The sequence below is a fragment of the Camellia sinensis genome, chromosome 6 (assembly GCF_055761805.1).
Source record: "Camellia sinensis isolate YWXY chromosome 6, ASM5576180v1, whole genome shotgun sequence".
NCBI classification, from domain to species: Eukaryota; Viridiplantae; Streptophyta; class Magnoliopsida; order Ericales; family Theaceae; genus Camellia; species Camellia sinensis.
The window spans coordinates 99768199-99840287 of NC_138966.1; the positions used below are offsets into that span (position 1 = coordinate 99768199).

The window sequence follows — 72089 nt, forward strand, 5'->3', positions numbered from 1 at the left end:
AAACCAAAAAAAGTGACTTTTAGCCAACTTCCCAAAATAGCCCTAAATATAAGTGGCCACGGTTCTAGCAAAAGCACTGAAAATTCCCTTTGTACACATCAATCTATGTGCAACAGTAACAAAATTATTTCTTCGGCAAAAAACAAAAGTTTAGTGGCAAAAAAAATAAAATAAAAAGTAAAATCAAATTAACATGACAGAGGACATAATTAAAAAAAAAAAAAAAAAACTAGAGAATAAAGACGTGAATCTTTTTTCTGCGGATTAATAGTATTAGCTAAAAAAAACTAATTTATTGATTAAAAAAATTATCAAATTCTAATGATAAAAATAGTCATATTGTTTGGCACATTCTTTAATTTTACTTTTTTGATGACTTTTTAAAATAATTAAAATCAAATTTTTGGAAGAAAAAATAATTTACCAAATCAGTAAGATTTTTTTAATAAAGTGAATTTTTCTTTTTTTAAAGGATAGTTTGAGATATTCTAAATAAGTGTACTTTTTGACTTTTTATTAAAAAAAATGTATAGAAAAGTAGAGAGAGTGGGTGGAAAAATAAAAAAGGAATGTTAATTGATGTGACCCAAATAAGTGTATGTATATAAAAAAATATATTTTTTAGTGCATGCCAAACACCTATTAAGTCATATCAAACGAAACCTAGAAAGAGAAAATATAACTTTGCCCCCCTAAATTATTACTCAAAAGTCACTTTAGCCTCTAATTTTTTAATAGTATAAATTTTACATTTAAATATTTGATTTTGAATCAATTTTACTCCACCATAGTTGTCATTTATAATCAAACAAAAGTTACTAAGATGATATTGAAATTTCATTTGAAATTTTATTTTACCTCCCAAATTATCTTTAAAATATTAATTAGACCCCCAAATTTCATTTAATTTAGAGGTCTAATTGATATTTTAGAAATAATTTGGAGGTAAAATAAATTTTCAAATGAAGTTTGAATGCTACTAATAACTTTTGTTTTGATTATAGACGGCAATTGACGGTTGGCGTAAAATTGATGTAAAATTCAATAATTTAAATACAAAGTTGATATTAAAAACAGAGGTTGAATTGATTTTTAAGTATTAGTTTGGAAGGTAAAATAACATTTTCTTTTCTCCTAAAAAATGAGAAGTTTAAATTATTTTTAAAAACTACCACATGGTTTTTTTAATAATTACCACATGGTTGTGTACCTATCTTATAGCAAAGAGATACATGATTGTTTTATCTAAAACATAAAACAAAAAATATAGGAAAAATTACCATTCCATGGTAATGTTTAAAAATTATTACACATTAATGATAAAGTTTATAATTTTAATTATTAATATTTACAATCATTACTTTTTTGTAATTTTTTTTTTCTAATATCGCTATCAAGCTATTTTTTAAAAATATTTGAGTAATGATTCATAACTCTAAATTTGACACTCTAACAATGGCTCTAAACATACATCAAATTATTCATAAGTGGAGCTCACTACCATACAAGTAGATCTCTCATTAAAGCTCTACTTTTAGTATTCTTAAATATTTTAAAAAATATATATACTAGACTTGCTAAATAATTTTTATAAATCAAAAAAATTAAAAAAAAAAAACAAAAAAGAAAGAAAACAATAGACACGGCGATGGCAAATGGCAAATGGCAAATGCATGTTCCTGCCTGCAAAAAAGCACTTGAATTTGATGCTGTTGTTTTTATGCGAAGGTTGGGGTGGTTGAGGAGTTGTTAGACACAAAACTTTTGAGGGCCCCATTTCATCATTTCTTGATCTTGTACGAGCAGCTGCCACCTGTGCAAATATCGGCTAATCATTGAAGGGTTGTGGGGCCTCATGTACTGCTGCTACACCTGATTTTTACCCAACCATTCTCTGATCGGGTACCCACAAAATTCTTTCCCCCCGTGATCCTCTTCAATTCCAGTTGTCTCAAAAAAAAAACAAAAAAAACAAAAAAACAAAAAAACAAAAAATAATAATAATAATAAACTAATAAAGATAATGGATAGACATTAAAATAAATAGCATATATTTTGGTAGAAAAAATATGATAGCATTTTTTTTATTGATAGAACTAACAAATTACTTATAAAAAAAGACATAATTATTATATGAATTAAAATTTCAAGAGAGACTAATGTAATTTATTCAAAATTGTGAGATTAATTATATTTTTTAAAATCTTAAGGGAGTTGAGTGTAATATACCTACAATTATATCATATTTATGACTAAATGTGAATCTTTTAATTTAAAACAAATAATAAGATTACCGACACATTCTTTTTTACATCTTGTTATCCTATTTACTCACAACGGGAGTGTTGTAAATAGTCAATGTAAAATAATTTTTAAAAAGAACTCTTAGAAATAATTTTTATTTATAAAAGTAAGATTTTCACACTATGCTTGAGGATCTTTGCATAATTATTTTGTATAAAAAAAGAAACAAAACACTAATGAGAAATTATTTGATGGACTTTAAACAATGCTCTACCTCATTTAATGTGAGATTCTCTATTAAATCAGGTTTGTTTTACTCTATAGTCTATGTGATTGAATTTTTAGTTTTGTATAAGTCTCATAAGAAATTATATCTTGTTGACCAGTAGGAGTTGGTTCAGTGAATAAGATTTTCGAATTTCTTACTCAAAACTTGGGTTTGAGTCTCCATAGTCTTTTGTTAGGGTTAAACATATTTTTTAATGCCTGGAGTATGATAGGGCCTAAGCTTCGACCCTGACGTAGCTGTGGTGGGATTCCCTACAGATATGTTGTAGGTGCTAAGGGGTAATACTCTCTGGCGAATATGTTGGAATAGCCTATCTGCATATCTATTTTGATAATCAAAAAGAAAATATTTGGTTGGAAAATGAATACCCTGTAATGAAAGGATTAACAATATATGGAAGAGATGATATTACTAATCTAATTCCATAGGATTGAAAGTGAAAAGACTATTTTGCCCTTCATTTTATAAAAATAATAAAATCACCTTTATATAATAAGAGTTTTTACATAATTTCATAAATTTAATCCAATCAACTAATATCACTATATTATTACACAAACAAACACAATGTGTATGTCCTACATCTTCAATATCTTCACACTAGTAATCTCATGAGACCTTATTTGGGAAAAGATTTTTTTAGTAATTTTTTGACTTTTTAACTAATATATGATGTAAAAAAAGTAGTATGTTTAAGATGATTTTTTAGTTTTTTACGAAAAAATGTGCAAAAAATAGAGAGAAAATAAAATCTTTGACTTTTCAGTATAGGTTGTTGACTTTTTAATTTTTTTAGTGACTTTTTGACTTTTAAACTAAAAAGTGAGGTAACCAAATGAGATCTCAATCTCACCAAACTTAATCCGACCAACAAGCATTACCTTAAAAAGCAACATGAAAGTGATAAATGCCACTATTTTTTTTTTTTAAATTGAAAATTGAGTATGGTAACCAAATGAAAAACTAAAAAACACAAACTATTTTATATGAATTATTTTGGGGAGAAATAAATTTTAAAATATGACATGTTTTTTATCAAAATAATTTTTAATTTTTTGATTTTTTTCCCTAGAAACTCAATCAAATAAAATTATTGACTTTGTTTGTTTTGATTTTTTAAAAATTATTTTTAGACAAATTTTCTTGTCTGTAGTGATTTTTTTTATATTTTAGTAAAAGTTCTCAAAAAATAATACAAACTCGAACAAAAATACACACAGAGTTTTATTCAAATTTTTGTTTGTAATGGCAAATATTTTTTAATATTTTAATAAATTTTGAACAATTTTAAAAATTAATGAAAATATAAAAAAGTACTAAAATTAAAATTAAAAAAAAAACACGTTTAGAAATATTTTTTTTAAAAAAAAAAAAAATCGAACTAAAGCCAATACTGATAAGTCTGTCACGCACCACACCTCGTCCCACTCCACTAAGAGTCGCCACGTCACCCGAAGGCATTCACCGACGACATGGGAACGCGGCTAAAGTGGAACCCACAGCGTCCGCTGATTAGGAAAACATTTCTTTTTTTTTGTTGAACCAGATTAGGAAAACATTTCGATGCTCCAAATTGACTGAGTGCCATTTTGAGAACTTTCATAAAAAGTCATGTTTTTGATCATTTTTTGAAAACGTAAGTGGCTAAAAAGTAATAAAATTAGTTTGGAAAGGACTAAAAACACAAGTGTGAAATTACAAATTAGGACTTATGACAAAAAAATAAAAAAATAAATAAATAAATTTCTTATGTTAGGTAAGGATATTTTGGTCATTTTAATTTGATTTAACACCATAAATAAATATTAAACTAAAAAACAAAAAGTTAACTTTTTACCAACTTTTCAAATCACTTTTCAAAAAGCTAAAAAGCTTAGTAAAAAGTCAAAAGTCAACTTTTTACTAACTTTCAAAACACCTGTGAGTGTCTTTCACATTAAAAATTTATAATTAATTAATAATCTCGTATCATTTTATATTGTCCTAAAACATTTTGATTTATTTAATAAAAAAATGTGATTATTTTATGTTCTCTTCAATAGTATTCGTTTGATTATATAATATGTAGTACGACTATTCCCTAAGGTTAAAATTGATATTATTTTTAGGTTACATCACCAAATAATCCTCAAAAGTAGCTCAATAAAGTCTTATGCATCATCATCAAATGTGAAGTCTCTAATTGAAGTAGTTGAAAATTCAGAATGACAGCTTATACATGTAATTTATATTTGTGCAATGGAGTTGTCCCAATAATTGGGGAGGGTGTTGTGAATCGATTTTTTTTTTTTAATTTAATAAAAAACTAATAAAATTGAAAATTTGTTACATTTTTTTTTATTTTTTTGAATAAAAAAATTAATGTAACATTGGACTTTTTTAACAGTGACAAACAATTTTTTATTTTTTGACTTTTTAAATAAAAAATCTACCTTTTAAGTACAATTCAAACACCCCTTTTAGATATCCTGATATCTCTCACCCTTTCCCTTAACATGGGATTCTTTTCTAAGTAAATATATATATATATATATATATTTACTTATTGACGAAAATCAATTGTTATTTGTTAAATTAATACCGAGTTAGTCTCCACACCTTTTTCCCTAGCATAGGATTCTTTTTTTATGTTTGTATCCATGTGATAATGTCCATAAATCTCATAATAATAAAAATAAATTTTCAAAAATTAAAATAAATCTCAAAGGGAGCTCTGCTTGAATTTATAATTTTGGGAATGGGTTGACTTTTATAAAGTCTTTGTGGGAGGCTATATGTGAGTTTAAGCCCCTTTCATTCTATTATCACCATAAGCTGCTTTTTTCTGTTTTTTTTACTATATCAAAATTAGTCAACATAGTGGGTGTGGAATCCGATTCAGCTATACAAGTACGGATTAGGTAGGCGGTTTTTTGTGGTTCAAGCAACACAAGTGCAATCTATAAACTGAATTAAGATATTTGTTGAAGTATTTAATATTAATAAATCAGTGAAGCTCTCAAAATAAAAATAGGTGTCATTGAGTTAGTATTGATAATGTGAGTTTTATGGACGTCAATTGCAAATCATCGTAGAATGATATGATCCCACATTTAAACAAAAGATGATTGTTTTCGGATAAAGAGTTCGAAAATAAATTGTGAAACAAAAAATAAAAGAAAAAAAATGAACAAAATTAAGTTGTATTTTGTTCATTTTTCTTTTTCTTTTTTTCTTTTCCTCTATAATTTCCTCTTCAAATCTTTAATTCAAAAACCCTAAATTGATTAGAAAGAGGCATGGATAAGGAGTCCAATGCCACTTCTAAAAAGAGCCTAGTTCTTAAAGGGTGGTCACACTTTATACATTTGACATTCATAATTCACTGCTGACATATACATGAGAAAAGCCTCTTCAAAGCTAGAGCCTCTTAAAAAGTGGAGTTGAATTAAGCATCATATTGGACCTGACTTTTTCTTTTCGACTTTTTTTCCGTCCCTTTTAAATGTTATTTGTTTTAATATAGAAGAAAAACATTTGCTAGCTTGTTTGATTTTACTATGCTTTTGCCTTAATATAGGAGAAAAACTTTTTCCAACTTGTTTGATTTTACGTTGTATTTATTGAGGGAACCGAGAGAAAGGAAAAAGACAAATAATATGACAAGAAAAATGAAGTGAAAGAGGTAATTTTTTTTAAGGGATTTGGTAATAGACCCCTCACTATTTAATTTATCTTTTAAAATGAAAAGAATTATATAAATCCTTTCAAAATCTCTTAATATTTTAAAACTTGTTTCTTTTATTATACTACCCTTATATATATATATATATATATATGTATATATCAGCTCTCCCGTAAAGCCATCCTCATATTGTATTTCAGAGTAAAATTTTACTTTATTATGATTCAAAGTAAAATTTTATATCGGTAAGCAAATCAACATGTTTTTAATCAGAGTAAAATTTTACTGTTACAAAAAATTTAATGCATACTAAATGAACGAACCAAAGTCAAATTTTACTTTTAAATTTATGAACAAATAAACAAAAAGAAAAAAAGAAAAAAAATGAGAAGCCAATTGATATTCATTTTTGTTCACTCTCTGTGCGTTCCAACCCCAATCACACCAATGTTCTCCCGCTCAAACAGATTAGAGCTCGCACAACTCATATAATCATTCATTATCATCAATATCATCCTGAAATTCTCTTAATTGATATGCATTTTTGTTCTTCATCGTTGTAGTCTCGAAGATTTTTCGAAGAATAGGTGTCGGCTTAAGACTTGGATTGTCTCCGTAGATGCATTTGTGTCCTCAGGGCGGAGAATCTTTGTTGAGTGATGACAGTAACAAGGTAAAATCTCACAAACCCCTTCGATTTGGCTCTCGAAGAAGGAGTTTTTCTCAAGCAAGATGATCTTGAAAACAAAGAAGACAACGAACACGTCATCATATCCTTCACCGACCTTGATCTCTGCATCAAACTTGAATCCTTCGCCATCATCGTTGCATCACGCTTCGCAACATTCTTTACATTTCTCAAATTGAAGATCTAGTTGAGAGTATAATAGTCAGATACAATATTTAAATAATAAATTTTGTCCTTTATACAAGACTTTATAATTATGAGGGGTTTTGAAAGTATAAATTTTTTTTTTTGGGGGTCATTTTAACAAGAAAAGAAAAGTAAGAGGGGTTTATGGCCAGATTTCTCTTTTTTCTTTTTTTGGGTTGATTGGTTAGGAAACATGACAATAAGCATATTCATTTTTTGCTTGTATACATATAAATATAATATGCATATGTAATTATTATTTCTTCTTTCTTCTTTTTTATCTTTTTATTACTACTAAAATTTCAGTTTTTTGCGACGGTAAAATGCCGATGCTAATACTCCTAATGCTGTCGCAAAAAACGTTTTGCAACGGCAAATGACTTTTTGCGACGGGAAGAGGGGGGTCGCAACTGGGGACGTTGCAAAAGAGTTTTTGCGACGGCAAACGGCATTTTTGCCTTTTGCGACGGCACTTTGCAGTCGCTAATAATGTTTGAAATTTCTTGACTTTTTGCGACGACATTATTTTGTCGTCGCTAAAAATGTTATTTGAGACAGCAAAAAAAGCCGTCGCTAATAGTCTCTTTTTTTTTTTTTGGCAACGGCAAGAACACTTTTTTTTGCGACAATATGGTGCCGTCGCAAAAAGTATTAAAAATATGAAAATTTCTATTTTTGCAACAGTGTACTACCGTCACAAAAAGTATTAAAAAAATGATAAAATTTCTATTTTTTGCGACAGTTTAGTGCCGTCGCAAAAAGTAAAACCGTAACAAAATCAATAAAAATATTAAAATTTTCTGTTTTTTGTGACGGTGTATTGTCGTCACAAAAAAGAAAAAAACACCATACGATAAAATTATTAAAAATATTAAAATTTCTCCATAATAATTGCGTAATAATATAAAACTTCCTGTATAAAAATAACAATTTTTCCATAATAAAATATTCTTCCATTCATAATTACACATCAACAAAATTATCCCACTACATAATATTCCATAATACATGTATAATGTTTAAATACATGATTTTGTTCATAATTCAAAATAACATAAACCAAAATTAAATGTTTTTCTCATCATTCTTCGTAGATAACAAAAAACAAAAGTTAGCCACATTCTCCACAGGCATGCATTCCACAAGAAGCACACTCCTATATGGGAAATATCTGAAAAATAAAAATAAAAATAAAAATAATTAATGACAATATAATTATGTGTTAATGTTAATTACAAAAAAACATAAAAATTTAACTACTATAGCATCAAATACAAAAAAAAATTTGTTAGTCATCAAATCACACATGGATAATTAAACATCTCAATCAAATACAAAAATAAAAAGTTAACTACTATAGCATCAAATACAAAAAAACATAAAAATTATATATGAAATCTAGCTCTAACTCCCAACAATATCTGAAGGAAGCTAGTAAAGGCATCCAACACAAATAAGACCCATCAAAACTTCAAAAAATACCCAAAAGATTCATAAATAAATAAAAATTTTAAAAATTATAAATACAACCCAATGCATATCTTCTGGAAAACAACAGCAAAAGGATACTCCCAGCATTTTCTTGGAAAAACAGAATGGTTGGGCCTGCAAAACCAGCATCACTACTTTCTAAGCCTTGAAAAGTATTACTACTTGTAGTTACAAGCCCACAATATTTGCATAAAATACAAATAAGAAAGATATGGACATAATATAATGGGAAATAACTAGCACACGGTTATTAACGCCATGATACAGTGATAACAGAGGTGATGACACAATATCTGCGGCCTTCATTCATGCTTTCACTAGGCCACACACACATATTTGCACTCATATAAATGATTTTCTAGGCTTGTCAGGTCATATGCGATGACATTCTAGAGGGTTGGGCAAAATGATAATGTTAAACTAGTGTTATCTTCCCCCGTTGAAGTTTCAATGGTACCTCCTTATATCAAACTCAATTCGTCATTGAATAATAAAACAATTCTAATAAGTAATCGACATGTCTGCATATCACAGTAATTGTAATAAGCATCAATCTAGTCAGTCCGTCCAACAAGCCGAATTGAACAAGGTGATTTAGATAGAGCAAAACTTCAAATCTTCCTAGAATCAAAATTTGAAAGCAAACAAGTAAGGGAGCTGTTACTACATGCACCTATGAAGCATGGATACGAATACAGGATGCCGATACAATACGATACAGATATGGTGATACAACAAAAACTAAAAAAAATAGGATACAAGTACGCCTAAGATACGTTCATGAAAAAGAAGTTGTAGTTTCTAACATTGTATTAAACATACGCTCAACTTTAGGAACTAGGTATTGGTTTGAGAGTCGGTAGTCAATTTACATTTTTTTTTAGTAGGTCTTATAAAAATTTCATTTCATTATCATGTCTAAATTGTTTATATTGCCCTTGTTCTTTTCCTTTTCACACCTAAAAGTGTTATATGCTAATGTGTTGTAGACAAGTTTACGTGCTCTTTCAATTGTTAAAATCTGATTTTAGTATCATATTATTTTCTTATTTTCTGCGAGATAGACTGAGTATTTAAAACTATCCTTGTTTTTATTTTAACAATTATACTCTATAGCTATGCAAGAAATATTACAATCTCAATTTCATAATATATGGTTTCCAAATGAAGCCTAATTATAGCTCTTCCCTCTCCTAATTCTCTATGATATCATGAACATATATGTATGTATGTATGTATTTATTTATATATTGACTAGTATTATTAAAGAGAAAATTTTGCTTATAGATCTCAAAGCCTTGTGAATCACTCAACATATGAAGCCTAATTATAGCTCTTCCCTATCTATTCTTTATGATATATAATGTACATATATGTATGTATGTTTGTATATATATATTGACTAGTATTATTAAAGAGAAAATTTTGTTTATAGATCTCAAAGCCGTGTGAATCACTCAACATAATTGTCAACAAAATACAGAGCAACCATCTTAACCAACTCAAAAAATAATAATAATAAATTATTCTAAATTCTAAAATAATATTAAACTTCATAAATTTGATATAATTATATATATATTTTTATTAAAATTAAAATCACATGAATTAAAAACTTATAGGAGCATCTTATAATTAGACCAAATTTATAAAAGTTAATTGTATTTTTTTTTAAATATCAGAGTGTCAATATAATTTAGAAAAAATTAGTGAAAAAAAAATTTAAATTGTAGGAGAGGTCCAATATATATATATATATATATATTATTTTATTAGTTAAGGTCCTCAATAATATTATTAGAGAATTTTTTTTTGTAAAGAGTTAATTTCTCTAAGAAAAACTAAAAATTTATCTATAAAAATACTGAGAAATCCCAATTACTATGAAAATGTTGTAGGTGCTTTATTTTATAAAATCCTAATGTGAGGAAATTTAAATTAAAAACTTCTATAATTTTTTATTTTTTATTTTATTTTTTATTTTTATAGAAAATGAAATCATCACAGCACAAGGCTCATAGCCTAGTTCAGACAAAAGCGCTAACCAATCACCTCTCTCCACTTTTCAAAACCATATCAAGAAAATGAGAAAAAAATTACAAGCAAAATTGAAATTAAATTCGAAAACAATTCATAATGACTTTAATTAAATAGAATATGGACAACAAATTCATGGTGATAAACTATATTTTAGATCCAAATTACGTGAATTTTCCAGACTGACTAATATTAACAAGACTATTTAAAGAACAAATAATCAAAGTGGCATATATGTTGCTGATCATATATATATAGAGAGAGAGAGAGAGAGAGAGAGAGAGAGACCTCGGCAGTCAGGGAAGAGCTTGATGAACCAGGCGTGAAGGCGAACTCCATCGGAAGATCTGAGCCATACATCTTCGTAGGTGAGGCGGAGACAAGAAGGACTGACAGGGTAGGACTTGGTAAGGCCAGGAAACATCGGAATATCTGCTGTTGCTCCAACGCTGCTGCTGCTCCTCCTCTTCTGACGCTGCTCCAACGCTGCTCCTCCGCCGCTCACCGTCGATCGAGAGAGAGAGAGGGCGTAAGAAGAGATTAGGGATTTTTGGGTTTGAGATTGCGGATTTTTTGTTTTGTGGGTTGATGGGGAGCGGGAATGGAAAAATAAAGGGGCGGGAATGGAAAAGTAAAGAGGTGGGAATAAAAAAATAAAAAATAAATAATAATTTTTTTTTTAATTTTTGGGTCAGAAATGAAATTTAAACAACAAAATAACGCCGTTTAACCTTTTCTTTTTTTTTTGCGACAAGGGTTCCCGTCGTCAAAAAATTTTATTTTTTGTTAAAATATATATTTTTTTGTAGTTAATGAATTTTTTTTAAAAAAATTCTTTTTTTTTTTTAGTTACTAAGATTGAAAATTTATTTGTTTCATTTTTATTTTAATAAAAAAAATATTATTATTTTTTATTTGGTAGAAGTAGTGGTAATATTTTAATGAAAAATATTTTCCACTAAAATAAAAGTTAATTTTCTGTGGTCAATGAAAAATATTTTTCTACGGCCCATTTTTTTTTTTTGTTATTAAAAATCATGAACTAATTTTTTGTGGTAGAGGAGAGGGAGCGACAGTAGTGGTGAAGGTGGTGGATAAGAGATGATGGTGGTGGTGGTGGTGGTGGTGGTGGTGGTGATGGCGAAGGAGATTAGTGGTGAAGTTGTGGTAGTGGCAGAGTAGATGGAATGGTAGGGGTGAAGGAGAGGTAATGGTAGTAGTAGTGGCAATAGTGGTAGTGGTGGTAGTGGAGTGGTAGCAATGGCAGTAGTAATGGTAGTCGTGGAGGTGAAGTGGTGACAGTGGTAGTAATGGTGGTAGTGGAATGGCGTTTGCAGTAGTGGTGAAGGTGGTAAAGGAGATGGGTGGTGAGAGAGAGAGAGATGAATGAGAGACAGATAGAGGAGACAGACAGACAGACAGACAGACAGACAGAGACAGAGACAGAGATAGAGTGATGAGCGAGAGAGAGACAAAGTGGTCGCTAAAAGTGCATTTTCTCGTAGTGGATAGATAAATCGAGAGGGAGCTCGGTAAATAGAGAAGACGGAAATGAGAGAGTGAGCAACGTGAACACAGTGGGGGAGAGAGAGAGAGAAAGAGAAGAGAGAGAATGAGAGAAAGACAAAAAGATAAAGAGATAGAAAGTGAGACAGAAAAAGAGACAGAGAGAGACGAGAGATGAACGAGAGAGATAGAGAGAGAGAGAGATAGAGAGAAGAGAGATGAGCGAGAGAGATATATAGAGAAGAGAGATGAACGAGAGAGACAGATAAAGAGATAGAGAGAAGAGAGATGAGCGAGAGAGACAGAGAGAGGTGAGAGATGAGAAAGATCGAAAGAAGAGAAATGAACGAAAGAGACATGGAGAGAAAAGAGATGAGAGAAGAGATAGATGAGTAAGAGACACAAAGAGAGAGAGAGAGACAGATAGACAGAGAAAGAAGAGTGATGAGTGAGAGACAGAAATAGAAGAGAGAGAGGAAGATGAAAAAATGAGTGAAAAGATATAGACAGAGAGAGATAGACAGAAGAGAGATGGACGAGAGACACAAAGAGAAAAATAGAGAGACAGACAGACAGAGAAGAGTGATGAGTGAGAGAGAGAAAAAGAAGAGAGACAGAGACATAGAGAGAAAGAGAGAGACAGACAGACAGAGAAAAGTGATGAGTGAGAGAGAGAAAGAGAGAGAGAGGAAAGACAAAGATAGAGACAGAGACAGAGACAGAGAGATAGGAAGATAAAAAAATGGGTGAAAAGAGAAATGTTCAAAAGAGTAAGACGACGTCGTTTTTTTTTTTTTTTTGTGACAGAAAAATACTGTTGCATTTATTTAAACCATTTTGTGACTATATATATATGAAGCCGTCTCAAAGCCACAATATATATATATATATATTACTATTTTTTTTTGTGCAACGGTACCTATTACGGTTGCAAAAAACTCTTCTTTTTTTTTTTTGCAACTGCAGCTGGTACTGTCGCAAAAACTCTATTTTTTGCGACGGCAAGTTGTGCCGTCTTAAAAAGTCACATTTTTTTTGCGACGGCAAGTTGTGCCGGCTCAAAAGGTCACATTTTTTGCGATGGCAAGCTGTGTCGTCTCAAAAGGTCACATTTTTTGGCGACGACAAGTTGTGCTGTCTCAACAACTCACATTTTTTGCGACGGCAAGTTCCGCTGTCTCAGAAGGTCACATTTTTTGCGACGGCAAGCTGTGCCGTCTCAAAAAGTCACATTTTTTGCAATGACAAGTTGTGCCGTCGCAAAAAGTTCCGTCTTTTAAGCCCACTTTTCTTGTAGTGTTGAGTTAACAAAATAAATATAAATATATGATATATATGTGTCACGACCCAAACCCGGCCCTATGGGTTTAGTACCGTAACCGGCCAGTAATCCGAGATTACCGAAGGCCTGCAGAACAGTAATACAATAAAACAGAGTACAGGGCCTGGCGGAAGCCAATACAGTAATTAAACAATGTCCAATGAGCTGTGACAGTCTGTATGCCAAAAAGATTTTTTTCATGCATTCATACATACACAAACAGTACAGTCTATACAGAATTTACAATCACACAGTACAGGGACCTAATCCCTTGATAACAGTACGGTAAACATTCAGTCTATACAGAACAGTTAGACAGTATGAAGACAGGCGGGGGAAAACAAACAAAACACCCCCAAGCCATAGCACGGCAACTCGGAACCTCGCAGTGAGGCACAAAGGCTGGCTTGACAAAACTGGAGTTACCCTGACGCTCCTAGCTCCGATCTGGTGCCTGTACACCTACATATATATATGAGCAGTGAGCTAAAGCCCAGTGAATAACATAAAGCGTAAAGGGGTTTAGAATGAATGTCCTTACAGTAATGAAAACAGTTCAATTCAATCAGTATTTCAGTTGTTCAGTACAGTAAATAGTCATATGTGGTACATCCATTAGCATAACAGTAACAGTAGGTCTTAAAAGACCGAACAGTAATGATGGCCATCAGTCAGTAAACAGTAGGGGTTCCACGAGGGAACCGACAGAGATCTCTGTAACAGTAACAGTAACAGTAAACAGTAGGTACTAAGGATGCCACAGTACAGTTCAGAAATAAAGGACATACATTCATTCAGTAATACCAGTTCAGTAAACAGTTCAGTTCAGTATTCAAAAGATATCAGTTGAACATATCTTTACACGATTGTTACTCACAGAGTTCTGAGCTACAGTATGCTAGAGCGTGTCTCCCCAGTCGCCAACCCTACACAGTTAACAGATTGAACACACACTAAGCTACCCAATTGGGAACGGTAATAACTTAATTCCTAATGCCTCGGTGTGTTCTACATCTATATCCTCAACAAGATGCCTTAAACTAGGCCTAAGAATGCCTAGAATGGAATGAGGATGCAAAGATGTACATTTAAAAGCATTTTCAGAAAAAATAGGGTCCCGCTCGAGCGCATGTTTCCCCGCTCGAGCGGTCACGCAACAAAGGTACACGCTCGAGCGTAAACTTACCCGCTCGAGCGTACTGTAAAAGTACTGGATGGGTGAAATCTCCGCTCGACGCCCGCTCGAGCTTGAGACAAGACTCCGCTCGAGCGCCCAATCATCCGCTCGAGCGGACTGTAAAACAGTGCAGAAATACTGGATGCTCGAATTCTACGCTCGAGCGGCACCTCCCCCCGCTCGAGCGGACGACTGAAATCTAGAAATCCCAGATTCGAGCTCCAGGTTCAAAACCAAGCTCAAAAGCCTCAAAACTCGACCTCTTGGGCTAAATTTCCAGAAAACACATGTAAACTCATAGTTAAACATGGTTCAAAACTCAATTTGAAAAATCAAAGCCCAAGGGTGTTTTATTCAAACCCAATTTCAAACCAATTTCAAACCAATTTCAGGAACAACATTCAAACATGTCATGCATGAGTTTTAAACCAAATTAAAGCTCCAAAACTGGTTCAAATGAGCTCATTTCTTTTCAAAACCAGATGAAAACATGGTCTATAACAACAATATGAGCATGCATGTACTAATGTCCATGTAATCAACCTCAAAATGCAACAATACTAACATGCATGCAAGAAATGAGCTTCAATCCACCATTAATGAACCAAATCATGACTTAGCTCTACAAATTAACATGAACCATGCATGAATCAACTTAAAGACAAAATCAAAAGATGAAATTCATACCTAGGTTCCTCGAATGCAAGTCTAGAGGTTCAATACAGCAATCTACACTTCAATTCCAAGCAATTCAAGCCAAATCAACAAGAACAATTCTCTCTCTCTCTAACTCTCCTCTCATGGTCGGCTAAGCTCAGGAGAAATGGCTGATGGAAATGTTTTGAGTCAAGGATGCAAGGCTCTAGCATCACTAGGTAGTGTGCCACTAAGGGTGGCAATATGGTAAATAAACCAAACTCTTTAATTAGCTTGTTTTAATCTAATTTAATCATACCTAATCAGTTTTCAGATAATTATATCATAAAATCACATTAATTATGATGATCATTAAACATCAATCAGTTTCTAATTCGGCCGCCGATAAGGCCTTCAATTAGCAGTTTAAACATATAAGCATGAACAGATAATCATACAGTCAAACAGATAGAATGCAATTCAAACAGATGTATTCATTTAATTCAGTTTAAAGTTCGGTCAGTCAGTTCAGTACTTTAATCAGTTCAATTATCAGTCAGTTATCAGTCATTATCAGTTCCATTTAGCAGTAATCGGTAATCAATCAGTCATTGATCAGTAATCAGTATGAGGGTTGTTACAATATGGATAGTAGCGTTTGAAATTTCAAATTTTTGGATAATTGTCTCAAACTCTAGTGTTTTTTATTAATAAAGATGGTAACAATTTAAAAAGAATATATTACCGTACCTATTTATCTATTTGTTCACTTTCTATTTATTCATACGTCAACTATTTGTCCACTACAATAGTTGGTCACAGGCAACTTTTTTGGTGACAATGATTTTCAAGAAAATTTCCTAGCAACTTTCAGGTGAGCTATTGCCGATGGGCCGCAATTGATAGTAATGTGTGAGAATAAAGAGAGAAAATAGAGATAGAAAAAAGTATAAGGACAAAAATAAAAAATATATACTCTATATTACTTTTTAAAACAATGATTGTACTTCTCACCAATATATTTCATTAACCATATCTTGAAAATCAAAACGAATCAATCACTAGACTTAATGCTATATGCCCCCATAAAAATAGACTTATCACCAAAGTAGAAAAAAAGTAAAGGAAAATTGATAAATATTTGTTCTTTAGGAAAATAAATAATTTATTAAAAATAGTTTTTATTACTCAAAAAATAAGGATTTACTAGTAGTTTGCCTGTGCGATACATGGTTTATTTTTTTTTATAAATAATATTTTATGTTACGGTATATGTGTTATAAAAGAATAATATTATTTTAAATTTAAAGTTAAAGTATTATTTTAATTATTGATTGTGATATTTTAGTTCTATTGTGCTATAAAGGTATAATCATCATATAATAATTTTACATAATGTATATTAAATTATAAAATAATAAAATAAATACTTATTTTGATATTAAAAATAATAATTAAATTGAAAGGAGAATTAGTAACGTAAAATTATAGTGATTCTAATTATTTAATTATTTAAAAAATTAAATATAAATTTGTTGTAGTTAGATTAAGAAGAAAATACATTCTTTTTGAATTATTCATACATATTGTATATAGGTATATAAAATTTGGGAGAGACTCCTATCCATGGAGAGTCAACTAGAGAGTGTTGTTGGGCCTCTGTGGGCCCACTATGGAGCCCGCATCGATAATGTAAGAGTCGTCAAGTATTTCATCCTGGTAAAAAATCACGTTGATCAGATATCAATAGTCAATTGATCAGATCACATTTGTATAAATAGTTTATTTTAAAAATCATACTTACCATTGACACAAATATGATCTGATCAAGTGACTATCGATATTCGATCAATGTGATTTTTTATAGAGATGAAGTACTCAACGAACCTTACACATTAAACGATTTAGATTATCGATGTTAGCTCTATAGTGGGCCCACAGAAGCCCAACAGTACTCTCCAATTCGATTTGAACTAGAGCGAAGCTGTGTTCATAAATTTAAATAAGTATAAATGTTTCGTAATAAAGAATTTCATATTAAATATATAAATTAATCATAAGATATTAATAATGTAAATGAAAAAATAAAAGAATGTTTAATATTTAGAAGAAAATTAATTTGTAAAATATTATATAGAGGTAGTTCAGATTAAATAGAAATCTTTTACATAATTAGGTATAAAGGTATAGCATTTTTAAAAAGTAGAGGAGAAGAGTGATTGACACATGAGAGAGACTGGGGAAAAAAAAAAAAGTGAAAAAATGAAGGTAAACATTATTTTTAATAGCATGCTATATATGATTAGTGATAAGTCTATTTCTTTAAAGATATGTCATCAATGATATGATTAATAAACATGTTTGGTGTGGAGGGAAAAAATAGAAATTTTTACCAACTGGTCCTAATAATTGAATTACTCATTAGGTTTTCAGTTTCCATCTCATGTACTAGGAAGTCCTGTTATTTTTTTTATCCCAATTTTGTCTCTGTTACCAGCTGATAACAATCCCTATTTAAATCATTCCAAACACTTTCTAAATATTTAATTGTTTATGATATTTATTACTCATTAATTTTTTCAATTTTTATTAACTTCTCTCTTAATCATTTTTTCAAAACTCTTATTCTTTCTCATATCTCTCTCTCTCTCTCTCTCTCTCTCTCTCACACACACACACACACACACACTAGAAAATACCACCATTGTAGCTATGGTCATGGCCATCCACCTGCAACCACCATCGTCGTCCGTCACTAACCACCTCCACTGGTCACCACCACCACCTTTGCCGGCCACTACCACCACCATTGTTCACCAACCATCTCCACCGTTGTCGATCTATAGTTCACCATCTCCGATCAACCGCCACCGTTTACTAACTACCTCCACCATCGTCGATCTACACTCCAACATCCTAGATTTACATCGACTTAGTTGTTCCTATGGTGAAATCAACTTCAAACGACTACAAGCAACATTGATTCTCCAAATCTCACCTCCCTTTTCGTCACTCTCTCTCTCTCTCTCTCTCTCTTTGTATTTCTCTTAAACCAAATCTGCTGTATCAATGATAAATGTATCATTGATATATTTCTTTGAATCTTGTGTTAATTTATGACGATGATGACGAGATTTTTTTTTTGTAATCTTTTAACAAACAACTAGTGAGAAATTTATCATCGAATGTGTTTATCATTGCTAAATTTATTATTGAATATGTTTTTGAATCTTGTGTTAATTTGTGACGATGATGATGAGATTTTCTTTTTGTAAATTTTTAACAAATAGTCAGTAATAAATTTATCACTGAATGTATCTATCGCTGAGTATGTCTTTGAATCTTATGTTGATTTGTGATTTGTGATTATAAAGACTAAATTTATCACTGAATATGACTCCTTACCTACCTCCTTCATTTTCTTCATCCATATTCTTCTTATTTTCTCTTGTTGCCAGCATGGTGGTATTGACATGGTGGAAATAGAAAATGGCCAAAACAAAATATTGTCAAAGGCTAAAAGTGGTCTTCGGTGGCCGGTTAAGAGAGAGAGAGTGTGTGTGTGTGTGTGGAACGGTTGAGCGATTTCTACGTGTGGGCTAAATGTCAAGGGTAAAATGGAAAGATGTGCTAGATTATTTTGGGTCAAGACCTCATGGAAATTAAATCAGGTTTAAAGGACCGACCTATAACTCCCCCCAAAAAATATGAGTTTAGACCTAGGCCTAAGCCCAGTCATAACAGCCTAAGCCAAAAATGATAAGCTTAAACGCATCCTTTGAAACTTACAAAGGGTAGCCAGCAACAACTTGCCATCTGATTAAGGTGCATGGAGGACAAAGCAATTATAAAAGATAGCCTTTTAGAAGACTAAATTTGCTAAGTAAAGGAGAGGTGTTGGATAAACCTTCATTCAACGATGGGAGGCATAGAACATATAAGACTAAGATGCATATTGGGCAAGGTGAGACGCAGAATTGTTCGATCAGTTTAATCATATGGACATGACGTTCGACAAGTTAGCCATTGACATCTGATATCATCTAAACCATCCATACACTAATGATTTAACAATCAAAGGCAAAGTACACTTGGCAAGTTGTTTAACCAAAGCCAAGTTTTCCTCCAATCAAAGCAAGATTCAACGAATGAGATTTGAGCTAGAATAGCTATAAAAGGGTAGGCAAACAAGGCATAAAAAATAAGTAGATTCTATCTAACCCAACCAAAACTCAATAAAATCCTATACTAGAAATATTTTCCTTTTATACTATACATTATGGTCGATCATTGTGCTGACTCGTCAGAGGGTCATTATGGCCAACCCTGATTGGAAGTGATCACTAACATTTGCTTTCTCTTTATAGAGTGTAAAGAATTGGGTATATCATCTCGTTTTTCTTGTGAAAATAATTTCACCTTTCATATTGGGTGAGAAGGACATTATTGTTTTGAACATTTTTTCCCCTTATTTTTACCTCATAATGCCAAGCTTATGGTGGCCAATAACCGAAAAAGTTGTTGGAAGTGGCCAAAATCGACGACTGGTGGTGGTGATGGTGGTGATATAGTCAAATAGATAAATTAAGGTCGAAATATATGTGACGCATGAATAAATGGAGAGATTACATGTAAATAAATTTTTAAACAAATAATTGATATATTGATAAATAGGTGACTAGTAGGCAAATGGAGAGACAGATAGATGGTCTTTCAAATAATTTTGTACTTTTGGCTCAAAAATATAAAGCTTGGATTATAGTCCCCAAAAAAGAAAAGAAAAAAAATTAGGAAAATGTCTCGTAACTCAAATTTTGTGGCTCAAAAATGGCTTAAATGGCCAAAACGACGTCGTTTTGGTCATTTTTATGTTGTTCTGTACTCAAAACGACGTCGTTTTGACAATTTGAGCCACTTTTGAGCCACAAAATTTGAGCTACATAGCATTGTCGAAAAAATTATTGCCCCAATCTCCTAAAGATAAAATGTACAATTTTTTTAAGTATTTTTTTTTCCACAACAAATCTTAAATCCAAGATACACATCTTCCACGCGGGGTTACATTATTAGCCGTGGCCATTCAATTGGGAAGAGGTGTGGTGTAGAGCATCACCGCCTATCATCGTCATTTATTTATTTATTTATTTATTTTGATCAGATCATCATCATTCGTAACTATAAATGACTTATTTATTTTGAACAGATCATCATATTCGTAACTAGTGGAGTTTTCGCGGCTTAGTTGCGGAAACTTATAATTTGTCATTTATTTGTCAAATTAGAAGATTAAAAAAAATTAATTCACATCTATTTATTAAATTGATAGATGCGGATTGGATGAATTGATGGATAGATACGAATCGGTTTACTTATTTAAATTTTTACAAAATTTGAATATAATATAATAACTTGTCAATATTTTTTTTTAGATAATAATCCAACTCAACATAATTAAAAAATTATCAAGTAAATTGTCAATACAAATAATAAATATATATAAGAAAATCATGCATTATTAAAACTATTTCATTATTATTTTTTATTTAAAAATTATTTAATTTGATTTTTTTAAAATAATGACAAAATTAAGCTTTATATTTTTCAAACAAAAATACTAAATATCAACCCTTACCATTTGATAAAAAGATTTTTATTAAAAATACAACAGAATATCTAAACTCTTTTTTAATTGAAAATATAAACAAAATATTTAAATAAATTAAAAACTTAAAATCTTACAAATTACTAGGGGCGCTTGTAGTTTGACGGTTCAATTACAGTTAAAGAAACTTTTAATCTGCCATTCATCTAAAACTAGACTGATTGGAAGAAATTAATAGACAGAAAATCATTTATTTACCGTCACGCATTCATTTAAAATACGACAGATGAATTCAATCCAATCAATTTAAACAAATATCCACAGCTAGTGAAATGTTTTGAGAAATTAATAAAAAATTAATTTTTTAATTTTTTTAATCTACCTTATTTTTTTATAAATAAAAAATATAAAAAATAATATAACTTAAAATGAATAAAAAATCAAAAACTAACGTTTTTGGTTCTTCCTAAAGAACCCACGAAGAACGTAACAGATTTTTAATGATTAAAAATTCGCAGTATAAGTCATATTTGGGCCCACATAATATCAGCGATTTATTTAATGATGCATTTTATATTATTTATTGATTTGTTTGTTTGTTTGTTTATTTGTTAAATATTTTTATTTTTTAAGGGTTCAGCATTTGCTTCTTGGATCGTTGTCGGTTATCTAAACCAACCAACCCAAAAATAATTAGAAGTAAATAGTAAAAATTATTTAGACGACAAAATATAAAAAAGAGAAAGTAAAATTGTCAAAAGAACAAACTATATGATTTATTTACCAAAAAGATAATATTATGTATATAGAAAAATTTATATAATTATGTAAAAATCTAATATATAACTCATATGTATTTGAAGGTAGTTTCCACAATTTTAAAATTAAAAGTTTAACATATTTTCCATTTTATTAGATGTTATTGTTACAGCAAGACATAATAGCAAAATTTATAACAACACTATTATAGGAATTATAATCTTTATAAAATTGAGAAATGTTACAATTATTAAAATATTTCATAAATTTCTTTTACATTTTATGTGGCAGATAACTCCCATAATTTATTAAAGAAAAATGTTAAAAAAAATACATATAACCTTAAAATTTGTGAAATTGTTTTGAGATATGTAAAAATTGTATTAAAATTATAAATATTTTTACAATAATTTTTTTTTATTGACAATCATAAAAAATGTCATTAACAAGACTTTCTAATAAATATGATTAGTCTTACGTATATATCTATAGAGTGAGTTTAGGTGAATCACAAGTTTCGACTCAACTTGCAAAACAACTAGAATCGTTAAAAACAATTCTCAAATGGTTTATCCTGCAAAACATTTAGAATTGTTGAGCTCTTAACGATCCTAATTATTTTTCAAAATAAGTCAAAACTTAAGTGTAATATTTTGCTATTTACTAGTGAGGGTAAACTCACCCTCTACAATACATATGACTTTTATTACATTAGTACATAAAAAGGTAAAACAAAATAGTGAAACAAAATTATTAATAAATTTTTATCCAGAATGTTTTATTTTGAAAAAATTATAAAAAAATATAAAGATTTGAATCTTATAATAAAACAAACAATGAGTTTTTAACTTTAATTTTTTGATTTATTTTCAATATAAATTATTTTTTATTTTTGTTAAAAAAATAAAAAAATATATTTTAATTAGTAAACTCAATAAAAAAATTATATCTTAGACATTTGTCATATCAATTTTATTTAACAAAAATATACAAATAATTTAAATTAAAAATAAATCAAAATATTAAAATTTGAAATGACAAAATTAACAAGCTCTATTTTTTTTTATTTTTGCTCTGTTGAAGGTAGAAAGGGGAAAGAAAAGGTATTGAAATGATTAGCCAGTAAGTAAGTAGAGTCGAAAATCTGTCCTAGATTATTTATTCTATGTTTCTTTCTTTTGATTCAAAAAAGCTTTTTATTCTCATTTGATCCCTTCTTCACTAATAAATAAAGAAGAAAATACATACATACATATACATATACATATACATATACGTATATATATATATAGAGAGAGAGAATGTGGGTAAACCTGTTGATTTCATGGGTACATCTCTCAGGGATGAATGGTAAGAATAAGTTTTTGTATTTTACCATGATTCAGGCATTGTCTTCTGGCTGACATTTATTGAATCTCTCTCTCTCTCTCTCTCTCTCTATACGTATATATATATGTATGCATTTGTAAATGTATATGTAATGTTAGATGTCCGGTAATATCGGCGCAAGATAGAGTATTTATCGAATTGATTTAACAAATCTTATCGATTTCGGCGTCTGCCACCGTCTCTCCGCACTCTCGTCCTCTCTCAGATCTACGTTTTGTGTGTCACTAATTTGTAATTTTCACACACTCTTGAGAGAGAGAGAGAGAGAGAGACAGAGAGTCTGTGATTGAAATCAAAGTCCTGTGTTGAATTGGAATATTATACTATTTGTGATTGTAGTGTATAGATAGATAGATATAGGTCTCTTTCGTGGTTTGGGTTTTTCTTTCTAGAATGAATAGTTAATTGGGCGGTGAGGGATTTGTACGCAGAAGTAATATTCACGAGAATTGCATTTGGGATCGAACTCTATTAGTAGACGATAGTGTGCAAGTGAAATCACTCAATCTCTCAAAGTATTCAACAAATCCCTACTCTCTCTCTCTCTCTCATCGCTAAATCTAGAGAGAGAAAAGACAGTGTGAAAGAAGAAGAAGAAGAAGAAGAAGGAGAAGGAGAAAAAGAGGAGAAGGGTAGTCGGAGCTTGGACGAGAAGACAAAGACTGAGTTTGTATTGTATTGTAGCTACTCGTGAAAACCGCAATCTAGGGGCTTTGCTCTTACTCTCTGCATATTTCAGGTAGTGTTTGTATTCTGTAACTAGTTTTTTTTTTTTTTTGTTTGGATTCTGTTTTCTTTTATTGTTTTGGATTTGTTTGTCAAATATATTCGATTGATTCAAATGGGTTTTTATAGTTTCTCAGTTTTTGAGGTAATTTAGCTGATTTGAATTTCGTTTGTAATGAAACTTGTTGCCCCTGTATTTCCTTCCGATGTTAAGGACCTCTTTTTTAGTGATAAAAATGCTCCATAATAATGTATTTCTTTAAATTATACTTGTTCTTCAAATCGCTTTCTTTCCTTTTCTGGTTTTACTGTTACAAACGATCGGGTAGTTTAGTCTTTTGATGACAGATATAAAATATGGTTGTTTTCTCAATCAAAACAATCCTAATAATCCTATGTTAGGCTTCTGAGTATTATGGATCTAGTACAGAAAATGGAAAATGGATCTTATCCTGGAGTACACCAAATTTCTTTTTTTTCATGTGTTTAGCTTTTTTGGGTGAATACTAATGTGTTTAGCTCATTTCACTGAAAATCTTTTTTGGGCTTTTTTGTTTACTGTTATTCCCTTCAATTTGTGCCAGTGCTCTGGTGCTGACAACTTTTCTGGGTGTCTGTCTTTCTCCAATTGGGTTGTGTTTGTGTGGTTTTCAGATTGGAAAATGTCAAGGCCACTACATCGAGGTGTATCTGGTGGGGGCCGATTCTCAGGCAACAATCATGTTTTCTGGAATGATTCTGAGCTGAAAGACAAAACAGACAAGGAAGATCATCGTTCCTCGTACTTATCTTTTAGATTCCCTTTTCGATTTCTTTTTCCGGATAATTCATCTTCTAAACTCGGTCTTAGTGAGAATGGTTTTGCACCTGATCCCTTCAATACCGGAACTTTAAGAACTCGCCACAAGTTAACTTTGCTCTTACTAAAGTTCAGTTTAGTTGTGATTGTAATTCTTGCTCTTACTGGATCCTTTTGGTGGACAATTTCGATCACAACTTCATCAAGAGGTCACATAATTCGCGGATATAGGCGTATCCAAGAGCAAATTGTATCAGACCTATGGGATATTGGAGACATTGCTCATGCTTCTGCACGGTTGAGAGAATTGGAGTACTGTCCTGAGCAGTCTGAAAATTATGTTCCGTGCTTCAATGTTACGGAGAATGTTGGTTTGGGTTTTTCTGGAGGTGAAGAGCATGACCGCCATTGTGCACAAGGATCAAGGCAAAATTGCTTGGTTCTTACACCTGTCAATTATAAGATTCCTCTTAGATGGCCTACCGGAAAAGATGTCATCTGGGTTGCAAATGTTAAAATTTCTGCAGAGGAGGTACTTTCCTCCGGAAGCTTGACCAAGAGGTAAGTGGGGGTACTAATGTCATTTTTTCAGAAACTATTCTACATCAAGCCCTGATTCCTGAACCTGTTTTGGTTTTTAATTCAATTGGGATGTAGGATGATGATGTTGGACAAAGAGCAAATTTCCTTCCGTTCAGCATCTCTTATGTTCGATGGTGTTGAAGACTACTCACATCAAATTGCAGAAATGATTGGGCTGAGAAATGAGTCTAACTTCTTACAAGCTGGAGTAAGTAGACATTAAATGTTTTATGGAATCAGCTTTTTTGTAATATCTCTTGTTTCATTGCTTTTATTGTCCTCCACTATCTGGGCTGGTCTTAGTTTTGTTGCATCCCTTGATCTGATACGCTGGAATTTTAAAAAAAATTCCATGTTGTGATCAGTCAATTTACTGAAGTGCCTATCCATATTGATGATTATTGCAATGATTAATCTCAGTTACCTTTTATTCTTTTGTCACAAAAATTGCCAAATGCAATTACATTACTAGTTTCCTTGCATCTATGCTCAACCCTCATGTCTGGAAATGATAATTATATTTTCATTTCTACTTATAATTGCAAGTAAATAGCTCATGTGAAGACAGTTTGCACACCCAATGATAAAAGCTTTTGTAATATTTCTTTGATGTTTGTTGTATGCAAGTTGAATTTGGACCAGTCTTGAAAAGACCCAATTTGGACATTTCCTTGCTTTTTGGTAAATGAGTAGTATGCTTATCAACATATTGGGACTCCTCAACTAGATGTCTAGTTTTTTCTTTTAATTTATGGGTAATAATTCATTATCATGTCCAAAATGATTGTCAACAAACAGTTTAGGCAAGACCTAGTAATATGCATTGGCATTGGTAGGGCAACATCAACTGAAACCGTAAAAACATTTCAGGGTTTTTTATTGGATATACATCTGATGGACGAAAAAAAATCATTTAGTTTGGCACTATTACAGAATAAAAACAAGAATCTAACAAATTGATGCTTCACTTCAATGTTTCAGGTTAGGACCATCTTGGATATAGGATGTGGTTATGGTAGCTTTGGAGCACATCTCTTTTCAAAACAACTGTTAACCATGTGTATTGCAAACTACGAAGCTTCAGGAAGCCAAGTTCAGCTGACTCTTGAAAGAGGTCTTCCTGCAATGATTGGTTCTTTTGCTTCAAAACAGTTTCCATATCCGTCTCTCTCCTTTGATATGGTGCATTGTTCACGATGTGGCATTGACTGGGATCAGAAAGGTATCAGTTGAAGGCTAGTTATGAAAGCAATGCTTATGTAGGACGCTTGTACTATCATGCATGGCAGATGCATATATTTATAATTGCAAACATATTGCTTACATTTGATGCGCTTTAGTACTGCAATTTGTTTGCAGTTATCTTCAGTTTTCTTTAATGGAAGATAACCACATCAAGATAGTATCAAAAGCTGTTTTTGGTTGACAATTTATCTTTTCTTAATCTCAGACATAATCAGTTTTATTTTCCTTTGTTTATTTATTTATTTTTGGTTTTGTTTTGGGGTTGAAATCTCATTCACAGTGATCAGTGGATTATAAGAATATTCATCTAGTATGTTCTTGTATATTGACCAAAGAAAAAAAAATCTAGACAGGGGGGCAGGATCTGTCTAGTGCTTGATCTGCTTACCCAGACAGATACAGAGTGGCCTTTGTTCAACTAACCATGCTCTATGCTATTTGCAGTATATAGATAGATGTTAAATATCTTTCCTTTGGTTCTCGTGCTCTCTTACGTAATGTAAAAATTTAAAACCTTAGTAGAGATCCAGACCATCTTATGTATCTTTAGATGTATTTTAGAAAGCCTACCAAATGAAATTCTAGGCTTTGCTGAGTTGGCCATGCTATTTTAGGCATCTACTCAGTTCAGTGATACTACAGACTTCATTTTGATAAGTAGTGACGTTGCAGAATTTTGTTTAGTTTATTTATTTATTTATTTTATTTTATTTATTAAAATAAAATATGTATTCTGAAGGAATAGCTAGACTAATATGGTTTTATTGCCACTTGAGTAGAAAGAAATTTAAAAAGGGAGGTGTTTCATTCTATTTTCTATCCACCTTTGGCAAATATTACGTGGATTTCAGATATTTCAATTTTCATCAACGTTAAAGTTGGTAATATATTGCACATGTGGGTGGCAAAAGCATTGCTGATCTAATGACCTTCAGGTTTCAACCTTTTAAACCACAAAAATTGTCCAAAGCCATTTGCTTTTGGTAGATCTTTTATCCTGAGAACTTTTGTGAACCTACCTTCCAATTGTAACTATTCATGAGGTTAATTGACTGAGGAAATGGTAAATAATGCACTGCTTTGTAAGCAGTTTGCTGAATAAGATCTGTGTATTTTGTTGGCCAAATTCTCATCTAGTAGTCTGACGCACTGAACTCTATAGACGTTTTAAAGCTTAAAAACTATCATAATTATTGCTTTTTGAGACTCCACAAAGCTAGTGCTTGTTAGGAAACAGTGTGTATTTGTCATGCTTCATCTGTTGTTGAACTTTTTTCATAGAATATCATGTTGCTGTTATGCATAAATTATTCATTAATATTAAATACAGAATATTTAGTTGGTTTCCTAGCATTTGGGCTAATGTGTCCTGCTGTGGGGTCGAGAATGCTGATTTTCGAAAGTACACTTTCTGTCATGTGGTTGCAGAGGGTTTGCTTTTGATTGAAGCTGATCGAGTATTGAGGCCTGGTGGATACTTTGTGTGGACTTCACCACTTACCAATGCTCCGAGCTCTCATCGCAACAACGAGAATCAGAAAAGATGGAAATCTGTGCTCAATTTTGCAGAAAGTCTCTGCTGGGAAATGTTGGCGCAACAAGACGAAACTGTTGTCTGGAAAAAGACTAGTAAAAAGAGTTGTTACAGCTCTAGGTGAGGTTACTGATTAATTAATTTATTTATTTCACATTTTATTTTTATAAACTAGTCAAATGTTTTATGACCATGGAAGTGATAAGCAGTCCTAATTTGTGGTTTGAACTGCTTCTATTTCTAGGAAATCTGGATCTGGTCCCTTCATCTGCAGTAAGGGCCATGATGTTGAATCCCCACACTATCGACCACTCCAATCCTGCATAGGAGGAACTCACAGCCGTCGATGGATTCCTATTGAAGAAAGGCCAACCTGGCCTTCTAGGTCTACTAGATTTAACTCAAGTGAACTTGCATATTATGGTAATTTATACATTTGTTAAGATGGCTTTTTTTGGTAAAACCTTAAGTAAACACGGCAGTTAGAGAAGCACTTTGGCGCTACATTGGTAGCATAAAAACTTTCACTCATCATTTCGTCTGCCTTAGGTATATCCTGAAGGGTTTTAAATATCAGCTGTTACGTTTTGTATCGGCAGTTACATATCGGGATTTTGAAGTTCTAATACCGTTATTCATTAATATATCTGCAAATATTGTCTGATATAATATTGGCTGATATATGTTTGTATTGCCGATACCAATACATAGCCTAATACCGATTGATGATTTTGTCAATGGTTGCCATGTTTACCAGGTCTGCATCCAGAAGACCTTGCTGAGGATAGCCAAAACTGGAACTTTGCAGTTCGTAACTATTGGTCTCTTCTCTCACCTTTAATATTTTCTGATCATCCAAAGAGACCTGGTGATGAGGATCCTTCTCCACCTTATAACATGCTCAGAAATGTGTTGGACATGAATGCCCGTTTTGGTGGTTTCAATTCAGCTCTGTTGGAAGCTGGGAAATCTGTTTGGGTCATGAATGTTGTCCCTACAGATGGACCCAACTCCCTTCCCTTAATCCTTGACAGGGGTTTTGTTGGAGTATTACATGACTGGTGAGTTCTACCTCAAAGAAATTGCTTTCAATATGTCCTATGAAAACCAATACTGCATTAGCATTCTTGCTAGATAAGTAAAATGGACAACTTATTTTGCAGCGTTCAAACCTTGAAAATGTGACGACTGCTGATAGCTATTTTAGATTAATTTCTATAGACTTTGTGGCTGTTGATTTGTCTGTATTGAGATTCATTTGTAAGCTTTTCTTACTGAAGGGATTGATTTGTCTATTGGTCATCTTGATAGAAGTATAGAACCCCTAAACTGTGTTGTCAAGAGGACCTTGACCTTCTTTTATTTTTCTTGAACTACAGTTATAATTACACCTCATGTCATATAAAATAAATTTGTGTTTAATCTACTTTCTGGTGGTTACATGCCAATTGCTATTTCGAATTGGTAAGTGAAAACAATCCCTTATAGCATTACGAAAAAGTCGTTATGTGGGCATAGTTGCATTAAAATAATTTGGGAGGAATAAACATAAGACTGAATGATGAAATTAAGGGAGTTAGTTAAAAATAAAAGAAAAGACAAAGGTAGAATATGTCGAACTAACAGAATTTTTCTGAACAATTTAGGGTATGTTTGGTTTGAGTTTGGGAGATGAGTTTTAGAGATAAAAAGTACGAAAAGTTGTTTGGTTTGATTTTTTTTAAAAGATGTTTTGGAAAAATATTTTGAGAGAGAATTTTGAAAAAAGTGATTGATTTGATGTGTATGAGAGAGAGATTTGTTTGAAAATTTGTAAACCAAACAAGTTTTGAGAAAAATTTTTGGGAAAATTTGTTTGGTTTGATTACTTTTGAAAACTTATTTGTAGAGAATTTTTCTCAAAAATTTTTGGGAAACACAAACCAAACAAGGCCTTAGTAGTCTGCTTTATAATATTTGGTGGAAATTGATAATGTGACCTTTCTTTGTTGGAAATTATGATAGCATACATACTGGTCTCACACACTAGGTGGAAAGATGCACAAAAATAAGAAGGAAATTTACCATACTGGTTTCATACCTTAGCATTGTAAACTGATTTAAAATTCATATATATGTGTTCTAATTATTCTTCCAACTGATTTACCTGTATGGTTTCTGTATAGTTCTGCGATTTGTATATAATTTGAACTTTTGTCTTTTAGGTGTGAAGCATTTCCAACCTACCCTAGAACATATGATATGGTGCATGCTGAAGGACTGTTATCACTTCAAACTGGTCAGCATCGCAGGTGCACCATGCTAGATCTCTTCTCCGAGATAGATAGGCTACTTCGTCCAGAGGTACCCCAATCTTTTGTTCGTCTTTCTGTGTTCCATGTTTGATAGACATGGATTGATCTCCTTATTTTTAACAAATGGTTGAAAATTAAAACAACTGTGGCTAGGTAACACCAATATTTTTTTTTAGATTATGAATAACAATCACGCATCCAACATGTTTGTCCACCATTTGATGTTTCACAGGTAACACATTTGAAAGTTAAATCTGTATATTCTAAAATGTATTGCTTAAAACAACTGACATTGAAGGATTACTTTCGGTATGCTTCCTGGTTATGTTGGCTTATACCTCTAGTCTACTGTCTAGGGTTTGAGGATTGGACTCTTGAGTGTATTTAAAATAGGCAGGCCTGAGGCCTTTGAGGAGAGAACCTGGGTATCATTTCTATGACTGGGTGCATTGTCCATTTATTTTTCTCCAACTTTTGTAAGAATGAAGGACAAAATTAAATCTTTGTTTTAAAACACCCTTGTGGATAATGTTACGATGTTTGTTGGCAAGTTTCTTACTCCTTGATCCCCAAAATTAATAATAAATTATTTAAACTAGGACAGCATAATTAGAATCCAAATGAAAATGGCATTAGGGGCTGTTCTGTTAAATGTGAGAAAGAGTACTAAATATTCCAGTGTGCAACAGTTACTTGTTGACCTTCAGATAGCCTTAAATTAATAATATTGGCAAAGAATGGTTCACTAGAACATAGTTGGAGAAAATGATGTCTTGTCTCGTGGATTGTAAATAAGGATGGTTAAACACTCAACGTCCCACTCCTGCAGTTCTTAGAATTGTAAATAAGGATGGTTAAACACTCAACGTCCCACTCCTGCAGTTCTTAGAGAGAAGTGCAAATTGCCTAATTTGACTGACAAATATCTATGTAAATTAACAAAGAGAGAATACAAACGGTTAATGATATACAAATGATTAACGATGAGTATCGATGATTAATATTCAATCAGTTAAATATTTAGATGCTTGCTTTTTTGTATTCAATTCACTAGGTGCTCAGGAAACCTTCATGGTGTTTGAATCAACTATTTGCTTCACAGTGCATTTAAAATGAATCCATTGCATTTGGGTAATATTGGATATCCTAGATGACCATGGCATATAGGCACATTTTGCATTATGGTGGACAGTATTTCTTGAACCATGGGTGATTTGAAGTATTTGGGCAATCATTACATTATTGTTCATTTAAGGTCTCAATCTTCTGGAATGGCTAGATTCTTGTGGATAAACTTTCGTGTCGCAATAGTAGTTTATGGACCTTCATTTGGTCTGAACAAACACTCTGTGACCTCCAACTAAACTTCAATATTACTGTCTCCATTTTTCAAGAACTTTATCTATTGATGCTCCTTTTGTTTCTGCAATTGCAAGGCTTACACTCAAAATGCTCATACATACACCAGTTGTACACGTGCGAAGTTCATGTTTATTTGTTATGCTATATGGTTGAGTTGTTTTGCATGCTGTAACTCTGATTTTCTCTGAGAGCTCCTAAATACAATCCATAAATATCTCTCAATTACCCATTTGTACAAAAGTTATAATGCACGCGATGAGTGTATAGAGAAATTTAAAAGGGTGTATTTAGAAGGGCACCTAACAATCATGCTAATGACAGCCATTAAGGGTAGAAAAATGTCCAAGAATTTAAGAGTCTCATTGCATTTTTACACATCCCAAGCATTTTCACAAGTTTTATTCCCTTTTCACACATTTTCAATACATATTTTGCATGTCTACTGAGGCTAATGACAGCCTTTTGGGCAATCATTAACATTTTTCTTCACTAAATTTACTAATCTAAGTGCTGTGCAGGGATGGGTCATACTCCGTGACTCAGCTTCCATCATTGAAACATCAAGAGCTCTCACTACGAGGTTGAAATGGGATGCACGAGTCATAGACATCGAGAGTAACAGTGACGAGAAAATCCTCATTTGCCAGAAACCTTTATTCAGGAGACAAGTAAACTAAATTATGAACTTTGGAAGGGAGGAGCCAAAAATAGGTTGATCATTAAATTCATATTCATTTTTGTGGATCTTCTAAACAAAACATCATAAAGTCCCACCATTGGATTGCCAAGAATCCAAAGTTTTGGACAGAGTAAAAAAAGCAAAGAGAAGAAAGAAACAAGAGTTGGTCTACGTGGAGACAACCACACAACTCCTATGGAGCCGTAAGGTATTCATAGGGCCATGTAATTACACAATTGAGACAAGGTTGAGAAGTATAGGATTTATATTTAATTTACCTACCTTGTGATCTCTTGTTATAACTACAGAAGCACACAACGAATTAGGTTGTGAAGATGATTACAGAATAAGGATATTTCATTTCATTTTCTATACTATATAGAATGCTTGGCTACGTAATTACGTGGTGGAGTATTCTTTTCTTCTTTCCGGCATGCTTATTTTTTTGCAAATCGTTCACTATATGTTGCGAAAAGCTGTCTACCAGAGCATTTAGCGCAGGCTAGAAAATGCTAATGTGATCGGTTGTGCTTCCATGGTGGTTTATTTTCTCCATTAAGTAAAATCATCTCTCTGCCAGGGGCTTAAAGCCCGGTGACATTTCCCCACCTCTCTCACATACTAGAGGTTGGGATTTCGATTCTCGCTAAAGGTGAGGGAGGGGGTGGCAAGGGTTCCGTCAACTTATATTTGTATAGCTTGCCACTCGTTTATTGGTTCACCTGCCTAAGTTGTTTTGCGAATCTCTTTCTTCATACTTTTAGGACTTGGCTAGATATATAAATTGTTTTTTAAATATTAAAAATAATAACAATAAAATCAACCATCTCGCTCTCCTGAACTATTTACCATCTGCATATGTAATCAAAGTTGGAATCAACATACTGGAGGTAAAAATTGGCAGGACTTGGATCCTCTGTTGTGATGCCACTGCCTTGCTATGGTAAAAGCTAGACAGACACCGTAGCAAGTTGCTAATCCAACGGTTATTAATGTGTTTAAGAATGACTTTTTAGTTGTATGAAAAAATATAAATGATTGATATACATGATTTGTTTTTTTAGTAATTTTTTGAATTTTATTTAAATTTATAGGTGTTCTTTTTATTTAAAAGCTAAAAGCACATGTTGCCAAATGAAAGCAAACTACAAAAAGGAGTTATTTTGAGACTGGAAACCCCCCCCCCCCCACCAAAAATGAATAAATAAAATAATAATAATTGAAACATCTCAAACTTAACCCCATTTCAAATCTACCTTTCTCTTCCCTTTCTTCTCTTAGTCCAAATCTATACCAATGGTCTTTATATTTTATTTCTTGTGTTATTTTATTCGTTACATTTTTAATTGGTTTAATTTTGATATTTAATTTTAGATTTTGTATTAATTTGGTCTAATTAATAATATTATTAGTTTTTTTTAATAAAAATTATTATTAAATTGGTTGAGGTTAACTTATTGAATTGAATAAGTTTATAATTTTATCTTTAAAAATATGACACATGATATTTATGTACATATTTTTTATAAAAAAAAAAAAAAGTTAAAAGTTATTATCAATTGAACCAAATTAAAATAATGTCATAAATTTATTATTAAAATCGAGCTAATTAAAATTACAGAGATTAAAATGACATAAAAGTCAAAATACAAAAAAAATGTGATGAATCTTTCCTTCATCCTAGTTGTCTTGGTTCAAATCTAGATAATTATTATAGTACTCAATCAAAAAAGCAAAAAAATAAAAAAATTTAGAAAATCTTTTTCAAAAATAGAACTAATTTAGCCAAGCTGAATTAGCTAAAAGCCAAAAAATTAGATTAAAAAAGTTCTTCCCGACGAACTTTACTCAATCATATGAATATGTAAATTTAGGAGTTGCATAACCCAAAGCCACTGCTCACAAGTTTCAACTTCATGTCTCTTCTTTCAGTTTTCACTCAAAACTCCACAATATCTTGAGAAGCAATTTATGGAGGGGATATACTGAAACATCATATTTCATCAGTTTGCTTGCACAAACATTGCATGGTATTTGTATTACTATACTAACTTTGTATGAATTTTTATTCTTCCAAACAACGAATTTATTGCGAAAATTTTCACCTACTTTTAGATCGTAAAATTTTATTGATTCACTAGTGAAAATTCACAATTTTTTTAGCAAAATTTTATTGAGTTATAGTCAATGAAATTTCACTGATTTTAGTAAAATTTATTTGAATTGTAGTTAGTGAAATTTTAATAAATTTTAGTCAGTGCAAATTTGAGGATAGAAACTCAGTGAAAATTTCATCAATATTTTTTTCTTCATAATTTCAAGTTATAATATGTCTTGTCTTATTTGATAGATCTCGATAAAAAAATTTTAAATTACAAAAAACGAAAATCTAAATAAAAAGTTATTGAATTTTAAAATTTTCAAATGATCCTAAAACAAAACAACGTAACTAATGAAGCCTAGCATTGTGTCATAAAATGGCATCCAAAAATTTAGAGGACTTGAACTTAGAAATCTCCCAAGAAAAAAAAAAAAAGAAATCTTTTTCTCATGTGTTTATATTTTATGAATTATGGCCAAAACTCCTAAAATTAATTTACAAACAAATTAAATAAATTCATGTAATTAACATTATTGAATATATTTATTTATTTATTTATTTTTCATTAAAGATTTACGCACAAAATAAATTAATGTGAACCCAAACAGTGTATATAATTGTGTATATAATCATAGTGTTGGAATATCACCATGTCATTAAGACTTTTTTTATTTTGTATTTAATTTTTGTAGAACTTTTGTCCAAGCTCTGTCTAGGCTTATAGCCTTTGATAGAAAGATGTAAAATTTTGACGTATTAGTGTACAAATTTTCTATAATGTAACAATGATAGTAGACTACGAGGATTTTATGGTTTTATTTGTATATGTAAGTTTATTCTATAAATTGGCTTTGAAACCAACATAATAAAGCATGTAAATTATCTCCATCTTCGTTGCCTAAACTTCTTCTTTTGCCTACTTCATCTCTAACTCCATAACTCCTTCATAAATCCATAAGAAAAATAGTAAAAAGCTCATTTCCTTTTTGTTTTTGTAATTGGTATCAGAGCTTGGTAAAGAGGTTTTGAAAACAAGATCAAGCTATGTAAGTATTTCTATCTATGTATAAATTTTGATATATATAAGTATATATGATGTGCTTTATGTTAAAAAAAAAATGGTCAAATTTTTTAATTGTGTATCCTTTGTATTTTATATCTTCAGAATTATTTGTTTCATTTATAGTTGTTATAAAACCTATATGCTTAGTGTATGTCAAAGCTCATATACTCATTAAGATCTTGTGACTACTGGCCACAATTAAGTCGTTAAGATCATACAGAGAGGTTTTAGGCACCAGATAAATACACTAGGAGGGTCTTAGGTACCAACAACAATCTATAATGACAATTAACCTTGAAGAGATAATATGCTTTGGAAATACAAAAAATATTGTTAATAATAAATATGACCATAGTTTGCATATTACTAAAGAGTCTAAAAATATAAATAGTGTGTTATAGTTTAAATAATATTATTGATATTATGTGTTCTTGGTTTTCTAAATTAGATAAAAATAAAAAAAAAAATCAAAATTATCTAGAAACCAAAGTTAAGTCTATAAAATCTAAAATAGACAATTTGAGTTCTATAATAAATATTGACTTAAGCAAAGAAGCAAAAAACCAAATAAACAATTTGGTGACAAAATTAGAAACTATATCCTTCATAAACAATGATGGAATGAATAGTCCAGGAGATAATTATATTCCTAGGCTATTTTATGGTACAGAAGATATTATGGTACTTCAAACCAATACCTATAATAGGACTAAATATGAAAATATTGTTGAAATATTAGATTACTGGAGAAAATTATATAAAGACCCGGATTTAGGTATTGATGAAAAAAATAGGCTACTAGATCAGATAAGAGAAACTTGTATAGAACATGAAACCCTTTTACAACACTTTAATTATGATATTAATATGTCAACTAATGATGATGACAGTCAATCATCCTCATCTAAAGAAACATTAGATCAAGATATTTCACCAGAAATAAATAAAGGGAAAAGAAAGGCAGAAGAGTCAATTGATCCCGAATTATTTGGCACATGGGGAGATGGAGAAAATTTTGACTTTATTCAGACAAATGAAGTTAAAAATGATACTAACATTGGAAGTACCTCCAATCCTACACTTGAGCCAGTAATATCTAGAAAAGATAATAATCATAAGTATCCAATAGCTCAAAATGATACTTATTTAAACTTGTCTCATGTTCCATTTAAGGATCAAGAACAAGCAATTGATGATTGGGTACAATCATTGTCCATCATTATTACCAATTATAAAAATAGTTGGTCAAAGGAAATATTTCTTGATTATATTGCAGCAACTCTTTAGGGAGATGTGTTGCAATGGTTAAGACAGTGGGAAAAATCTGAAATTAAAAAAAGTCAAAAAATGGTTTTGTTGACAAATTTTTTTACACTTGACACAATTTTAGCTGAATTTGTAAAAATCATAAAAGAAAATTTATGTGATTTTGCAGGAGATACTAATTTGCAAGCAGATGCAAATTATATTTTGACTAAATCAGAACTATGTAATATTTGTCTTTTTGATGACTATGTTCAAACTTTTAAAAAATATTATTATCTTATTGATCCACTAGCAAATCAGTCATGACTAGATCAATTTTTCTATAAACTCCCTAATTCATGGGATGAGTTATGTATTAAAACATATCCTGATTTTCTCAAAAAAATTGAAAAGGAAGAATATGATAATCTTAGTTTTCGCAATTATGCCTAAATTGCACCCATCTAGTCTATGCGGATAGGAGGACGTCTAAATATGGCTCATCATCTAATAAAGATAAAAGACACGAATGACGTGATTACCTATAAATGTGATTGTTCATAAACAATATGTGATCATCATGTGGGCACATCACTTGCTTGCTTGTCTTAGTTCCATTTTGTTTGTACATTATCAAGCGTGGACATAACATAAGTTTTTAAAATAATAAAATTCACAAATGTTTGATTTGGATTTTAGAATTATTTTAAAAAATAAAAAAATAATGATAAAATTAGTGAAAAATCCATTTTAAATAAGGTATAAGGCGTTAGGTTCCATGATTTTTTTTTTTAGTGAGAAATACAGTCTTTGTAAAATATTGTTGTTTTATAGGATATTTTATTTTCAATTTTACCCTTTAACCTATTTGTTAAAGTCATTTTTATGTGCTCAATTTTTTGAACTTATTCGTTCAAATTTGTATCTATCTTTTCAAATTTGTTGAGCCTATCTGTTCAATTATTTTTCCCATATCTGTTGAAATTCAAGTTTGGTTTTTCCTATCTATTCAATTTTTTATTCTATTTATTCAAATTTTGATACATACATACTGTAGACACCCCATTTTTGACCGACCTTAAGACTCAGATGTCATCGTTTGAGCGCTCGGTGATAGTGCCTGTTGTGCTCGTTTCAAGCTTCGGAGTTCTGGCTAAGAGCCTTGCCTCCGGGTCTCCGAACTCTTTATGCTTCGGCTCGGTTTACGAACCAAAGCCTTGTTTCCCTTCCCGGAGGGAGGGAGAGGTCTTGTAGACCATCTCTCTGTGGTCGTAGACTACTTTTCATGGTCGTAGGTCACTTTTTCCGTTTAGAGACTAGTTACCGATTTTTGGAGCCTTCGGCCATGCACCTTGTCTCGGGACCGCTTAACGTTCTCCGTTTGGCTTGGTTTTCGAACCACACCTTGCTTCCTCTCTCTAGAGAGACACTGTGGTCCGAGAGACCACTTTTGTGGTCGTGTACCCCTTTTAGTGCTCGATAGCTAGTTTTCAAGGCTCCCGGTTGCGCGCTTTGCCTCCCGAACTCTCGTCTTGCATCCGTTTTGGTTTGTTTTTGGTTCAAATCTTGTATTCCTTGCTTGAAAGGTGGTACAAGAGTGGGAGACCAGTTTTTCTCTTGGAGACCACTTTCCCTCCCGCCAGCTGATTTTCTGGTCGGGAAATTGGTTTTCCTGGTCTTTGGGCCACCTTTTCTAGTCTCCTACCCCACCATTAGCTTTCTTTCAGTGTGGAGACCACCATTTTCGCCTGCCAACCACTTTCTTTTCTGGGAGACCACTTGAAATGGTCGGCCGACCACTGCAAGTAGCAGACAGACCACTTTAAGTGGTCGGCAGCTCTCCCCATGTTTTGGCAGACTGTATGGATGCCAGCTGTGCCAGTTGGAGGACACAGACTGTATCTTCCATACACGTGTATGGAGGGATGGCATCCAAGTTTTAGCTTCTCCAAGAAGCTTGAACCTTGATTTTTCTATAAGAGAGGCTCTCCATTTCCATTCAGAGGTTCTGAAATTTCTTTAAGGCATAAGCATATATCTCTCTCTATATCCCTATATTTGGTGCCTAAAGAGTGTGTTGTTCTTCACTTTTGCACCACAACCCTTAACCATACACCCCCATCATTGAACTGAGGTTCTTGGAGGAAATTCTGGAGGTTGAAAAAGCTGATTCTTGGCTGAGAAATCTGCTGGTTTTGCAGTGCTTCAAGGGTAACCTCTTTTCTCCCTTTTAAGCTTTATTTTGGTTGCTCTCTTGGTCTCATTTGCATGCTTATTTAGGCCTTGTTTTCAACTAGAAAAAGTTTTGTATTTAAGTGTTTTTGATGTTTGTTTAAGGCCCCTTGGGTGTTGAGGGTCTTCTACCCTCTTGCATGCCTTGTTTGGCCTTGTTTTGTGCCATGGTTTAAGGCCTTTGAGCTAGTCCTTGCTTGGCCTTCTAGCTACTGAAATCCAGTGGATTTTCAGTAGTAGGCATGTGGTTTTGAGGCCTCAAATCAGAGGGGGGTGATCCCCTCTCTTCTTGTTTTGTTTGCTTGCCTTTTTGGCCTATCAAACGAGCATGCATCTTCATACTTTCAAGGCTTGGTTCAGGCACTTTTTCATGACTTTTAGGGCCTTCCTTAGCTTTGTCTATGGCTGGTTTGGCCACCTTGTGTTTGCTTCTTCTATGTGTAGTGTATTTCCATTTGTGGCTCATCAAAGTAGCATGTCTTTCTAGCATGTATTGGCTCCATTTCAGTAGCTTTTTGGCCATCATTTGACATGTCATGACTCTGTTTTTAGCTGGTTTGGTAGCCTCTTGCATGCTCCATATGCTTGTAGTGTAAATCTTGTTTACTAGCTTTGTATGCATGATGTTTTGGCTCATTATCCTAGCATATTTTGGCTATGTTCTAGTATGATTTTGTTCTTATTTTGGGTTGTCCTAGCTCTGTTTTGAGACTTCTTGGTCGATTGAGGCTTGTCATGCATGCTTGTAGTGTAATAGCCTTGACTAGCTTTGAGTTTTGAGGTCTCTTGCATGCTTAACTTGAGGTATTTGCATGTTTTGGCATCATTAAGAATGATATTTCAGAGCATGTAGGGCTATTACACTTCCATATTTTCTGCTCTTTAAGTGCTCTTGAGGGTTGTGCCTTTATGCCCTATTTGTTAGCCATTACATGAGCCTCATTTTCGTGCCTTTCAAGCTATCATCTCAATCCATCTTTGCTACTGTTTTGGCCTGCATAGGGTCTATTTGGGGTTGGTTTGGCCATTTGAGCATTGTCTTGCATGCCTCTAGTGTAATACACTTCGGTAGCTTCGACGCTTGAGCTTTTCAACATGCATTACATAGGTTGTTCGCATGATTCTAAGTCATTTTGCATGCCATTTCAGTGCTGGAACTTATGCCATTGTACCCCATGTTTCATCCTTTCAATGCTTATGGAGAGTTGTGTTTTGAGCCATAAGCTTGGGCCGATATGCATGCATGTTTGTATAGCATTTTGAGTTTCTATCTTAGCATGTATGGCCACTGATTTGGACATGGCTGAGGCCTATCCATTTCGGTTTAAGTCCGTCGAGCATTGTGTATGCCATGTGGTTCATTGCGTTGTGTATGCCACGTCCATTTGCATCGTGTATGCTAGTTGTTGTTCACATTGATTGCATGCCTGTGTTGCCTTGCATTGAGTATGTATGCATGTGCATTGAGCATGCCATTAGCCTTGTTAGGTTGTTCATGTTGCATTGCATGTTATCATGCTTGTCCCTTGCATCTTGTTCACATGCTTGTTTCATTGCATTGTATGTTCGCATGCTTGAGCCGCATTGTGTATGCCATGACATGTTATTTGTCGCATTGTGTTTGGAATAGGAGTTAGTTCAAACACGGGAAATGAAGGGCGTTTCATACTCGAAGTGATGAAATGTGCCTCAATTCTCGGTCGCCGACACTCTTAACTATATATGATGGAGTTTTAGGCTTTATGTGTTCGTGTGTGCATTCATTTCATATTGAGTTGTACAACTTGGGCTCCTTGGCCATCATGCATTGAGATGCGTGATTGGTGGCCCGAGGGTCGAGAACCATACTCCCTTGAGCTTACGTAATGATAGGGAGGGTGGTTGTGCATACATGTGTTGCAAATACTTTGCCATGCCCCTTTCTTGCTCTCTGTTACAGTAAACCAGAAATCAGCAGTAAAAACTGGTCGGCCGACCAGATAAAGTGGCTGGCCGACCACTTTTTCTGGTTTTCAGCATAAAAAGTGGTCGACAGGTGGTCTCCAATGCCAACAACTGGTTGGCAGCATCCCTACAGGTTCCCATGGTGGAGTTTCAGCCTTCTGGAGCTTTTTACAGTGTTTTGAGACCAGTTGCAAACAGAGGCAAATCGGGGCATCGCGATGGATTTTCGTACGAGGTGACCGGGCACGCATCCTTCGTCATCCAAGGCAGATTGGAGGCAGCCTATTTCATATAGCTTACATGCTTATTCAATTGCTAACTTAGTTAATTTGTTAATTAATTAGAGTTGTGTAATAATTAGCTGTAACTTGTTATTCATTCTGTTGTGTAATAACTAGTTTAATTAGATTAGCTTAGATTAGCTAGTTGGTTCTGTATTATTCATTCGGACCCTCCATCGAGAGGGCACAACTGTTGTAAATAAGTGTGCGTGTGTGTGATGCATGTCTTCCGACCCCCATTTCTTTCTCCCTTTTATTTACCAGCTTACGATGGTTAGTTTTAGGGCATGTTTCAATTAGCATCCTTATGCTTCGTATGTTTGCATTCATTCATCTGTCTTGCATGCACCGGGCTCGACGCATCATACTAACTGCATTGTATTTCAATTCCTGTTTGAATACATGTATCAAATTGCATTTCACATGACATTTTAGAATAGCCGAGCCTACCTTAGGTGCATTTTGTATGTGTTGCATTAGGCATTCTTGACATAGCTAGGATCATGAATTGATTTCTAACATAGCTTTTGTTTTGGCTCGGAGTACTCGGCGAGTGTTTATGCTTTAGCATCCTTGCATGTGTGTGAGTGATTGCCATGATAGCATGCTTGCCATGAGGCTAACTGCTTATGTGATATAACTGCCTGAATGCCTGTGGGTGAAGGTTGGATTACTTGAATTGGAACAATTCATTGATTACGAGTTTTAAGCCCATTTGAGAGTGGCAAATCACTATGTTTTCTAAGCCCACTTGAGAGTGGCAAAATCCGCATTTTAGCCTACTTGCGAGTAGTAAACCGCTTTAAAAAACAAACATGAGATGTTTTGTTCCAACTTAGGCGATCCAGTCTATACTTGTATGCTGTGCGTATCACATAGTAATTCTAGGTTAGTAACCGGAATAAGAGCACATGTGTTTTCAAAAACAAGATATCATGTTAGTAAAGGCCGATCTTTGATCAGGCGAGTGGGGGTGCTCATTGCATGACCTTTCCCTCTCGTACCCAAGTTCCCGAGCCGAGGCAATTTTGGTAATGACGGACACGTGGCCTTAGGCACGAGTCAGGATTTCCTAAATTTTCCAAAAATTAAATATTTAGGTGGCGATTCTGTATCTGGCAAAGCAGTCCATGTTTGACACTTCTTTCTAAAAATCAGTTTTTCAAAACGATTTGCCAAATTTGGGCTCTTTGGTGATTTATTAATCTCGCATTGCACTTTGCAAGATCAGATTAAGAACCGTGACATTGAGTCCGAACTGTAGTGAGCCAAATGAACGAAACGGGATTTTCCCGGGACGTTCGGGCGCGTCTACAGTTTCTGGCGACTCCGCTGGGGAGTTTGGAGAACTTGACTCGAACTCATGATATCTATTTTTGATTACACTTATGTGTTACTTTGCATTGCATTTGCATTGGTGCGCCTAGGACAGCGTGTTTGCCATCTGTTATTCCTGAACGGTTTGACGGAGGCTCGCTTTGAGAAGCGTGCCATAAGGCTGACCGGTTATGGGCTCTGCTACGATGGGAACACAAATCCCAGTTTTTACTGGGGCACCCTTTTTGACCATTCGACTTAGTGCATATTCGGAATCCGTAGTGACTATTCCAAACTAGGACAGGTTGCTTACCCGATTACAGGTTGTTTGAAACTGCTGTGTGCGTAGTGAAACCCTAGCTCCTGACAAAATAGGACAGGGAAACCCTACCCCTCCATAGGGGTGTTTTGGCTCTCACTTGCTTGCTATGTGCTTTTAGAGTGCGTCTCTACAGGAATGCATGTATCAGTCTGCAAATCTGGGTATCAGGCCTGCGGGTATCAATGTTTTAAGAATCAGTTATATCTGCGGGTATCAGATTCAGATTTGGGGCAGTGATTTGGGAACAGTGATCAATGGTTGAGAACGGTTCATTCAGCATATGTTTTCCAACTGTGTGTTGTCTTCATTTAAGTTGTTATGCTGTCCGTTTTTCTGTTCATTATTTCCTTATTATGCTTTATTTATCTTTTTGCTAGGTAGTTTAGCACAATTGCTTCCGACCAAGCAAATATTCCCCAAGCACTCTGGACTAGAGGTCGTAGACTCTATCGATCTGAGGATCTAATAGACGGACAACCAGTGTTCCATTCTTTACCCTCGGTTGCTAGACGGAGGTCAGTAAGGCGCAGTGTATCGATACCGTGGTTGCAAGATCAGTGGTCCTTGAGTAGCCAGGTTAAGATTTCCGAGTCTACTGCAGAGACAGATATACCAGTGGTTCAGTTAGATCAGGGCAGTATGGCAGGAATGGAAGAGATGATGCGTCAGCTCCAGGAAAGTATGAAAACCATACAGTAGGCCCGTCAAGCAGAATTTGCCAAACAACAGGCCAAAGTCATGGCCCAACAGGCAAAGTTAATTACCAGGCTACAGCAGCAAGCCGGAGCATCTGCTTCACACCAGGTTCCTCCCCCACCAAGAGTTCCCATACCTGGGGAGACAATACACGTCCAGGATGATACGGATGTTCCAACAAGGCCGGCTTCGCCTCGATCCTATCCCAACTACCCAAAGCACAGATCAACCTGCCAGATTCTCCCTTTGAGTTTGAGGTGGACCCCACGGCACTAAAAGTGAGCAAGCTTGAAAAGCTGTTCAAGAAATCTTAGGGTGTGAAGTCCATTCCGGACATTGAGGATGGGTACACCGACTCGGCTGTGACTCTGCTGGACCGATTTTAAATGCCACACATAGACCGTTTCGATAGGTCTGGGGATCTCATGGTGCACCTACGACTGTTTTCAGATATCTTAAGGTCGATGGGCCTCTCCAGATTGCAGAAGCTTTCCCTATTTGGCCGGACCCTGTCAGGTGTAGCGGCTATTTGGTATGCAAAACTGGAAGACTTCATTAAAAGGAATTGGGAAGAGATGGCTGAGGCCTTCGTGGCTCAATACTATTACAATACACAGATCGAGATCATAACTCGTGATCTTGAGACGACTAGACAGGAGCCGAAGAAGAGTTTTTCCGACTTCGTAACCCGTTGAAGGGCCAAAGCCTCAATGATGACCATTAGGTCGACTGACAAAGATCAAATACAGATGGTTGTGCGCAACCTCCAGCCCAAGCTCATGTTGAAGATGATCGTCCTCACTCTCCCCACTTTTGCAGATCTACATAAGATTAGGGTGCAGATCGAGGACGCCTTGAAGCAGGGTCTGATTGACAATGATAGAGAGCAGCCCAGGAGTACTTTCAACCGTAGTACGAATGCAGACACAAACAGTGCTGCAGCTGCCAGAGCTTTAGGTGTGAGCATGGTCACCACCACCGCCCCAAGAACCCTTACGGCTACACTATTCACCGGTGCATCCGAAAGTAACTCACAAACTACCAAGTACCTACCTTGAGACCAAAGAACCTTCACTCCACTATACATGCCCCTGTCCAAAGCTCTAGGAGTTTTAATCAAGAAAGGGCACTTGAAGCCCCTGGAGCCACGGCAATTGCCAGAAACACTTCCCTCCTCCCATAACCCAGCTAAATACTGCGCCTTTCACCAACAGCATGGTCACGACACCGACCATTGCTTTAGATTGCGTCACGAGATTCAAGATCTTGTTGACAACAAGGTGATTGTACCTCCAGAAAAACCGAATGTCACAATCAACCCTCTCCCGCCACATAACCAAGCTCTACCTCCCAAACGCATCAATCTGATCCAAACTGGAGTTGTGTCATACGACCCTAGCGTATACATCACCCCGTCCCACCTACCCAAGCCGGAGGTGTTCATTCCTGACAACACTGACTTGTGCATGTTGGACATCTCCCGAACCCAACCTGAACCAATAGTGGTGATTATCGAAGATAAGACAGGGATGATTTCGAAGGAAAGTGTGACTGTTGACTCAGGGTCTGAGGAATTTGGGAGCTTTGCTGAAGAGGTATACAATCCAAGTGGCTATATTACGTCAGCGGGCCAGGTTAGGCTGAATGTGGAATTGCCAGTGGAGGCAGAGATCTGTGTAGTATGGGAGGATGGACTTGATCAGAGGCTAGAGGACTTAGCGGATCTAGAAGAGGACATTGCTAACCTTCAGTTTTTCAACGAACAAGATCCAGGAGACATGACAGTCAACTGGTTTGATTTTGATGGGTCAGCAGAGGCTACAGGGTGGCTTGATGACCAACCAGATGTTATTAAAGAATCTCAGTCAGAACAGGGTCCGTCAGGGACAAGGACATCAGCTGTGGCCGGAAGGGCCGGGAATCAGAATGCATCGCCAGAGAGCGCCAGTGCCAAGAATTTCGCTCGGGATCTGGGCATTTTGAATACAGGAGATGTTGAACAGCAGGTTGCACTGAAGTAGTTTGAATGGGAAGGGATCGAAGATTCTGAGAGAGCCAAAAAAGCCAAAGCCCCTGTGGGGACTGAACGTGCTGTGTGCACAAGGACAGAGCGTGCTACAAGCACATGGACGGAAGGTGTTGTGGGTACAAGGATAGTGGTAACGGAGCCGGACAGGTGTCTGTCGGCTGCCGATGGCATGTGGTGGGAAGACGATGACCTATGTCTTGCGCACACCGATGAGGACTGGGGAAATAACCAGCCGGATGATACCTGGTATATTGGCGAAGTTGACTACATGACTAGGAGCGGGCGGTATTTCAAACCCCCACACCTAGATCAACTAGAGGCGTCCGGGAAGGACAAGGAGGCGGAGAAGTAGAAAGAAAAACTACTCGAAGAAGAGGCTGTGCTGAAACAGTTGAAAAAGATACAGGCAGACATCTCCATCTGGGGGCTGCTTATGGCTTCACGAGTTCATAGGCAAGTTGTCCTATCGGCAATGGATAAGGCCAAACTCTCTATAGACACCACGCCTGAGCAGCTGGTAGGATTGATTTTTCCGGGAGGGGTTTCCCCGATGTTGACCTTTTCCGACAAGGAACTACCGCCTGAAGGTGCAAATCATAACGAACCTCTCTACATCTCTGTGGAATGTAGAGACAAGTGGGTACCGGGAGTTCTTGTCGACACGGGATCCGTTATTAACGTGTGCCCGTCGAGGACGGCATATGCAATTGGGTTGAAGCCCGCGGACTTTGTGCCAACAGCCCAGGTAATAAGGGCATATGACAATACTAGCAGAGAAGTGATGGGGACCGTAAAGATCCAGACTTAGGTTGGTCCAGGACAACACGAGATTGACTTCCATATCTTGGACGTTCCCGCAACCTTCAATCTACTCCTAGGGCGGCCGTGGCTGCACCAGGTGAGGGCGGTCTCTTCCACCGTACATCAGATGTTGAAGTACCTCCATGGGAAGGGGGTGGCTATAGTTTTTGGGAATTCATCAATCCATCCACCGCCAGAGGTGTCTACACCGGTTTTGGAAATTGAGCATGGCATGGAGGATATGTTCCTGTCAGGATTTACCCTCACCGAGGCCCGGGTCGTATAGAACATCTTGGCTGTTGATGAAGGGTTATATGTCAGCGCATAGTCAGTGTACCTCATGAACAAGCTTCAACACATCCCCGGGATGGGATTAGGGAAGAGTGGCCGGAAAGGCATTGTAGTATCGGTCGAAGTGCCGCACAACCCGCATACTTTTGGCTTGGGTTATCTGCCCACCAAAGAGGATTGGGTGAGGAAAGGCAAGGAGATGGCTGGGAGAGCCAGAGCAAAGCAGGCGGGAAAGTCTTATGAGTTAATGCACCGACCCATCCTGGGTACCCTAAACGGACGCTTTGTCTGGGAGGGGAAGGATTTTCCATTCTGCGGCTTCCCAGAACCATGGTTGAATGCAAAGAAGTGTTGCTTGCCAGGGTTTGAGATCTTCTTTGATCTGCAGTTATCCGAAGATGATGTTGCCGAGGAGCAGACACGCCCATCAGCTGAAGTTGAGCAGTGTACGGAAGTGGATTCCGAGAGCACCGAGATTGAAGTAGAGGTAGCATTGGCTTGTCTCCTTTCAGATCCTCCGATCGTACAGAAGTGCTTGGGGGATAACTTCTCGATGTCCATGATTGGGAATGAAACGGTTGCGAGCCCACCTTCAAACATTTTGGATGCATCCATCGCACCCTCCCTCATCTGGTAGTACGAGGAGGGATTTTTATCAAGCAGCACCGGGTCAGGTAGTGAGCTGGAATCTAATTCCACCGAGTCTGTGGAGTTGGAATCAGGTTCCAGCTCGTCTGAGTCTAAGTCCGGTATTCCTGGGGATGACAACCCGGATGCCACAGTCCTGTCTAGGTCGTCTTTTTCTTTCTCTTTTGAGTCTGTTGTAACAGAGGAATCGAACGATTTAGAAGTAATTAATGAGAATGGAATGGTTGTGGCTTCTGAGTACTTTTCTGTGCCTTTGATTTATTATATTAATCAGAACTTTCAAAATTTTGATGAAAACGACAAGGAAGAAATTCCTCCGGTTTTACAGCGTTTAATTGAACAAGAGTAGGAGAGATTTGTTAAACCCTTAGTTTATGAAATCACTACAGTTAATGTTGGTAGTGAGAAGGACCTGCGGCTGGTCCAGATCGAGTCCACGTTGTCTTCGGAGGAGCGTGAGTGCTTAGTCGCTTTATTAAAAGATTTCAAAGATGTTTTCGCGTGGTCCTACGAAGACATACTTGGAATCGATCATGAGATTGTACAGCACCGGATCCCTCTTGACCTAGAGGCCCGACCCATTAAGCAGAAACTCAGAAGGATCCGCCCGGACTGGGCTCTCAAGATTAAAGAAGAGGTCACCAGGCAAATTGACGCAAGGTTCCTGCTGGTATCTGAGTACCCGACTTGGCTGGCCAACATAGTTCCGGTGCCGAAGAAGGATGGCAGGATTCGGGTATGTGTGGACTTCAGGGATTTGAACAAAGCCAGTCCGAAGGATGACTTTCCTTTGTCGCATATCGATGAGTTAGTGGACTTCACTGCTGGGCATGCACTGCTCTCATTCATGGATGGATTCTTAAACTACAATCAGATTCTGATGGTACCCGAAGACCGGGAGAAGACTGCTTTCACCACCCCATGGGGGACATATTGTTACAGGGTGATGGCATTTGGGTTAAAGAATGCTGGAGCTGCATATCAACGGGCTGCGAACACGATATTGCACGACATGATCCACAAAGAGGTTGAGGTGTACGTAGACGACATGATTGTCAAGTCCATGGAAAAAGAGGGCCACTACACCGCCTTGCAAAAGTTCTTTCAAAGGATCAGAGAATTTCGGTTGTGGCTGAATCCTCAGAAATGTACATTCGGTGTTACAGCAGGGAAAATGCTGGGGTTCTTGATCACACAGAGAGGTATCGAAATCGACCCTTCCAAAATCAAGGCCATCTTAGAAATGCCACCACCGAGGACTGAAAATGAGGTGCGAGGCTTTCTTGGTAAAGTGCAATTCATAAGACGGTTTATCACAAAATTAACCTTAACTTGTGAATCACATTTTGGTCTCCTCAAGAAAGGAAAAAAGTTCCAATGGGACGGCCGATGCCAAGCTGCTTTCGAACAGATTAAGCAATATTTACAAAACCCACCTGTGTTGTCACCGCCTGAGCCAGGGAAACCGTTGATTTTGTATCTTTCAGTGACTGAAACTACGATGGGCTGCATGCTCGCATAGGAGTCTGAGGACAAAGTGGAGAAAGCTATCAACTACCTGAGCAAGAAGATGTTGGATTACGAGACCCGCTACACTCCGCTTGAGAAGGCTTGTTTGGCCTTGGTATGGGCTACCAGGAAGCTGCGGCACTACCTGTTAGCTCACTCTGTAATGTTGGTTTTGAGATTAGATCCCATCAAATATCTCTTTGAGAAACTGGCACTTACGGGTAGGCTAGCTCGTTGGTTGCTTCTGCTTTCCGAATTCGATTTGAAGTATGTGACGCGCAAGTCAGTAAAGGGGAGAGCAGTAGCGGAGTTCTTAGCCGATCACCCAATTGAAGGGGATGAAGTAGTTGAGTACCTATTCCCAGACGAGGCCATTCTGCATATCAAAGAAGAATTTTGGACGATGTACTTTGACGGAGCGTCAAACCAATACGGGTATGGGATAGGAGTGTTGCTGATAGCACCCGACAATTCCCGTATCCCTCTAGTATTCAAACTTCGGTTCAAAGTATCGAACAATGAAGCAGAGTATGAGGCATGTATTGTTGGTTTAGAAGCAGCCTTAGGACTAGGGGCAAAACGGTTGGACGTCATCGGGGACTCGAACCTTGTTGTATCTCAAGCTAAAGGGGATTGGAAAGTCAAAGAAGAAAAGATGAGAATTTACCACCAGACCTTGGACTTACTGATTCCTCGGTTTGAGAAACTGAACTTTGCTCATCTGTTAAGAGAAAACAATAGGTTCGCAGATTCATTAGTAACTCTATTTTCAATGATAGACATCCCTTTTGGAGTCCGGATGCATCCGATCATCATTGACCAGAAATTTGTGTCGGCCTACGAACTGATTGCTGCCATAGATGAGGTTCAAGATGAGAACCCCTGGTATTACGATGTCTGGAACTTCTTGGAGAAAGAAGCATATCCACCAGGGGCAAATGCCAAAGACAAGAGGGCAATCCGAAGAATGGCTGCTTAGTTCATCGTCTGCGGAGGAAAACTGTATAAGAGAGGTCATCTGGGGATGCATAAGCTGTGTGTTGATGCTGAAGAATCAAAGCGCCTGATAGAGGCCATCCATGGAGGAGAGTGCGGAGCACACATGAACGGGGTGATGCTAGCCCGGAAGATCCTTAGACAGGGTTACTACTGCTCCACCATGGAGGAGGATTGTATTGGTTTTGTCCGACGATGCCACAAATGTCAGCTCCATGCAAACCGTATGAACATTCCGCCATCGAAGCTGTACAATATGACTTTGCCATGGCCATTTTCAATCTGGGGGATTGATGTGATCGGGGCTGTTACTCCGAAGGGGTCTAATGGGCATGAGTTCATTCTGGTCGCAATAGACTATTTCACAAAGTGGGTTGAGGCCCAATCTTATGCGGTGTTGAAGGCTTCACATGTTGCGAAGTTCATCAGGAACAACATCATCTGTCGCTATGGGGTCCCGAACGAGATCATTTCAGATAATGGTTCCCACTTCAAGAAGGAAGTGATCGACTTGTTGGAAAAATACAATATGGCTTTTCACAAGTCATCTATGTATCGGCCACAGACCAATGGAGCAGTCGAGGCTGCCAATAAGAACATCAAACACATTTTGCAAAAGATAATGGAAACCTACCGGGACTGGCCAGATAAACTGCCACTTGCTCTATGGGGCTACCGGACTTCAATTTGAGCTTCTACTGGGGCGACTCCGTATTCTTTGGTTTATGGGATGAAGGTTGTTCTACCTATCGAAGTTGAGATTCCGTCATTGCGGGTATTGGCTGAGTGTCAAATAGCTGAGGTAGATTGGCAGCAGAGTAGGTTCGAAGAACTCATGCTGTTTGATGAAAGAAGGCTGAAAGCATTATACCATGCTCAGGGTTATCAACGACGAATTTCCAGGGCTTTCAACAAGAAGGTTAAGTCTAGGAATTTGAAAGAAGGAGATTTGGTGCTCAAAGACAACCGAGCTCCCATTCACGACCCTAGGGGCAATTTCAGACCCAATTGGGCTGGTCCTTATATCATCAAGTCTATCTGGTCGGGCAGAGCTGTTGTTCTAATGGACCTAGATGGCCTAAAGTTCTCACAGTCGATCAACATGGACAAGTTGAGGAAATATTACCGTTAAGTGGCTCGCTAGGCCGAAAATCCGAAAGGGTGACCTAGGCAAAAGTTAGAGCATAGAAAAATTTGAAATTATAAAAAACTGAGCTCGCATGGTTGAAAACCCACAAAGGGCGGCCTTGGCAAAAGTTAGAGCGCAAAAGGAAAGAGTTAACACTCAAGTGAACCCAAGCCGAACTACGTAAGGCTTGATTCCCATCTTTGGGATACGTAGGCAACTTCATCTTGAAGTCTAGTCATAAACTCTTCCCTGATCAACTTTGTCCATGTGATTAAGTTTGTTCATCTTTGTCTATTCTACACTCAAGAGCTCGGTTGTGATCTCCAGTGCAGTGCTATTCAGACTAGGGGCAACTTTCTAGTTGTTGGGATCCGGGGTTGTGCATCTCAGTGACAGATCTCAGGCGTGTCCAGTTCTGATCCATATCAAAAATGGTTTTGAAAAGTTTTAATAAAAGTTGATTTTGCTCAAATTAATCTTTTTGTAACTTACACCATTTTTGGACCAAATGGAAAATTTTTAGTACCCATAACCTTCAATTTCATTGATTTCAATACAGAGTTTTCTTGCTCTTGAATACAAAATTGAAGTTACTTTTCATTACATTCATAAAGAAAACTTGAAAGTTTTGATTAAAGCAAATGAATCCGGGGCATAGTCAGGTGTTCCTGCGTCCCCTCCTAGAGCTGGTCGAAGCCTCTGATGACAAAGTGGGCCCTACTTGTGTCTCTTCATTGAGCCAATTTATGCATTCATCGAAGAGGGTGTAACTGAAAGTGGGAGCGGGGGCCAGAAGCTCTCTCGTTCCCTATGTTGTGGCATATCGAGCTAGCTGTGCACCTCGGACCGGAAATGCAGCAGGATACTCTATCCCCTCTGCTGGGCAAGTCTGATCATGTCCGAACTGGCGCCGGAATTGGAATGGAAAATAGAAGACACAGTAAGTCAGGCCGATCAACTGAATCCCAGCCTGTTGGGACATGCTGTAGCTCATCGCTGGTAGATTGAGCCAAGGGCACCTCTAAGCAATGCGGTCTGCAGACAAACTACACATCCAATCGAACCACCATCCCTCATCAAGGGCATCGGCCAGATGTCGTCGGAAGAAATAGCCACGAGCTGAATACGCTGGGTATGAGTCCACAACCTGCAACTTATCCATCAACCACACCTAGGGAGGGATGAAAAATGAGAGATTAAAGAATAGAGAGATGTATGATGAGAGAAAAGTAAGAAAAGGGTTTTGAGAGAAAAATCGAGCCTGAGGGCCGAGTGATGTGAGCAATATATATGTGAGACAGGGTGGGAAACATTACCTGCAGCAGTAGTGGACTCCCCGTGAATCTGGTCGTCTCCCGGCGATGGAAAGCGCCTAAGCCCATCAATGTCTCGGCCAATGTCATGGCAATGCAGCTCTTGTCCTCTTTTAAGCCTTGGGTAACTTCGATCAAACGAGTGCTAAACCCTCCGGAGCCTGGGGCAAGCAAGAAATGGGATAGCATGCACAAGCAAAGCGCATGTCGCCGAAAAACTTGCCAGTGATGATCACCGCGATCACCGGCATCAGAAAAACGATAAATCAAGCTGAGGATGTCCAATTCTCCGTCACGGATCAAAGACCGAGCGTCATGCATAGTGAGCCCACACGTTCATCCTAAGGCTTGGGCGTGGCCAAAGCGAAGATGGGGCAAGATTTCTTCGTTGCGCTCGGACTCCATCAAAGCTCGGAAGTCTTCGAAGGTACGACACATCTCTTGCCCGCAAAAGCTAAAGACATGTGTTACCGGATTCCAAAACCTTGCCGCCGCATGGAGAAATGAAAAATGCAGCAGGGTGCGACTCAATGTGAATAGTGCATTTATGCTGAAGCACCGGAAATTCAACTTTTCTGAGCCATCCAAGGTAGCCATCCAAGTTGTGAGATTTTGGATGAGAAAGGCCTCCATTTTGATGCAAAACTGAGATGGAATGAGAGAACCACGAGGTTGGAACCTTTAAAGGCACTGTTAGGAGGACAAGTGTCAAAAATCTGGAGGTCACCAGGCCAACTGGTCGGCCGACCATTTTTTCTGATCGGCCAGCCAGTTTTTCTGGTCGGCCGGCCACATAACTGATTTGCAGAACAAAAACTGGTCGGCCAGCCACATTTGGTGGTTGGCCATCCACTTTCATCTATTTTACAGTTCGCTCGAGCGGGGTATTGGACGCTCGAGCGAGGACTTGTGTCACACGCTCGAGCGGGTATCGAGCGCCCAATCAAGTGTGGTTTTCACCCACCCAGTACTTTTGTCACGTTTTGCAAACCGCTCGAGCGGTAAGTGTAGACGTCCTCGAACACCCTGGGAGGGAATCCCGTTTTGTTCATTGGGCTCACTACAGTTCAGGACTCAATGTCACGGTCCTGTATTTAATCTCGCAGAGTGCAATGCAAGACCGATGAATCGTCAAAGAGTCCAAATCCGGCAAATCATTTTTGAAAACAGTTTTTTTTGAAAGAAGTGCCAAACATGGACTGCTTTGCCAGATACAGAGTTGCCATCTAAATATTTTATTCTTGGGAAATTTAGGAAACCTTGACTCGTGCCTAAGGCCATGTGTCTGTTATCACCAAAGTTGCCTCGGCTCGGGAATTTGGGTACGATTGGGGAAGGTCACTTCGTGAGCACCCCCGCTCGCCCGATCAAAGATCGGCCTCTACTAACCATGATATCTAGTTTTAAAAACATTATGCGTTTTTATTCCGGTTATTAGCCTAGATTTACTATGTGATGCACACAGCATACAAGTATAGACTGAGTCGGCTGAATTGGAACAAAATATTTCATGTTTGTTTACTTTGAAAACGGTTTGATGGTGCTACTCGCGAGTAGGCTAAGACGTGGATTTGCCACCCTCGAGTGGGCTTAGAAAATATGATTTTGCCACTCTCAAGTGGGTTTAAAACTCGCAATCGATGAATTGCTCCAATCCAAATAACCCAACCTTCACCCACAGGCATTCAAGCAGTTATATCACATAAGCAGTTAGCCTCATAGTAAGCATGCTATCATAGCAGTCACTCACACACATGCAAGGATGCTAAAGCATAAACCCTTACCGAGTACTCCAAGCCAAAACAGAAGCTGATTAGAAATCCATGCATGGTCCTAACTATACAGAAATGCTTAATGCAATACAAGCAAAATACAACTATAGTAGGCTCGGCTATTCTAAGGATGGCATGTGAAATGCTACAACTAACAAGTATTCAACTTGGAATTAAAATACAAATGCAGTTAGTATGATGCGCCGAGCCCGGTGCATGCAAGACAGATGAATGAATGCAAACATGCTATCATACTGTATGCTAATTGAAACATGCCCTAATCTAACCATCATAAGCGGGTAAATAAAAGGGAGAAAGATGTGGGGTTGGAAGACATACATCACACGCACGCACACTTATTACAATTGTGCCCTCGCTCGGAGGGTCCGAATAAATAATACAGTTCGAATAAATAATTACAGTCCGAATGAATAATTAAATATTACAAAACCCTAATTAATTAAAAAATTAACTAGGAAAGCAAATAAACTAGTATGCAAATTCGTGGACCGCCTCAGCTCTGTTCCGAATGATGAAAGATGCATGCTTGAGTTGCCTTGCGCGGAAATCCATTGCGATGCCCCGATTCGCCTCTGTTTACACTTAATCTCGGAATACTGTGCGAAGGCTGTTGATTTCTGATTTGCTGCAACAGAGAGCAAGAAAGGGGCATGACAAAGTATTTTCACATATGTACGCATGACTACTCTTCAGGGAGTGTAGTCCTTGATCCTCGTGCCACCAATCACGCATCTCGATACATGATGGCTGAGGAGTCGAATTGCACGACTCAATGTAAAATGAATGAACATGGAAACACAACAAGGCCTAAACTCCATCATGGGTAATCCGAGGTGTTGGCGACCGGGAATTGAGACACGTTCCGTCACTCAGAGTATGAAACGTCCCTCGTTTCCCATGCTTGGGCTAACTCCTATCCCAAACACAATGCAAATGAGATGGCATACACAATGCGACTAACATACAACCTAGCATACGCAATGCTATGAAATGACATACACAATGCTCGATGTAACATGACATACACAATGCTCTAACATGCAACGTAGCGTACGCAATGCTATGAAATGGCATACACAATGCTCGATGTAACATGACATACACAATGCTCTAACATGCAACCTAGCGTACGCAATGCTATGAAATGGCATACACAATGCTCGATGTAACATGACATACACAATGCTCTAACATGCAACCTAGCGTACGCAATACTATGAAATGGCATACACAATGCACGATGGACTTACACCAACATGAGTGGACCTCAGCCACGCTCACATCAGTGGCCATTAGATGAAAATGAGATAATCGAAATGTGTGCACACATGCACGAATACCAAGGACCGAACCTAAGGCATGGAATTCCACTCTACCAAAGCATGGCAAGGATGGAACATGACATGGAATAGCATAAATTACAGCTCTAAAACAGCATGAAATATGGTACCGAAACATGCAAATATGGCACACAATGCAAGCTAGGGGCCCGGGTACCGAAATTAGTGAAGTGCGTTACACTAGAGGTACCCAAAGCAATGCACCAAAGGCAAAACCAACCCCGAACAGACCCTAGGCAGGTCTGAAACAGTGGGGAAATGGCTTAAAATAGTGGCTCAACATGTAAGAAAATGGAGCTCATTCAATGGTCCGAAAACAAGGCATTCAAGCCCAACTCTCAAGTACACTTAAAGAGATGAAAACATGGCAATATGACATTCATATAGGCTCTGAAATGTGATGTAAAATGGCCTCAAAACATGAACACACCTCAGCACATGCATGCAATGGACCTCAAATCTCAAAGTTAAGCATGGGTATTGAACTACAAGCATGCAAAACAAACATCATTCAATCATGAGACCCAAAAACAGAGCTAGGGTAGTCCAAAATAAGCATAATATCAGTTTATGACATGGCCAAAAAGTGCTAAAATCAAGGGCCCACAAAGCATGCAAAGAAAGCTAGTGAACCATGAGTTGTTCTACAACTATATGAAGCATATGAAAGCTAATTAAACCAGCCAAAAACAGATGTATGCTTTGCCAAAATATGTCCAAATAACCACTGAAACTTAGTCAATACATGCAAAAATGATGAGCTCCTTTGGAAGGCCATGCAAGGGGTTACTCTACACCTATATGATGGACACATAAAAGGTCAAAACCACCTCTGGAAATGAGTTATGACAACCTTAAAACTCACCAAATAGGCCCTGGAATTGGTCTAGGAAGCATGCAATGAAAGGTCCCTTTGAAAGGCCTTGAATAGGATTGCTCTACACATGCATCATAGACATTAAATATGGCAAAATGGGCTCCGGATAGAGCTAATGTAGACCATAAAACTCACAAAATAAGTCCTGGAATGTGACTTCACAGCATGAAAAATGGAGTTCCTTTGGAAGGCCAACAAAGCTAGTAAAGAGAATGAGGGGTGAGAGGGTCACCCCTCTATGATTTTGGAGCTCAAAGACACATCAAAACCACTGAAAATCCACTGGATTTCAGTGGCTAAGATGCCAAAACAAGGCCAATGCAAATGCTCAAATGCATGGCTCAAAGCATGAGGAAATGAAGCATGCAAGGAAGAAGACGACTCCAAACAGAAAAGTGACCTCAATCAAACTTAAAGAGGAGGTCAAAACAAGACTTTCTTCAGTTTAGGTTGAAGTCCAAAAATGCTTGAAAATAGGGCTAAACTATGGAGCAAAACAATGTCAAAATGGGGAAAATGGAGACTTACCCTTGAAGAGAAGAAGGCCAGCAGCTTTTGGACCAAAATAGTGAGTCTTCAACCTCTGAAAATCAGCTCCAAGGTGTTTGAATGGATGGTGGAGGTGGTAGGCTATGAGGTGTAGTGTAAATGGCCAAGAATAAAGGTCTATGGAGCTTGGAATGTAGAGATATGGAGAGGTGTATGCAAATGCTCCAGCCAAATGTTCTTCTAACCTTTGCAAATGGAGATGAGGGTTCGTTTTTATAGAGGAAGAGAGCCAAGGCTTCTTGGAGAAGCCTCAAGAAAGGGTCAAAGCTTCTCAAAGAAGCTAAAGCAAAAGGGTCAAGCTTCTTGGAGAAGCTAGAGCAAAAGGTTTAAGCTTCCTCAAGAAGCTAAAACAAAAGGTTCAAGCTTTCTCAAGAAGCTAAAACAAAGGGTTCAAGCTTCCTCAAGAAGCTAAAACAAAGGTTCAAAAGGTTCAAGCTTCCTCAAGAAGCTAAAACTGAGGGTTCAGCCAAAAAAAAAAAAAAAAAAAGGGCTAATCGGCCAACAAAGATGGCCGACCGACCATCAATGGTGCCGACTGACCGACCGTCAATGGTGCCGACTGACCAACCGTCCATGGCCGGTGGCAAGAAACCAGGGCCGGTGGCCTTAAACCACGGCCGGTGGGTTTAGGGAATGGCAGACAAGCCACTCTCTACCCTCCAAAGCAAAAACCAACATGTGTTTGGTCCAACCAAGAACAAAACAAACAAGTTAAGAGATCCTGAGGCAGGGCGCTCCGCCGAGGCCTCCGGGAACTCAAAACGAATGAACATGGATGATCATCGAGTGTTCAAACGATGACGTCCAAGTCTTGAGGACGGTCAAAAATGGGGTGTCTACAGTAAGGTTTACGCTCGAGCGGAGAATTTTGTTTGCATGTCCGCTCGAGCTGGGAAACCCACGCTCGAGCGGGACCTCTGTTTTCTGAAAATATTTTTAAAGTGCATCTTTGCATCCTCATTCCATCCTAGGCATTCCTAGGCCTAGTTTAAGGCATCTTAATGATGTTATTGATGTAGAACCACACTGAGGCAAACTAGGGATTAAGTTATTATTTTCCCAACTGTGTAGCTTAGTGTGTGTTCATTCTGCAACTGTGTAGGGTTGGCATCCGGAGACGCGTACTAGCTTATCTATAACCTAGAACTCTGTGAGTAACAATGTTGTAAAGATATGTTCGAAAATGAATATTTTCTGAATGATCAACTGAACTGTTTTCTGAACTGTTTACTGTTAACTGAATAAATGTTTGTCCTCTATCCTGAACTGTACTGTGGCATCTTTAGCAACTACTGTTACTGTTACTGCTACTGTTACAGAGATCTCTGTCAGTTCCTATGTTGGAACTTCTGTTTACTGTTATGATGGCCATCATTGACTGTTCAGTCTTTCAAGACCTACTGTTTACTGTACTGTTCTGCTAATGGATGTACCACATATGACTGTTATGACTGAATGACTGATACACTGAATCAATGTTTTCAATACTGAAAGGACATTCATTCTTAACCTCTTTACGCATTATGTTATTCACTGGGCTTTAGCTCACTGCTTATATATATATGTAGGTGTTCAAGTACCAGACCGGAGCTACGAGCGTGAGTTAGACTCCCTTTTGTCAAAGCCAACCACTGTGCCTCACTGCGAGGTTCCGAGCCTATCAAGCTAGGGCTTTTGGGGTGTTTTAGTTTTCCCCCTTCTTGGTTATGTTCTGTATAGACTGAATGTTTTTATACTGTACTGTTTTAAATAGGGATTAAGTCCCTGTCCTGAATGATTTTATATATTGTACATATTGTTTTGGTACTGATTGTATATGTGTATATGATATGAAAAGTCTTTTTGCATACAGACCATCACAACTCATTGGACATATTTTAATTACTGTATTGGCTTCCGCCAGCTCCTGTACTCTGTAATTCTGTTTGACTGTTAAGCAGGCGTTCGGTAATCTCGGATTACTGGCCGGTTACGGTGCTAAACCCATAGGGACGGGTTTGGGTCGTGACAGAGTGGTATCAGAGCGATACTTAATCACGAGTTATACCACACACACGTGTCCAAATGAGCTATAGGATGTCCTAGAAAAGTGATTAGGGCATTACATGAGCATGATAAGTGTGTGTGGCTAAGACATGAATATAACTGTTAGTGTGATAATCTGTCTAAGTATGCAACTGCCTATGTTTATAATTGTTATAACTGCCTATAGTGAGATGGACAACGCAAGAAATGTTGATGAAACTGAATCCTCTGAGGCAAGAATGGCGAGGTTGGAGAGAATGGTGGAACTACTAACTGAAAGACTGGGGCAACAACAGAACCAATAGCCCCCACCTCCTCCAGTACAACCAGAGCCACCTATGAATGATGATATCATAGCTCTGACACATAAATTTAGTAAGATGAAACCGCCATCCTTCTAGGGAGGCCTCGAACCGCTAAAGGCTGAAGCTTGGGTTCTTGAAACAGAAAAATTATTCGAAGTGTTTCGGTGCTTGGAAGCACATAAAGTGTTGCTAGCTACCTTCACCTTACAATAAGAAGCTAGAAGGTGGTGGATGCTGGTCTGTGACACCAATACTGCTATGGATTGGGCTCAGTTTAAGGGAGCCTTCTTCGAGAAATACTTCTCTCAGTGTGTTAGGGTGGGAAACCAGTTTTTTCCTTGGAGACCACTTTCCCTCCCGCCAGCCGGTTTTCTGGTCGAGAAACTGGTTTCCTTGGTCTTTGGGCCACCTTTTCTAGTCTCCCACCCCACCATTAGTTTTCTTTCAGTCTGTAGACCACCATTTTCCCCTGCCGATCACTTTCTTTTCTGGGAGACCACTTGAAATGGTCGGCAGCTCTCCCCCTGTTTTGGCAGACTATGTAGATGCCAGCTGTGCCAGCTGGAGGGCATAGACTGTATCCTCCATACACGTCTATGGATGGATGGCATCTAAGTTTTAGCTTCTCCAAGAAGCTTGAACCTTGGTTTTTCTATAAGAGAGGCTCTCCCTCTCCATTCCAGAGGTTCTGAAATTTCCCTAAGCCATAAGCATATATCTCTCTCTATATCCCTATATTTGGTGCCTAAAGAGTGTGTTGTTCTTCACTTTTGCACCACAACCCTTAACCATACACCCCCATCATCGAACTGAGGTTCTTGGAGGAAATTCTGGAGGTTAAAAAAGCTGATTCTTGGCTGAGAAATCTGCTGGTTTTGCAGTGCTTCAAGGGTAACCTATTTTCTCTCTTTTAAGCTTTATTTTGATTGCTCTCTTGGTCTCATTTGCATGCTTATTCATGCTTTGCTTTCAACTGGAAATTTTTTTGTATTTAAGTGTTTTTGATGTTTGTTTAAGGCCCATTGGGTGTTGAGGGTCTTCTACCCTCTTGCATGCCTTGTTTGGCCTTGTTTTGTGCCATGGTTTAAGGCCTTTGAGCTAGTCCTTGCTTGACCTTCTAGCCACTGAAATCCAGTAGATTTTCAGTAGTAGGCATGTGGTTTTGAGGCCTCAAATCAGAGGGAGGTGATCCCCTCTCTTCTTGTTTTGTTTGTTTGCATTTTTGGCCTATCAAAGGAGCATGCATCTTCATACTTTCAAGGCTTGGTTCAGGCACTTTTTCATGACTTTTAGGGCCTGCCTTAGCTCTGTCTATGGCTGGTTTGGCCACCTTGTGTTTTCTTTTTGTATGTGTAGTGTATTCCCATTTGTGGCTCATCAAAGTAACATGTCTTTCTAGCATGTACTGGCTCCATTTCAGTAGATTTTTGGCCATCATTTGGCATGTCATGACTATATTTTTAGCTGGTTTGGTAGCCTCTTGCATGCTCCATATGCTTGTAGTGTAAATCATGTTTACTAGCTTTGTACGCATGATGTTTTGGCTCATTATCCTAGCATATTTTGGCTATATTCTAGCATGATTTTGTTCTTATTTTGGGCTGTCCTAGCTCTGTTTTGAGACTTCTTGATCGATTGAGGCTTGCCATGCATCCTTGTAGTATAATAGCCTTAACTAGCTTTGAGTTTTGAGATCTATTGCATGCTTAACTTGAGGTATTTGCATGTTTTGGCATCATTGAGAATGATATTTCAGAGCATGTAGGGCAGTTACACTTCCATATTTTCCGCTCTTTAAGTGTTCTTGAGGGTTGTGCCTTTATGCCCTATTTGTGAACCATTACATGAGCCTCATTTTCGTGCCTTTCAAGCCATCATCTCAACCCATCTTTGCTACTGTTTTGGCCTGTATAGGGTCTATTTAGGGTTGGTTTGGCCATTTGAGCATTGTCTTGCATGCCTCTAGTGTAATACACTTCGCTAGCTTCGATGCTTGAGCTTTTCAACATGCATTACATGGGTTGTTCGCATGATTCTAAGTCATTTTGCATGCCATTTCAGTGCTGGAACATATGCCATTGTACCCCATGTTTCATCTTTTCAATGCTTATGGAGAGTTATGTTTTGAGCCATAAGCTTGGGCCGATATGCATGCATGTTTGTATAGCATTTTGAGTTTCTATCTTAGCATGTATGGCCACTGATTTGGACATGGCTGAGGCCTATCCATTTCGGTTTAAGTCCGTCGAGCATTGTGTATGCCATGTGGTTCATTGCGTTGTGTATGCCACGTCCATTTGCATCCTGTATGCTAGTTATTGTTCACATTGATTGCATGCCTGTGTTGCCTTGCATTGAGTATGTATGCATGTGCATTGAGCATGCCATTAGCCTTGTTAGGTTGTTCATGTTGCATTGCATGTTTTCATGCTTGTCCCTTGCATCTTGTTCACATGCTTGTTTCATTGCATTGTATGTTCACATGCTTGAGCCGCATTGTGTATGCCATGACATGTTATTTGTCGCATTGTGTTTGGAATAGGAGTTAGTCCAAACATGGGAAACGAGGGGCATTTCATACTCGAAGTGATGAAACATGCCTCAATTCTCGGTCGCCGATACTCTTGACTATGCATGATGGAGTTTTAGGCTTTATGTGTTTGTGTGTGCATTCATTTCATATTGAGTTGTACAACTTGGGCTCCTCGGCCATCATGCATTGAGATGCGTGATTGGGACCCGAGGGTCGAGAACCATACTCCCTTGAGCTTACGTAATGATAGGGAGGGTGGTTGTGCATACATGTGTTACAAATACTTTGCTATGCCCATTTTTTGCTCTCTATTGCAGCAAACCAGAAACCAGCAGCAAAAACTGGTCGGCCGACCAGATAAAGTGGCTGGCCGACCACTTTTTTTGGTTTTTAGCATAAAAAGTGGTCGGCAGGTGGTCTCCAATGCCAACAACTAGTCGGCAGCATCCCTACAGGTTCCCATGGTGGAGTTTCAGCCTTCTGGAGCTTTTTGCAGTGTTCTGAGACCAATTGCAAACAGAGGCAAATCGGGGCATCGCGATGGATTTTCGCTCGAGGTGACCGGACACGCATCCTTCGTCATCCAAGGCAGATTGGAAGTAGCCTATTTCATATAGCTTACATGCTTATTCAATTGCTAACTTAGTTAATTTGTTAATTAGTTATAGTTGTGTAATAATTAGCTGTAGCTTGTTATTCATTATGTTGTGTAATAACTAGTTTAATTAGATTAGCTTAGATTAGCTAGTTTGTTCTGTATTCTTCATTCGGACCCTCCATCGAGAGGGCACAACTGTTGTAAATAATTGTGCGTGTGTGTGATGCATGCCTTCCAACCCCCATATCTTTCTCCCTTTTATTTACCAACTTACGATGGTTAGTTTCAGGGCATGTTTCAATTAGCATCCTTATGCTTCACATGTTTGCATTCATTCATCTGTCTTGCGTGCACCGGGCTCGGCGCATCATACTAACTGCATTGTATTTCAATTCCTGTTTGAATACATGTATCAAATTACATTTCACATGACATTTTAGAATAGCCTAGCCTAGCTTAGTTGCATTTTGTATGTGTTGCATTAGGCATTCTTGACATAGCTAGGATCATGAATTGATTTCTAACATAGCTTTTGTTTTGGCTCGGAGTACTCGGTGAGTGTTTGTGCTTTAGCATCCTTGCATATGTGTAAGTGACTGCCATGATAGCATTCTTGCCATGAGGCTAACTGCTTATGTGATATAACTACCTGAATGCCTGTGGGTGAAGGTTGGATTACTTGAATTGGAACAATTCATTGGTTGCGAGTTTTAAGCCCATTTGAGAGAGGCAAATCACCATGTTTTCTAAGCCCACTTGAGGGTGGCAAAATCCACATTTTAGCCTACTTGCGAGTAGTAAACCGCTTTCAAAAACAAACATGAGATGTTTTGTTCCAACTTAGGCGATCCAGTCTATACTTGTATGCTGTGCGCATCACATAGTAATTCTAGGTTAGTAACCGGAATAAGAGCACATGTGTTTTCAAAAACAAGATATCATGTTAGTAAAGGCCGATCTTTGATCGGGCGAGTGGGGGTGCTCATTGCATGACCTTTCCCTCTCGTACCCAAGTTCCCGAGCCGAGGCAACTTTGGTAATGATGGACACGTGGCCTTAGGCATGAGTCAGGGTTTCTTAAATTTCCCAAAAATAAAATATTTAGGTGGCGACTCTGTATCTGGCAAAACAATCCATGTTTGGCACTTCTTTCTAAAAATCAGTTTTTCAAAACGATTTGCCGGATATGGACTCTTTTTTGATTTATCAATCTCGTGTTGCACTTTGCAAGATCAGATTAAGAACCGTGACATTGAGTCCGAACTGCAGCGAGCCAAATGAACGAAATGGGATTTCCCGGGACGTTCGGGCGCATCTACACACACAAATAGAGAGAGAGAGAGAGAGAGAGAGAGAGAGAGAGAGGTTCTATCTGTCAAAATCATTTTTACATATGTTCAAAACCCAACACTTTCTATCTCTCTTCACAAACTTGTTATCTATCAAAATTGTTTTCATACTCTTTTTCTCTCTCGCTATCTGTCAAAATCTATTTTAATTTTTTTGAATTGATCTCTTCAAACACAACATGAGAAAAACAAAAAGAAAAAAATTGAACGAAACTCGTCTCAATTTTTGCAGCAACCGAACAAATCCCAATCATCAAAACCCTAAAACTTGGCCAAAAATATCTAAAATCTTTATTGATCAAAAAGGTTAATACTCGAAACATGTGTAAACCAAATTGAAAATTTTCATTCTTTCTGCAATTTTCACAGCAACGAAATAGATCGTAGTCATCAAAACCCTAAATACTTGCCCAAAATATCTAAAACCCCTACTGATCAACAAGTTCAACACTTGAAACATGAGTAGAGAGACAGAAAGAGATTGGTGAGGAGAGAGATCCCCTTCCATTGTCGTTGTTGCCATTGAAACCCTAACCTCTACCACCATCCTCACCTTCTGTAAGAAATGGTTTGGAACAATTATTTGGCAAAAGTAGATTTTTCTTAAACTTTGGTCTAATTGTTTAGGTGGGACCCATGCGTCAAAATTGGCAGGTCCATGTGGCATCACGTTCTTTGCCACGTAACGATTTACGTCGTATATTTGGATACTCAAAACCATTATCGAGTGAAAGGGAAATCGATGCCAAATTGAGCTCCATGAAAATGATGCTTTAGTGAAGTTTCCATAATGGTTGGAGTTAAGATTTGTCCCACATTGCTTTGGTGGGCAAACTTGGTGTGGGTTTATAAGCCTTGGGTTTACAACTTAGAGAGGGCCCGAAGGGATACCCAAGTTTTATGAAAGGATGATGTTATGGGCAAAGTGGGCTAGACTTATTGAACCCAAAACAAACACACACGGCTGGGCTGGTCTTGGACGCAGGTGTGTGGTATGAGATTGGGTTAGGCTTGTTCGGCCCAATGCTTATCTTTTTAGGCCAAAAAACATTTGAATTTCATTTTTCTAAAATTAAATTCTTATTCTTAGCATTTGGAACTTGAATTTTGATTTGAAATTCAAATTTAATTCCAAATTGACCCCAACATATTAAAATGTTGGCAGTTTGGTCCAACACACCTATCTAGATTTTCTTCCAACCGAACAGGTTTGTTATTCGTTCAAAATTCAACCTGAACAGGTTTTATCTGTTTGAACAAGTTTATACATGTTCAACACTATCCTGAACAGGTTTTTTACCTGTTGAAACCTGTTCTGAAAAGCCACCAGTTCTCCTATAAATTGTCAGTCCCTCATTTGGATTTTGCACTCAATTATTTTTGTTCTTGCTTCTGCTATTGCTCTCTGTATTTTGCTGCATTTATTTTTTGTGAGAAAGTGTATAAACACAAAGTGTATTCGATGTGCGAACAATTTGTAGTGCTGCTACTGTTCGTTGTAGATCATTTCATCCTAGGAGATAGATGTCCATAATCTGTTAGCACCCGAAAGAGGACAAATTTGTGTTAAGGAGACAGTGTAAAACACTGGACTTGATCATCCCTAGAAAATATTTTATTTAAGTATTTTCCTGTTCTAAATTTTGTTTCCTTCCTCCTACTTTATTTCCAATTTCTATTTGGTTTCTATAATTAAATAGATTTTGGAAAACCTTTATTTTAAATTTATTCTTGTTGTGTTTTGTTTTGTTGTTGAGTACACAAATAGAAAATTTAATTAATACAGTGAAGATTGTCCAACACTTTCAGCTCTTTTGCCTGCCACTCCTTCTCCTCCACTTACGGCCTCGTCGTTTGCAAGTAAGTGTATTAACTAAAAGATCAACACATGTAAATCAAATAGTAAGCAGATATAGATGCAAAAAACATTAATCAAATCTTATAAACATAGATCTAAAGAAAATGAATTTAGAGAGAAAGAGAAAAACGTATCGGAGACGGTGTTGGTGGGATTCATGGTAACCTGGTTGTTGGTGGCATCACTGATCAAATATTCTGTATCGGTGAAGGCGACATAGGATGGCGTCGTTGTATTGCTTTGATTGTCGGCAAAGATTTCAACATGGTCATATTGCCAAACTCCGACACATGAGTAGGTCATGTCGAGATCTATTCCGATTGCTGGTTCCTCAATTCCAGAAGCTACTTCGAGGTTCGCCGCCACTAGAATGTTCCATGGATAAAACACTTCAACGTTGTTTCGTGCATGAGCTTAGATGAAGATCAAGGGCTTCTCTACTCCGGTTCTTGTGACAAAACCCTCAAAGTTTGAAGAATCTTCGAGTTGAAATTCCTAGATCCATCAACGCCCAGATTGCTTCACAGCGAGTAAGAGAAAGAGAGAGAGAAAGTAGGTTTGTCAAATAAATTTGTACAGATAAAAATTGTAACAGATAGAAAGAGATATGGTGAACTGGTAGAGAGAGAACGAGAGAATAGAGAGAGAAAGATGAGGAAACGTGAAATAGAAAGGTGATTTTGAACAGAGGCGTGGTTCTAAACAAATAAAAGAGTGCCTGGATTTTTGGATAAAAGAAATATAGGTATTTTGGTCATTTCGTCTAAGAATGTCCTTATGAATGAAATATTTAGCGTGTATGGGTCAAGCGCCCAAAAATAATTTTTTTTTAATCATTTTCATATAATTTTATGTTTTGAGAGGTCATAAATAATTTTTAAAAATTTAAAATTATATTTTTGATATTTATTTTTATCAAACTAATTTCAATTTTTTTATAAAAAAAAACTCTATTTTTTTTTTCTTCTAAAACACAAAACAAATATGGCCATACCTTTTCAATATGGGCTCACAATTTTAAACTAATTAGATTCTACGAGCATGTTTATCCAAATTTTTAAAAAATTGTATGCTCAATTTTATTTATTTATTTATTTTTTATTTTTAGGTGTCAAATTGACATTTATAAACTTGACATATCGGGAAAAAAAAAAAAAAAAAACACTTCACCCATATGTCAAACTTATTGTTTTTTTTCCTTTAACGTAATCTTTTTTTTTTTTGAACTCGTTTATTGGTTCTTACAATTAAATAATTAAAAAAAAGCATTTGACATCTTCTTTTTGGTATGTCAAATTTGGTATTCCATTAGAGCTGCCAAGGCCATTGTATAGTAGGTGTGGGGAAAAATTGTTCTCCAATGGTAAGTTTTGTCGGTTGTTATCTTTAGCAAATGTCAAAACATATGTCAAATTTGGCACAAGCTTTGGCAGCTTCCAAAGGTGCCAAGTCACCAAAACTAACCATTTCCTCTCTCACTCCCTCCCATTTCTTACCATCCTTTCTAGCAAAAACTTCCAAAACAGAAACAAAATTCACCCAAAAATAACTATTCCTAAAAAATAAATTATGAAGGTAAAAATTTCAGAATCAGGCAAAAACTTTCAGGAAATTTCAGCAATATGAATCGATCAAAATTTAGGAATATCAATCAAAATTTCAGGAATTTCAAGCAAATTTTTTTTTGAATTTTAGCAAATTCATATTAAAAATACCTGAAATTTGAAGATTTTTCGGCTTCATCTTCTTTATCTTCGTGTTTGAATTGTCTTCGTTAGGGCTTCGACTTGATCGTCTTCGTCTTCGTGTTTGGACTGTCTTCGTTAGGGTTTCGGGTTTGGATAATTTTCGTTAGGGTTTGGACTATTGGAGAAGATGTTATTATAGAGAGAGAGCGAGAGAGAGAGAGAAGAGGGAGAGAGAGGATCATTTTCGTTAGGGTTTGGATCGTTGGAGAAGAGGATTTAGAACGAAGAGAGAGAGAGAGAGAGAGAGAGAGAGAGAGAGAGAGAGAGAGAGAAGAGGGTTAAAATAGAGGGTTGGAGAAGAAGGTTGGAACAGAGGGTTAGAGAAGGAAATTTGGGGTTTGAATGTTGAAGATCAGCGGTGGTTATGGAGGTGGTTCTATTGGTTATGGAATCAGTGATAAGGAATCGATGAGTTAGAGAGAGAGAGAGAGAGAGAGAGAGAGAGAGAGATATAAAGAGAGAGAAAGAGAGACGACTAGTTTTGGGCTCTGAAGGTGATCAAAATGAAGATTGAGAAAGAGTAAAAATGATAAAAAACAATCTAAAGATTCCAGTGCATCAATCTAAGTCGTTGGATTATGAAAACATCCAATGGTAGAAAAAGTCTTGGAATGTGGACATTTATCCAGTGGCTCTTTTTCTTTTTTTCTTTTTTTTTGTTTAATTTTGTAGTGGTATGTTAATGGTGGGGTAAATTATATTTATGTATATTTTTTTCAAATTTTTCATATTTATCTAGTCGGGTAGAATGCAAATATAATTTTTTTTATAATTTTTTTTAAAAGGTCATAAATGATAAAAAAATAAACATAGAAAAATTACTCAAAAACCTATATCCATATATCACCGACAAAATTAAATGAAAAGTTGGTTGAGATTTGCTAATATAGCTTTACACCATTGGAGCTCAATTGCTATAATTTGATAATTTACTATTGTAGCATGTTAAATTATAGCTTTAGCAATGCTATTTTGGCAAGTACTATTGGAGATGCTAAGACATACCAAATATTGACACATCACTTTTGAAAATTTGGGTAGAACTAGGGGTGTAATTTTGGCCCGTGGCCCGCTGGCGGCCCGAGATGGGCCTGACCCGTTAAGGTCCGTTTAGGCCCGAGCCCGAGGCCTTGGGCCATCGTTTTGTAGCCCATCCCGACCCATTGGCCCGCTCAAGGCCAACCCAAAAGCCCAGCCCCCGGCCCACCCGATGCCCAGTGTTATTCTTAATGCAAAATAATAAAATTTTGGTGAAAAAAATAAAAAAAAATTGTTTAGGCCCGTCCAAAGCTTGAGCCTAGGGGCCCCGCCCGAGGCCCGGTCCAAAGCCCGAATACCCCTAGGCCTGGGCTTGGGCCTGGGCCTAGTTTTCTGGTCCGTGGATCGACCTGGCCGGGCCCAGCCCGATTTTTTGGCGGGAGCTCGCAAGGCCCGACATGGGCTCGGCCCGGTCTGGGCCAAAATTACACCCCTAGGTAGAACACAATTAAATATCAAATTTTGTTGTCAAAATGCTACTTCAAATTTGATAATTCAAATGGCGATGCTCTAAGACGTGTTTATAGACTCTTTTAATATGTGAGAAATATTTTTTTTTTTTTTCATATAGGTAAGGACGGTAAAAAAGTTGGGAAAATTGAAAATCTAAAATAACCTAAAATAATAATAATAATAATAAAAGGTTGAGAATCTCAAATGAATACAAAAGTATCGTAAGATTTTTTTCCTGCTAATACACTTCTCTCTTCCTTTCATTTTCTCTCTCTTTATCATTCTCCTACAATCTATAATTGCTAGCTATGCATTCCTCATCCTTTCCAACTACTGCAGATTCCACCATTGTCCTACCTAGCCTATCCCATGTTGAATATAGAAATCAAAATATTATGTTTGAATATGGAAATTAGAATTGGAATTAGAATATGCATTATTTTGATGATCTTACCATGTGTGTATTGTTTCCTATATTGTATCATGAATATATTATATATACATGGCCTCTACCTCATTGATTGGTAAGTCAAATAATTCTTGTAATTCTTTTTGGTATCAAAGCCTCCCTAGTTGTCTCTTTCTCAACCATAGATCACCACTATTTTTTCTTCTCTCTAGCCTCCGATAGCCCTTTTCAACTCATTTTCTCCTTCTAACAGCCTCTGCCAAGCCTCAACCCAGCCTTTGTAGCCCCTTTCATTCCTTGTCTTCACCTTGGTAGGCCTTCTTTATCCCTGTCGAGGCTTTAGTTGTTGCTGACCAAACTTGGTTATAGTCTTGCGTGCTTCGGCTGCCTCTTTAGGTGGTCCGTGGTTGTTTTTTTCCCCTCATTCTTGGGGTGATTGGACTGATGTATTAAGCCACTTTGTCTGTCCTTTTATTCTTTTGGGCTACCGGGTTTATTCGGTAGCATCTATTTAGATAAGCCATTGAGTTTTTTTTCTGGCTTCTTATTTTTTTTTTAGATTGTATTGCTATCTTTGTGTGTTTTTCCATCATAGGCATTTGGTTCAGCCGAATCCTTCTTCTTTATCTCCAGTTTCATCTAATCATATGGCTCTTGATGTAAAGTCTAGTTCTCGAGGTTCTACTGGTCCAGTTACTTGTCATTATTGTGGCGTTTCTGGTTATGTTAAGGCCCGTTACTTCAAAATTCATCCTGAGTTGAGGCAACGTTCCTCTCTCCCTCGTGGTACTAGCACTCCTCACATTGCGTCTCTAGTGGATTCCTCTACTCCTGCTCCTTGGTCTCTTCATCTCCCTAATTTACAGGAGTTACAGACTTAGATTGGCCAGCTTTAGGCTCAGCTTGGATCTTTTACTGCCAATTCTCCTGGCCCATCATCTACCACTACTGTCACCCTTGCAACATGTACTTCTACTGCTTTTCATGTTTGGTCTGCTAGTCCCTCATGGGGTCGGGATTCTGGGGCTAATGATCATATGACGGGTGAGTTTTCATTTCTTTCTTTGTCAGTCCCTACTAATGTTGCCAAATCTGTGTTGTTGATGGTTCGACATCCTCTGTTCGTCACAATGGTGTAGTGTATTTATCCCTTACCATTACCTTATCATATGTTTTACATGTTCCAAATTGTACATAGAATCTCTTATCTATTAGTCGTCTTGCCAAACAATTTAATTGTGCTGTCATCTTTTTACCCTCATCTTGGCTTTTACATAATTTGTGTTTGAAGAGGATTTTTAGCAAGGGCTATAAGCTTGATGGGTTATACTACTTTGGAGATCCATCGAACGAGCGTTCCTCTTCTTCCTTAGTTAGTTTTCAAGCCTTTGTTTTGTCTATTTCTATGTCTTGTGTTTTTAATATTCAAACTTTAGAATTATGGCATGCTCGTATAGGTCATGTTAATTTTTAGTATTTATGTCAACTTTTTTCTTCATTTAATCAAGCTTGCAAAGATTCTAAGTTTTATTGTGTGGTTTGTGAGTTGTCAAAGCATACCCATACTAGCTATATCTCTCATATGACTTGTATCTTCTTAGGGTACTCTTCTATGTCTAAAGGGTATAGGTGTTATGACCCTGTGTCTCATCACTTTCACCACATTTTGGATGTTACGTTTTGTGAAGATCTTTCTTTCTTTGGTACTAACCCTTCTTTCCAGGCTTCTCCTCCTGTTACTTCTGAAAAATCTTAAAAATCTCTCAAATATTGATTTGTGATTATGTTTCAATTTTAAATAATGAATGACAATCTTAATCAAACAATCAAAGACAAATTAACACAACGATTTAACGTGGAAAAACCACAATTAGAGTGGTTCCAATTGTGATAAAAAAAAAAAACCACGGGCCGAAGCTACAAAACAATTCACTAAGAAGACAAAAAAGAATTACATAAGTGTACTCTCAATTACCTAGCGAAACCACACCCGAATTGAATTGGCCCCATTGTGCCTCTTCCAACACCGTCTTCACCTCGGAATTGTCTTGTATAACATTAAATCCACAACGCTGATGTCGAATCTACGACGATGAGCTACTCCAGAATCCACCAAACCTTCAAGCCCAAGTTCTACGGAATCCATCGAAGAACAATTCTCTATTTTGTGAATAAACAAAAATAAACAAACCCTTGATAATGTTGATATGAAGTTCACAAATCCATTGATCACTCTTAAATCATCAAGGAAACACTCAGAAAGTACCCTCCGATATAAAACACTTTGTATCTTGTTCCTCTCTGAAAATCTAGATGGCTCAAAACCTAGAAATAGCGAACAACGCACTTTATAGAAACAAGGTCGCGCAGACTACTCGAGCGCACATTTTACTGCTCGAGTGGTGTGATTAAAGGCGATGAGAAACATATAGGCTCACCGCTCAAGTGTAACTTTCACCGCTCGAGTGGTAAAAATTTCTTCCCAGAAGTTCATGAGCTCTACAAAAATACTAGATAATCTGTTTCTTCACTCGAGTGCACAAATGACCGCTCGAGCGGTTAAATAATTTCGACTACAGCTCGATCCCTGACATAGTTAGCAAAGTGGCAAACATGAGCAGATTGAGATCACAAACTCCTTTGCAAGGCACAATTTGGGTTGGATTTACATCTAGATACTCACAGCCTCACTGAAATTAAAGGTCAAATAAAATTACAACTGAAAGGAGTTTTGTATAACGGGATTGCCAATTACAAAAACCTAACAACTTCCTCTATTCGTCCAATGACCATTTTGGACAAGGTTGAGAATGAGGTTGTCCCCCTTCCTCATTCTCAACCTTCGTATCCTTCTCCATTGCAAGTATACTCCCATCACTCACGCACTCAGCCCCCCTGCCGCCTCTCCGATCTCTAGGTCAGGGAACTCTTCTCCTTTAGCTTCTTCTCCACCTCCTTATCGTAACCCACGTCGGGATCAACATCCTCCAAATCGTTCGAGTTATTTGAGTAGTACTTATCATCCTATTCCTTAATATCTTTCTTATGACAGTGTTTTCCCTTCTTACCGTTCTTTTCGTAGCAAGC

General features: G+C 36.6%; 1 protein-coding gene and 1 long non-coding RNA gene across 2 annotated transcripts; one reads left to right on the forward strand and one right to left on the reverse strand.

Annotated features, from left to right (window-relative positions):
• Positions 1–7989: 7989 nt before the first annotated feature.
• Positions 7990–10978, reverse strand: LOC145792793 (uncharacterized). The gene is made up of 2 exons (XR_014332691.1): positions 10888–10978; positions 7990–8676 (listed from the first exon to the last, which is right to left on the reverse strand). It is a non-coding gene; the product is annotated as an uncharacterized LOC145792793 (long non-coding RNA).
• An 11678-nt stretch (positions 10979–22656) lies between these two features.
• LOC114280686 (putative pectin methyltransferase QUA2) lies at positions 22657–32644 on the forward strand. Its single transcript, XM_028223056.2, has 9 exons — positions 22657–23728; positions 24370–25075; positions 25172–25304; positions 26078–26318; positions 27770–27995; positions 28120–28298; positions 28633–28936; positions 30080–30218; positions 32050–32644. The coding sequence occupies exons 2-9, from the start codon at positions 24378–24380 to the stop codon at positions 32206–32208; spliced, it is 2079 nt and encodes a 692-aa protein (XP_028078857.2). The 5' UTR covers positions 22657–23728; positions 24370–24377; the 3' UTR covers positions 32209–32644.
• Positions 32645–72089: the final 39445 nt, after the last annotated feature.

Coding starts and splice junctions, on each gene's coding strand:
- LOC114280686 (XM_028223056.2), top strand. CDS start 24,378: ATGTCAAGGCCACTACATCGAGGTGTATCTGGTGGGGGCCGATTCTCA. Junction 25,305..26,077: donor CTAACTTCTTACAAGCTGGA/GTAAGTAGACAT, acceptor TCAATGTTTCAG/GTTAGGACCATCTTGGATAT. Junction 26,319..27,769: donor CATTGACTGGGATCAGAAAG/GTATCAGTTGAA, acceptor ATGTGGTTGCAG/AGGGTTTGCTTTTGATTGAA.